The sequence below is a fragment of the Pleurodeles waltl genome, chromosome 5 (assembly GCF_031143425.1).
Source record: "Pleurodeles waltl isolate 20211129_DDA chromosome 5, aPleWal1.hap1.20221129, whole genome shotgun sequence".
Classification (NCBI taxonomy): Eukaryota; Metazoa; Chordata; class Amphibia; order Caudata; family Salamandridae; genus Pleurodeles; species Pleurodeles waltl.
In genome coordinates this window covers 7127643-7199731 of record NC_090444.1, presented here as the reverse complement: position 1 = coordinate 7199731, position 72089 = coordinate 7127643, and the positions used below count along the sequence as shown (strand labels likewise).

The 72089-nt window shown below is 47.8% G+C and overlaps 1 protein-coding gene across 1 annotated transcript; it reads left to right on the top strand.

Moving 5' to 3' along the window:
• The first annotated feature begins 43364 nt into the window (after positions 1 to 43364).
• LOC138295228 (zinc finger protein 420-like) lies at positions 43365 to 71359 on the top strand. Its single transcript, XM_069233408.1, has 2 exons — positions 43365 to 43687; positions 65275 to 71359. The coding sequence occupies exon 2, from the start codon at positions 65695 to 65697 to the stop codon at positions 67120 to 67122; it is 1428 nt and encodes a 475-aa protein (XP_069089509.1). The 5' UTR covers positions 43365 to 43687; positions 65275 to 65694; the 3' UTR covers positions 67123 to 71359.
• Positions 71360 to 72089: the final 730 nt, after the last annotated feature.

Below are 72089 nucleotides of genomic sequence, written 5' to 3'. Positions count from 1 at the left end.
GTGTCTCATAGGCACACAAGGGAGACGTTGGTGAGGCTCACTTCCTGGCAGTGGTTTTGGTCTTGGCTACAGTCACTGTAGGATGTCTGGCTCGCAGGGAACGTTTGCGGGGTGGTCCCGCTGCTACAGAGGGAGGGGCGCTGGTGGGCTGTGAGTCCTGTGGCAGGTCCTCTAGTCCACTAGCTGCAGCAGATGTAGAGGGCTGGTCAGTACTCTGGCTAGTGGAAGGGGCCCGCTGGTGTGTTGTGGACTCATACATGATGGTGACAATTTCACTGAGCACCCCTGCAATGGAGGCCATGTTGGCATTGTGGGCCTGCAACTGCTGCATGACCTCCTGGTGGTGTTCCCTCTGCAGCCTCTGGTTCTCCTGCAAGGTGGTAAGTACCTGGCCCATCCTGTCCTGGGATTTCTGGTATGCTCCCAGGATTTGTGACAGTGCCTCCTAGGCAGTCGGTTCCCTGGGTTGGGCCACCCCTTGGTGCACAGATATCCTCCCACTGGCGCTTGCCCCCTGTGCCTGTGTCCCCTGAACTGTGTGCCCACTCCCACTGACACCAGGCCCTTCTTCGTCTTGCCTGAAAGGTGTTGACTCTGGTCCCTGTACAGGTGGGCACACTGTTGATTGACGTGTCCTGGGGACAGAGGTTTGGGGACATTGGGTGGCTGCTGTTGTTGTGGAGTTCGATGTGATGTAGTCTGGGGTGGACTGGGTGTTGCTTGTGGTATCTGACTGTAGGAGGAAGCCTAGCTTATAGTGGGTACCTGATGGTACTTACACCATGTGCCAGGTCCAGTTATCCCTTATTAGTAGATTAGTAGTGTTATAGCAGCTTAGGCTGATAGAGGAGGTTATAGCAGAGCAGCTTAGGCTGAACTAGGAGACATGCAAAGCTCCTACCATACCACTTATATCGTATAGCACTATATCATAAGAAACACAATACTCAGAGTTACTAAAAATAAAGGTACTTTATTTTAGTGACAATGTGTCAGAAATATCTCAGAGGATATACTCCCTTAGGAGATAAGTAAAATACACAAAATACACACACAAACCAAAATCAGGTAAGTAAACAGTTAGAAAAGTAGTACAAACACTGTGGAATACAATAGGATGCAATAGGCCTAGGGGCAATACAATCCATATACTCTAAAAGTGGAATGCGAATCACGAATGGACGCCAGGCCTAGTGTAGTGTGTAGAGGGTCACTGGGAGTGTAAGAAAACACTAAGGGTTTCCAAGATACCCCACCCCAAGACCCTGAAAAGTAGGAGTAAAGTTACCCTACTTCCCAGAAACACACTAAAGTCGTGATAGGAGATTCTGCAAAGACAACAACTGACTGCAAAGCACTGAAGACAGATTTCTGGTCCTGAGGACCTGTAAAGGAAGGGGACCAAGTCCAAGAGTCATGCAAGTGTCCAGGGGGGGCAGGAGCCCACTAAACCCCAGATGAAGATGCAAAAGGGGTGCCTCCGGGTGGAAGAAGCTGAAGATTCTGCAACAATGGAAGGTGCCAGGAACTTCTCCTTTGCACAGATGATGTCCCACGGCGTGCTTGAGGACGCAGAGTTGTTTCCACGCAGAAAGACCACAAACAAGTCTTGCTAGCTGCAAGAGTCGAGGCTGAAGAAAATGGGTGCTGCCCGGGCCCAGGAAGGACCAGGAGGTGGCCCCTTGGAGGAGGAGACAGAGGGGGTGGTCAGCAGTACAGAGAGCCCACGCAGAAGCAGGCAGCACCCGCAGAAGCACTTGAACAGGCGTTCAAGAAATCTGAGCATGGCGGTCATCTCAACACTACAAAAGAGGGTCCCACGAAGCCGGTGGTCAACTCAGCGAGTTGAGCAATGCAGGACGGAGTGCTGGGGACCTGGGCTGTGCTGTGCACAAAAGATTCCTTGCAAAAGTGCACAGAAGCCCTAGCAGCTGCAGTTCACGCAGTACTTAGGATTAGGTTGCTCCTGTGAAAAACACTTTGCAAGAAAATGTTTTGTTCTCCAATATGGACTATCTGATCTGCCTGTGGTCACATGTTTTGCTTCAGTTACTTCCCAGTGTGGATTTTTAGATGCTACATTAATAGTTCCTTTGTAATGATAGTTTTGTCACAGGCCTCAAAGAATCATAAAATGTTACTAGACCTGCAGGTCTGTTGTCTTAAATAATCAACTCAAACTAATTGTAATGCTCTTCACCCATAAACTGCTTTTAAATTATGTGATCCTAGACAAATATTTGATTCACTGAGCTGCAATTTTCTTCACTGTTAAATATGAGAGCACCTTCAAATATGTGGGTTCAGCATATCTGTTGTACAAACAACTATTTTGTTTGATTTAATAGACTAAACATTTGCTCCATCTACAATCCAAATCTAGTCACATACAGTATACCCCTGACTTGCCTCTTTGTTCATTAACAGCACTGTCATCAGGGTGGGGATAGTAATGTTTCTCAAATTATATTTAAAAACTATCACTTTTAATAAATACATAACTAAAGCATGAAGTGGTAGCACACAGTCATTTGCAATTAGCGGATTTTCCATTGACATGGTCACACAATTTCCCACAGACATGCAGTTTTACTGATAAAACTATATAATGTACAGATGATAGTGTTTGGAAATAGATTTTCTGCACATAGTTGTCATTTTCACATCACCAAGTAAAATGTTCTGATTTATTTTGCTTCTATATGAATCTTTGCATCACACTTTTTAATTTAAATAAAATGTGATTTCATAATTCCTGACATATTTTGAATATTTGTACTATTCATTTACAAGCTGTTTAAATGTTGTTAGAAAAAAACTGACATCGTACAGCCTTTTGTTTCACAACGATTGTTCGACAGCTCACTTGACAAAAAACTGTAACTGTAGTAAGAGAAAGAAAAGTAAACACAATTTACCAAGACGGGCAGCAGTTAGTAAAAAGACAAACTGACATTTGACCCCTGACCTTGAACGGACAACAAATGTGTCAAAATAAATACAAGATTTAAAGGCATCTTTATAGCTCCTTCAATTTCTGAATGAACAGAACACCTGCTCCTTTCCAGCTTTGGTTCACTCCTCAGAACGGACCCGTAGGTCCTAAAAATAGCCAGACCTGGTAAAATCTGGCTCACCATAGTGAGTGGGCGAGTAGATTTATGTAGTGGCTCCTGTGTGGAGGACAGGTGTCCCACTCGTAATGACGTCCTGATGTTGCATTATCTTTGTCTTTGTAAAGGATGCCTTGCCACACTGAGTGCAGTGATATGCATTCTGCACTATGACTTTCTCTTCTGTGTTGACTTACTGTTATTGTATCAGCTGGGCCCTGCCAGTAAATGAACTGCCACATTCATTACATTTATTCGGCTTCTCCCCAGGGTGGATTTGTTGATGCTACTTTAGGTTGGTCTTCCTTCAGAACACTTTACTACACTCTGTACATTAATATGGTTTCTCTCCAGTGTGAACTTTCTGATGTTGCATTAAACTGTGTTTTACAATAAATGCCTTGTCACATTAAGGACATTCATATGGTCTCTTTCCCATGTGAACGTTTAGGTGTGTATTAATTTTTGCAAATCTGTTAGATTAAGAAAAATAAAAAATGAATAAACTGGAATGCACTGCCCATCACAAAACCTATTAGCATTTAATGAAACATTTAATTGTCCATATAGACAAGTGTACTAAAGAAATTATAGATTACACTTTCAATGTAAAGATGCAGTAAGGGCATACGATCCCGTGATCCCCTTCTATTGAGAAGTGTGGACTCAAGGAGTAACCAAGACACCAGAGAAGGCTTCTTGTTTAGTGAGTGAGACCCTCTTCCCACGACACACTTCAATGTTAAATCCATAGCGACAAGATGCCTCCCTTCTTATCCAGGGAATGCTTCCTATTATCACAGGGCCTAACAAATAATACAAGATGGAGCCCTTTTCAGTGAATGGACCATGCAGCACAGAGCATCACAATAGTGGCAGGAAACATAAACAACAGCTGCAAGGGAGTACTTTATACTAGTAGAGATCCTATCAGAGAGCCTGGGATAGGACTCGGACAGGTAATTTGAGCATCTTCTATATAGTGCAACTACAGAGATCCGAGGCTCTGAGCAGAGCTATACAGGGAACAGGAGGTTTACAACTATTTTAAACACACTTTGGCAAAGTCAAGAAGTCTCACATTTTAGTTGTATAGGCGTTCCCAATGATGTACAACATCAGAAAAAAGGAAGAAAAACAAAAAGGTCGCAACTGTTGCATCATTCTGCAGGCATGCAGATGTCGCTCCACAAATGTGCACACCTGCAGAATGACGCATGCGCCATTTTCTGTTTTTGGTCTGGTGTTAACCAAGATCTTTTATTTTACTAAATGAAATATACAATATACCCACTTAAAAGGGCTTTCACCTCTTCATCCATTGGTCGGTTGTTGTGCCATTCACATTTTGCTTCCGCCCACTACAGAATACAGCATGGGGCAGTGTTGTCTGCCTACTTCAGCCACTGGCTATCTTCACTTTGAGTGACTGCATGTTACTCGTTCACAAGGAGGTAGTTTCCTTCAGTGCCAGTTTGTTTTTTGCACTTAATAATTATGTTAGCATTGCCTATGTGTTTAGAGCCTTATGTGATAGCAGGATGCTTTCTACCAGCTCCTCACAGCACAGGGCACATTCCAGCTTTATCAGTTCCTGCCTCTTGCTAATAATGTTGTAAATTCCTTCTTGAGCTGCCTTTGTTCAGATGCTATATCAGAGTATACCGGGAGGTATACATTTGAATCTATGCTTTGTAAAGTAATTGACTTTTTAGAATCCACCCAGTGTAATCTCAATCTGCAGGGTTATCTCTATCAATCTATCTATTCAACCTGTCCGTCTGTCTTTCTGAGCAGCTCTATCTATTTCGGAAGCCTCTCCATTTATCGATCTTTTCAACCTTCTCTATTTTTAATAAACATTTACAAAAAAAAATACAAAAAAAAATTAGCAAAAGCACAAGACTGGCAGCCAAAACCAGATCAATTGGCTTTTTAGGTTGGATGTTATTTTGACCTTTTGATTTTACCACATTTATGTGTAAAACAAAGCTATTTATAGTGGCTTTCAGTCAGACTTCATACATAAGTCTGTTGTGTCACTCACATTTTAGTATTTTTTCCTTTACTCAATGTCTTTTAGATTGATGAGGGCCCAGCAGCTTTCCCAACAATAACATTTTGCAAAAACAATGGATGAACAAATCAAGAAGTCAAAAGGCTTGCAGCCAACGCCAGATCTGTTGGCTTGGGCTGCTGCATTTATGGTGCACTCCAGTAGAGAGACACAAAACGTAGCCTCAGGCCTGGACTGCAGCATTTATAGTGCCATCCACTAGAGTGACAACGAAACATGGCCTCAGACCTGGACTGCAGCATTGATAGTGCCATCCACTAGATTGACAACGAAACGTGGCTTCAGGACTAGACTGCAGCATTTATAGTGCCATCCACCAGAGTCAAAACGAAATGTAGCTTTAAGCCTGGACTGCAGCATTTAGAGTGCCATCCACTAGAGTGACAACGAAACGTGGCCTCAGGCCTCGACTGCAGCATTTATAGTGCCATCACCTAGAGTGGCAACAGAACACGGCTTCAGGCCTGGGCTGCAGCATTTATATTGCCATCCACTAGAGCAACAACAAAACATGGCTTCAGGCCTGGATTTCAGCATTTATAGTGCCATCCAGTACAGTGGCAATGAAACGTGGCTTTAGGCCTCAACTGCAGCATTTATAGTGCCATCCATTAGAGTGACAACGAAACGTGGCTTCAGGCCTGGACTGCAGCATTTATAGTGTAATCCAATAGAGTGGCAATGAAGCATGGCTTCAAGCCTGCCTGTGTAGTCTGGTTGGAAGGGACAATGGAAAAGTTTAAAAAAACACATATGGAGCCCCTCAGCCAGGAACAGAAATCCCAGACTGTGAGGGATGGTGTCATTAGTTTTCTTTTCTCAATTACATACATCTGGAGTTCGTTTTTGAAAAACAAAAAATATTATGGGGGTCATTACAACATTGGCGGTAAAAGCCGCTTACCGCTGTGCAGAAGACCGCCAATACACCGCGGCGGCGGCGGTAGTCCGCCACAGCTATTATGGCCCACATCTCGGAATCCGCCGAAATTCAGACACCCACACAAGACCGCCACACCAAAGGTCATTGATAAAATGGCAAAAACAAAACCTCCACCTCCACGCCAACAGAAACACGCCCATGCTATTACGACCCACGAATCCACGCGGCGGTCTTTCAACCGCGGTATTCCATTGGCGGTATACACCGCAGCGCTCAAAATACACACACATCTCCAAAACACCGCCACATTGGACAATTCCAAATACACACACCTGATACACATACACACACCACTCCCACACAATCAATACTATATAAAACACACACCCACATCACCCACAAACCCCTACGACCACAATTTCGAGAGAAGGCCAGAGAGACAGCACAGCCAAGACAACACCACCATACAGAGGCACGCAACACCATCACCCACACAACTTCCACGCACCTCACACAACACGCTACTACATATCACCACACTTATCACCACACAATCCACCCCACACATCACACACACCACCCCATGTCACACCAAAGACACCCCCGCTTCTCCGAGGAGGAGCTCAGGGTCATGGTGGAGGAAATCATCCGGACAGAGCCACAGCTATTTGGCTCACAGGTACAGCACACCTCCATAGCCAGGAAGATGGAGCTATGGCAAAGAATCGTGGACAGGGTCAACGCCGTGGGACAGCACCCAAGAAATAGGGAGGACATCAGGAAGAGGTGGAACGACCTACGGGGGAAGGTGCGTTCAACGGTCTCCAGGCACAACATCGCAGTTCAGCGGACTGGCGGCGGACCCCCACCTCCTCCACCACAACTAACAACATGGGAGGAGCAAGTCTTGACCATCATGCATCCTGAGGGCCTCGGAGGAGTCAGTGGAGGATGGGACACTGGTAAGTCAAATCTTAACTATCATAATCCCTACCCTACCTGCATGCTATCACACACCCCCACCCTCACCCCCTCCCCTATCACTACAACTTCTCACTAATGTACTCATAACACAAACCACACATCCCAACACCAAGCCCTGCATGACACAACTAAGCATGGACACCCAGCACTAAAGCATGCCCACTGCACATACCCATAACACCCCCCTCAACCATCATCACACAAGCCCCCACACAGGAATGCTTGCACTGGGGTACACGCACACCCACCCACTGCACACCATTACACACACACATGCAATAATCATGCTCTTATGCCCCTGCAGGAACCCGAAGGACCGTCAAAACACCAGAGGATCCAGACAACACCACTCCACCCCCAGAAGAGGCCCACAGTGACAATAGCAGCTCTGCCCTACTGGATCCTGATGACCAGCCCGGACCATCGTGGGCCTCGGGACAGTCGGTTCCCCTTGCACAGGCACAGCCCAACACCGACCTTCCACCCTCTGGTAACACCAGCAGAGCACCCACCCAGCGGGCCCAAACCTCCGTACCCAGGACACGTCAATCAGCAGTGTGTCCACCACTACAGGGAACCCAGGATAACCCACCACCCCAACAACAACAGGGACCTGGGGGCAGTGGTAGTGGGCACACGGTCCAGGGGACGGAGGCACAGGAACACAGGGGAACTGGGAGGGCTGCTGTGCGACAGGGGGCGGACAGGCCAAGGGAACACACTCTCCACGAGGCCCTATCCTCCATCATGGGAGCATACCACCACTCCCAGGAGACGATGGCGACGGTCCTGGACAAGTTGCAGGAGACCCTGCGCCTGCAGGAGGAACAGTATGTGGGGTTCAGGGAGGAGCTCAGGACCATCAGCTCCGCCCTGGGCACCATCGTAAGGGTGCTGAAGGACATACAGCACACCTTGAGGGACACCGTGGCACTCCAAGGGGCCCCTGACTCTAGCCAGGACGATGAAATGCCCACCACCTCCGCCGGCGCTAGTGGACAGGACGCCCCGCCACAGGACCACCACACCAGCACCCCACCCCCTGCAGACGGACAACCACCACGCAAGCGGTCCCTGAGATCCAGGAACAGGACAGAGCAAGATGGCAAGACCCCCGCCAGGAAATGAGACCACCCTCTTTGTCCTCCCAATGTCCCACTTTGTTGCCCTGTCCATACTTAAACTGCCCCAGCTCCACTTCCTATGCCCAGATGGGCAGTGCACCTGTGAGACTAATAGACTGGACTCTGCCATGGACATTCCTCTGCCATCACCCATCCTCAATTTACAACCCCCTCTCATTTCTGAGCACTTCAATAAACACCCTTGAAACACAAAACAATCTGGAGTCAGTCTGTGATTTAGTAAATATGTATTATCAATGACAGTGTCATAATGCGTTTCCTATTGTAAAGCTAACATACCTATGTCACACATCACAAGTCCTTGAAGGATGCAAGCAGATGACACGTTGGTAACCACACCTGTGAAACCGTAATGGAAAGGTACAACTCAGTTACCAAATACTGGTTGAAATCGACAGACAGGATTGAGGTAGACGTGTGAAAGTTAATGTAATGGTAAAATGAAAATTTTCTCACCTGTGTGTCACTGGAAATATTGCTGTATGACTGACTCCCTGTTGTCGTTGTCTTTTTCCTCAGCCTCCTCCTCATCACTCTCCACAGGCTCCACAGCTGCTACAACACCGTCATCTGGATCATCCTCCTGCAGAAAAGGCACCTGGCGTCGCAAAGCCAAATTATGAAGCATCGAGCAGGCGATGATGATCTGGCACACCTTCTTCGGTGAGTAGAATAGGGATCCACCTGTCATATGGAGGCACCTGAACCTGGCCTTCAGGAGGCCAAAGGTGCGTTCGATCTCCCTCCTAGTACGCCCATGGGCCTCATTGTAGCGTTCCTCTGCCCTGGTCCTGGGATTCCTCACTGGGGTCATTAGCCAGGAAAGGTTGGGGTAACCAGAGTCCCCCAATAGCCATACACGGTGCCTCTGGAGTTCACCCATCATATCAGGGATGCTGCTATTCCGCAGGATGTAGGCGTCATGCACTGAGCCAGGGAACATAGCATTTACATGCGAGATGTACTGGTCTGCCAAACAGACCATCTGAACATTCATAGAATGATAACTCTTCCTGTTCCTGTACACCTGTTCACTCCTGTGGGGGGGGGGGACCAGAGCTACATGGGTCCCATCAATGGCACCTATGACGTTGGGGATATGTCCAAGGGCATAGAAGTCACCTTTCACTGTAGGCAAATCTGCCAACTCAGGGAAAATGATGTATCTCCTTACGTGTTTCAGCAGGGCAGACAACAGTCTGGACAGCACGTTGGAAAACATAGACTGGGACATCCCTGATGCCATGGCCACTGTTGTCTGAAAAGACCCACTAGCAAGGAAATGGAGCACTGACAGCACCTGCACGTCAGGGGGGATCCCAGTCGGATGGCGGATTGGTGACATCAGGTCTGGCTCCAACTGGGTACATAGTTCCTGAATTGTGGCACGGTCAAACCGGTAGGTGACAATGACATGTCGCTCTTCCATTGTCAACAGGTCCACCATCGGTCGGTACACCGGAGGATTCCGCCATCTTCTCACATGTCCCAGCTGACGGTGCCTACGAAGGACAACAGCAACGAATCAGTCATTATTCCTCCAGGTATGTACCCACAGTTACACACAAGACTACACCACTCACAAAACCCTTCCTGTATGTGTGTTGCGTGTAGGCCTAGCTATGTGTGACGCAGAGGTAAGTTAAGCCATGTGGGCCCCTGAAATGGCGGCTGCCTGACCTCTAAACTGGGACAATGGGATTGTGGGGTAACTGCGCTGGTGTTGCACACCGTCGCGGTAGGCCGTCGTAGACCGCGGCGCAATGCAGCATTGGTTGACATAGGACCCTATGGGTCCCAGGAGCCAATGAACAGGTGCGCCGGCAGTGATGATGCGCACCGCCGCGGACGTCACCGCCGCGGACGTGACCGCCATTTTCTATCTGTTCAATCACTAGATACCTGACCTTCGACAGGAGAGGACCTACACTGCAAGTGCTGCTGTGACCTCGGTCTGGAAGCGACGATGGCTGCTGCATCTGGGGAAAGGGCCCCTGCCTTCATTGCACAGGAGTTGGAAAGACTGGTAGACGGGATCCTCCCCCAGTACACGCTACTCTACGGTCCTCCAGACCAACAGGTTAGTACACAGGGAGCACGTTGTATGGGCTAGGCCTGGGTGGAGAGGGCTGTTGGGAAGAGGGAAGGGGGCAGAGTTCAGGGAACATGAATGCATGTGAATGAATGTGCCACATGGCTAGGGTAGGCAGAGGGGCCACGCACATTGACGGTGCAGTTGGTAATGACTATTCCTCTTTCCTTGTGCATGTCATGTAGGTCAGTGCCCACCAGAAGAGGGACATATGGCGTGCCATCGCCAAGGAGGTCCGGACCCTGGGGGCCCACCAGAGACGGGGCACCCACTGCCGGAAAAGATGGGAGGACATTCGCCGCTGCAGCAAGAAGACGGCGGAGGCTCAGCTGCGGATGGCCTTCCAACGTGGGAGGGGTGCCCGTCGCACCATGACCCCCCTGATGTTCCGGATCCTGGCGGTGGCCTACCCGGAGTTGGATGGGTGCTTGAGGGCATCACAGCAGACACATGGGGGTGAGTACAACCTCATTCTGCTGACTTTGCGTGCAGTGGAGGTGTCTGGGTGGGGGAGGTGGGCTGTGGGTGTACCTAGGCCAGGGCGAGTTACGTAGGCTAGGCCCCTCCGTAATGCAGGCCATGTGGCACTCTACCCCATCTCAGCAGAGTGCCAAGTACAGGTATAGTTGCCCCGTGTGGCATCCATGTGCGCAGATGTCCACCATTGCCATGTAGGCCATATCCCAGAAATTGCATATGCAGAGGGCAGGAGCGCGGCGTAATGCAGGGGGCTGCTGTGTCAGTATTGTCCGGCAACGGTAGCGGCATGCCATGCACTCAACCTGCCTTTCTTCTGTCTCCCCCCCCCCCTTTTCTGCTCTCCCTGTCCTTTTGTACATCAGCATCATCAGGCGGAGGTACAGAGGCACCGGAGCACGAGGGAGCTGCATCCCACATGGCCATGGAGGGCCACACCACGGACTCAGAATGCACCAGTGGGACGGAGGGCGAGGGGAGCTTCACGTCAGCCACCGGATCACCAAGCAGCGACACGGACTCGTTCGCCGATGGGGGCTCCCTTGTGGTGGCGGCACCATCTGTGCGCCCCACTTCTACAGGTACAGCCGCCAACTCCCCTATCAGCACTGCCCTCCCAGCAGCCCCTCAGCGTTCGCCCCGTGCCCGCTCACCCAGGAGGGTGGGCATCACCTTTGCCCCAAGCACCTCAGGCCCTGCCCCAGTCACCCCTGCTGCCCTCAGTGAGGAGGCCATTGACCTCCTCAGGTCACTCACTGTTGGGCAGTCTACCATTGTGAATGCCATCCAGGGTGTAGAACGTGAGTTGCAACACTGTAATGCATTCCTGGAGGGCATTCATTCTGGTCAAGCTGTCCTTCAGCGAACCCTGCAATCTCTGGCCTCAGCACTGATGGCAGCCATTGTCCCTGTGTCCAGCCTCCCCCCTCCACCCAGACCCAATCTCCTGTACCCCAGCCCATCCCAAGCACACCTACAGACCAGCATGCACACAAGTCAGCACACACAAGTAGCTCAAGCAAACATAGGCACCACACAAACCGCAGGCACTCACGCAAGCCTCACCCACATACAGACACAGCAACATCCACTGCCTCCACTGTGTCCCCCTCCTCCTCTTCTCCCTCCCAGTCTTGTCTACACACACACCTGCATGCACCACATCTACAGGCACCATGAATCGCACAAGGAGACCCAGCACCCCAAGCCGCTCACCTGCACTCACCACCTCCACTGCCATTTACACGTCCCCTGTGTCCTCTCCCAGTGTGTCTGTGACGCCCCCTCCCAAAGTACACAAACGCCGGCAACCACACACCCAACATCCATCCACCTCACGACAGCCTCCAGTACCTGCACCTGCACCCAAAACACCTAGGGCCAGATGTAGCAAAACTGCAAATTGCGACTTGCAATTTGCGAGTCCTTCCGACTCGCAAATTGCAAGTCGCAATTTGCAATGCAGAACGGTGTCTCAGATACCGTCTGCGAGTCGGTATGGGGTCGCAAAGACCCACCTCATTAATATTAATGAGGTGGTTCGCAAATTGCAGCCCCATACCGACTATGGGCACTCGCAAACATGGAGGCCTGCTGTAGTCAGCAGACCTCCATGTTCGTGACTGCTTTTAAATAAAGCAGTTTTTTTTTTTTTAAGTGTAGCCCGTTTTCCTTAAAGGAAAACGAGCTGCACTTTAAAAAAAAATCCGAAACCTTTAGTTCCATGGAGTCCTCGTTCCTCGTGTGATGTGTTCAGGTGAGCGTTTTCCCATTGCAAAAACTGTTTCTGCCGTGTTTTTATCCACGGTGAATCCGCTCCGGAAAAGGTGGCGGATTGGCGGGTTGTAATACTATGGGCGGTACATTGTCTTCCGCCTGTATGTGGGCGGTGACCGCCGCGCTGCTTGTCTGTACCGCCGTGGCGGGCGGTGTGTTAAAGTGGCTGTCTTTGTTGGCGGATCCCGCCACAGTCAGAATTCCCTTTTTTTATCCGCCGCCCTGTTTGCGGTATTACCGCAGCTTTAACGCCGTCCGCCAGGGTTGTAATGACCCCCTATATGTTTGGGGGATGGCCTTCAAAACCAACGACAGCTGGGTATGAAACTTTTTGTGTAGGGAATGGAACTGCTGTGATGTAGCTCCTTTCAACAAACAGAGCTGACTGCTGGTCAGGTGCCATCTCTATATAGGATGAACTACTGTCTGTCAGGGTGGTGGACGTTAAGTCCCCCACCACCGTGACAGAAGATAGTCTGTCCTCCATTGTCTATCAGTAAACTTCTAATTTTTTAACATATATTAAGATCTTATACCCAAATGCAAATCATAACTTAATTTTAAACTTTTTTCTTTTTCAGTGAATTTCTGGGTTTCTTTAAAAATGTTTCTAATGTTCGTGGACTCTAGTCAAGCATTTGCAAGGTCTTGCAGGGTCCTGGTCCCTTGTCCAACCTTCCATGGGGTTCACAAATCTGCAGGAGGTCCAAAAAAGGACCATGATCTCTTGTTGCTCATTTGCATACCTTGGGAGTCGTGCTGAAGCGTGCTATTTCTGCAGTGGGGTCTGCAAATTCCACAACAAAATATACCTTTTAAAACGTTTGTTCTTTGAAGGGGAATCCTTTGAGGCCCCCCACATGGCCTAGGGGTTAGAGTTTACTTATTCTCTGTTAGTATGCCATTTCTTTCTTTTTAGGATGCAGTAGTGAGTGGCTGATTCCTAAAATGACAGCTGCAACATTTTTCTCATGTTAAAGCCGGTCAAACAGATTCAGAGACGATTTATGGAACCAGATATGGACGACACAAAAAATAGCTCCCTCATCCAATAGGATTGAGTTATTTTTTTAAACTTTGGGTCCACGGAAGTCCGCTAACAGATTTGCGAATCTCAGTGTATTAACAGTTTAAAAAATCCAATATGTTAACCATTTCAAACCCAACAAAAATGTTTTTAAACACAAATTTCTCACAAACTACTGAATCGATTTAAACCAATTAAATTAAAAACAGTTCCTTGGGTAAAATTCTACATTCATATTGCGTGTTGTGTAAATCCTTTAGAGTTTTGTTTTTGTATAGAGATCAAAGGTTACCCTGAGAATAGTAATGGGAAAGACCACTTGTGACCACCGCTTGGAGGGTCTGCACAATGCAGAACCCAGACTGGATTAAACTCTACAGGAACATTTTGTGCAGATTCATTGAAGGAATTACCCCTGCACTTGGGGCTCTACACTGGCATTCAATAGGAAGATGTATGTGATTCAAAGCATATCAAACTAAGGCCCTCATTACAACCCTGGCTGCAGAAGACTGCCAACACACCGCTGCGGTGGCGGAATTCCGCTACAGCTATTGCGACCCACAGCTCGGAATCCGCCATAATTCAGACACCCATACAAGTCCGCCACACCAAAGGTCAGTGATAAACTGGCGATAACAAAACCGACACCGTCATGGTAACAGGAATACGCCCACACTATCACGACCCACAAATCCACGCGGCGGTCTTTCAACCTCGGTATTCCATTGGCGGTACACACCGCTGCGCTCAAAATACACACACATTTACAAAACACAACCACATTGGACAATTCGAAATACACACACATCACCCACAAACCCTTACTACCAGAAATTGAAAGCAGGCCAGAGAAATACACTACCTTAAACAACAGCAGCATCCACAGACACACATCATCACTCACACAACATCCACGCACCTCAAACAACACACACCAACACATCCCCTCACACATCACAACACACACCACCTCACACATCACCCACACCACATCATGGCACCTCAACGACACCCCAGGTTCTCTGAGGAGGAGCTCAGGGTCATGGTGGAGGAAATCGTGAGCCACAGCTATTCAGTGCAGCACACCTCCATTGTTAGGAAGATGGAGCTATGGCGCAGAATCATCGACAGGGTCAACGCAGTGGGACAGCATCCAAGAACTAGGGATGACATCCGGAAGAGGTGGAACGACCTATGGGGGAAGGTGCGTTCCGAGGTCTCCAGACACCAGATTGCTTTACAGACGACTGGCGGTGGATCCCCACCTCCTCCCCCACAACTAACAACATGGGAGGAGCAAGTCTTGGCAATACTGCATCCCGAGGGCCTCGCAGGAGTAGCAGGACGACTGGACTCTGGTAAGGCAAATCTTTACTACCCTATCCCCCCCACCCCACCTGCATGCCATCACATAATCCCACCCTTACCCTCACACCCATCACCCCAACAACCCACAGATTCCCCACCAACATAACCACATAACCCACACATCCCAAAACCAAGCCCTGCATGTAACACCAATGCATGGATACCCATCACCCAAGCATGTCCAGTACAGAGACTCACTCATGCCCCAAAATCACCAATCACACAAGGACCAAGCCAATAATGCAAGCACTGGAGTACAGGGTCACTCACCCATTGCACACAATGGCACACACAGATGCAATAATCATGCCTTTACACCCCTGCAGGACCCCTACCCAACGTCACCGGACAGGAGGTACCAGACATATCCAGTCCGCCCACAGAAGAGACCCACAGTGATGATAGCAGCTCTGCACGACTGGATTAAGATGACCAGCCCGGCCCATTAGGGACCTCGGGACAGTCGGTTCCCCTGACACTGTCACAAGCCACCAGAGCCTCCCCCCTCAGGAAACACCAGCACAGCACTCACCCAGCGGGCCCATCCCTCTGTCCCCAGGACACGTCAGTCAGCAGTGTGTCCAACACTACAGGGAACCCAGGCAAACCCACCAACCCAAGACAATCAGGGACCTGGGGGCAGTGTCAGTGGGCACATGGTTCAGGGGACAGAGGAACTGGAAAACAGCGGAACTGGGATTACTGCTGTGCGACAGGGGGAGGACAGGCCCAGGCAACCCACTCTCCACGAGGCCGTCTCCAACATCATGGGAGCGTACCATCATTCCCAGGAGACGATGGCAACGGTACTGGCCAAGTTTCAGGAGACCCAGCGGCTGCAGGGGGAACACTATCTGGGGATCGGGGAGGAACTGAAGTCCATTAACACCACCCTGGTCACCATTGCAGGGGTGCTGCAAGACCTTGTCAACACCAGGAGGGACACTGTGGCATAACAAGGGGCCCCTGACACCAGCCTGGATGATGAACAGCCCTCCACCTCCGCCGGCGCTAGTGGACAAGAGGCACCACCACTGGAACACAACACCAGCACCCCACCCCCTGCAGATGGAGAGCCACCCTGCAAACAGTCCCTGAGATCCAGGAACAAGACAGAGAACATTGCCAAGACCCCGCCAGGAAATGAGACCCGCCTGAATGTCACCCTTCTGTCCCACTTTGTCACCCTGTCCATCCATCAACTGCCCTTGCTCCACTTCCTATGCCCTTTGGACAATGCACCTGTGAAACAAATAGACTGGACTCTGCCATGGACATTCCTCCACCATCACCCCTGCCCATTTTACAACCCCCTCCACTTATTTGCACAGAAATAAACACACTTCAATCACAAAACAATCTGGAGTCAGTCTGTGCTTTCACAAATGTGTAATTGCAATAACTATTGAATATAGCAATGTCAATTTAATTGTTCACATACCGATGAAACACAGCTGTAGGGCTGGAGGAAATAAAGCAGAGGGCACAAAGTGGGATCCACATCTGTTAAATGGAAAGGCAAAGTGACAAGTCAGTGAAAATGACAGACTTATGCTAGCTCCAACAATAGTATGAGATGCGTGAGGCACTGACATCTTCTTACCTGTGTCTCACTGGAAGTATTGCTGGATAATGTTGTTTCTGTTGTCGATATCCTCTTCTTCTGCCTCCTCTTCTTCACTGTCCATAGGCTCCACAGCAGCCACAAGAACACCAGCTGGACCATCCTCCTGCAGAAAAGGAACCTGCCATCGCAAAGCCAGGTTGTGCAGCATACAGCAGGCCACGATGATCTGGCACACCTTTTTTGGTGAGTAGTAGAGAGAACCACCTGTCATTTGGAGGCACCGGAACCTGGCCTTCAGGAGGCCGAAGGTCCGTTCAATCACCCTCCTAGTTTGCCCATGTGCCTCATTGTAGCGTTACTCTGCCCTTGTCCTGGGATTTCTCAGTGGGGTCAGTAGCCATGACAGGTTGGGGTAACCAGAGTCACCTGCAAATGTCGAGGGATAACTTTTAGACACACACTAACCTGTAGGGACAACCCCAGACCCAGACAACTATTCACACTGTATAGGGTCCTTGTCCTCACCTATTAGCCACACACGGTGCCTCTGGAGTTGCCCCATCACATAAGGGATGCTGCTATTTCTCAGAATGTAATCGTCATGCACTGAGCCAGGACATTTGGCATTCACATGGGAGATGTACTGGTCGGCCAAACACACAATCTGCACATTCATCGAATGGTAGCTCTTCCGGTTTCTGTACACCTGTTCACTCAAACGTGCGGGTAACAAGGCCACATGTGTACCATCAATGGCACCTATGATGTTAGGGATATGTCCCAGGGCATAGAAGTCACCTTTCACTGTGGGCAAATCCTCCACCTGAGGGAAAACGATGTAGCTGCGCATGTGTTTCAGCAGGGTAGACAACACTCTGGACAACATGTTAGAGAACATTGGCTGGGACATCCCTGATGCAATGGCCACTGTTGTTTGAAAGGAACCACTTGCCAGGAAATGGAGTACTGACAGGACCTGCACCAGAGGGGGTATCCCTGTGGGATGGCGGATAGCTGACATCAGGACTGGCTCCAACTGGGCACACAGTTCATGGATTTTTGCACAATCAAGTCTGTAGGTGACTATTACGTGTCTCTCTTCCATTGTTGACAGGTCCACCAGCGGTCTGTACACCGGAGGATGCCGCCATCTCATCACCTGCCTCAGCGGATGTGCCCTATGGACGAGAACAGCGAGCAGAGAGTCAGCCAACACTGAAGTATCACAAAATGTAATTTGCACACATTTATTAATCCGCCATGTGGCTGTTACTGTGTGTATGCAAGGCCTACATTGGTGTGACGCAGTAAAAATTAATGCCATGTGGCCCCCTGAAATGGCGGCTGCCTGACCTGTAATGTGGGACAAGGGGATATGAGGTAACTGTGCTGGCATTGTACACCGTCGCAGTAGGCGGTCGAAGACTGCGGCGCAATCCTGCATTGGTTAGCATTGGACCCTATGGGTCCCAGGAGCCAATGACGATGTACGCCGGCGGTGACGGTACGCACCGCTGCGGCCTGACCGCTATTTTCACTCTGTTCACTCACTTGATACCTGACCTTCAACAAGAGAGGACCTACAGTGCAAGTGCTGCTGTGACCTCAGTCTGGAAGCGACTATGGCTCATGTGTCTGGGGAAAGGGCCCCTGCCTTCACTTCAGAGGAGTTGGAGAAACTAGTGGATGAGGTCCTCCCCCAGTACACACAACTGTACAGTCCTCCAGACAAACAGGTGAGTACACAGTGAGAATGCTGCATGGGCAATACCTGTTTGGAGTGGTGTGGATGGAAGAAAAAGGGGGGGGGGCTGAGGTCTGCATGTGCGGATGGTGAGTGTATGTGCGTCAGGGCAAGGGTGGGAACGTGGGCCAAAAAGGATGACGGTCCGGACGGGTAAAGATTTTCCTTTTCCCCTGTACTATTCCTCTAGGTCAGCATCCACCAGAAGAAGGATATTTGGCATGCCAAGGACGTTTGGACCCTGGGGGTTCACCACAGACGGAGCACCCACTGCCAGAAAAGATGGGAGGACCTTCGCCGCTGGAGAAAGACGGTGGAGGCCCAGCTGGGGATGGCCTCCCAACGTGGGAGGGGTGCCCGTCGCACCATGACCCCCCTGATGTTCCGGATCCTGGCGTTGGCGTATCAGGAGTTGGATGGGTGCTTGAGGGCATCACAGCAGCCACAAGGGGGTGAGTACACTATCATTCTGCTGACTTTAGGCGCATTACAAGGTGTCTGGGCGGGGGAGGTGGGCAGTGGGTTCCCCTAGGCCAGGGCGAGCTTTGTAGGCAAGGTCCCTTGTGAGACAGGCTCTGTGGCACCCCAACCCCACTAGTGGTTAGTGCCATCTACACATAGTCCGGCTCCTGTGACTTCTAGGTGTGCAGCAATCGGGCTTAGGCCTTGTACCCCATGGGCATGTGAGCATGTGATAAATCTAGGAACTATAAGTGCATGGCGTAGTGCAGAGGGCTGCTGTGTCTACCAACGGTAGTGGTGTTGCATGCACTGAACATGTCTTTCTTCTGTCTTTCCCCCCACTTTTTGTGGTCTCCGTGTTCTTGTGTGCAATAGCATCATCAGGCGGAGGAGCAGTGTCACCGGAGCAGGAGGGAGCTGCATCCCACTTGGCCCTGGAGGGTGAAACAACAGAGTCTGAAGCCACCAGTGGGACAGAGGGCGAGGGGAGCTCCACGGCTGGGACAGGAGCAGACTGCAGTGACAGCGACTCCTCCTCTGATGGGAGCTCCCTTGCGGTGGCGGGCCCCTCTGTGCCCCCCACATCAACAGGTACAGCCGCCACCACCCCTACCAGCACCGCCCTCCCAGCAGCCCCTCAGCGTGTTGCGTGACCGCTCACCCAGGAGGGTGGGTATCTCCTTCGCCCCAGGCACCTCAGGCCCTGCCCCAGTCAGCCCTGCTGCCCTCAGTGAGGAGGCTATTGACCTCCTGAGATCCCTCACTGTGGGGCAGTCTACCATTCTGAATGCCATCCAGGGTGTTGAGAGGCAACAAACAAATGCATACCTGGAGGTCATTCATTCTGGCCCGGCAGCCCAACAGAGAGCATTTCAGGCTCTGGTCTCAGCACTGATGGCAGCCATTGTCCCTGTGTCCAGCCTCCCCTTCCAATTTCCTCACCCACACCCAATCCCCTGTACCTCAGCCTATCCCAAACACACCATCAGACCAGCATGCACACACCTCAACACACAAGGGTGGCTCAGGCAAACATAAGCACCACACATCCCACAGGCACTCACACAAGCATCATACCCATGCACACATACCAACATCCACTGCCTCCACTGTGTCCCCCTCCTCCACGTCTCCCTCCTCCCTCCCTGTCTCATCTCCACTCACACCTGTATACACTCCATCCTGAGCCACTACCTCCATCACCAGCACTCCCATCACCACACACCGCTCACGTGCACTCACCACCCCCACTACCATTCACACATCCCCAGTGTCCTCTCCCAGTGTGTCTGTGAGCCCTCCTCCCAAAGTACACAAACGCAGGCACACACCCACCCAACAGCCATCCACCTCACAACAGCCTCCAGCCCATGCACCTTCACCCAAATTCAGCAGACGTACACCTCCTACAACCACTACCTCTACCTCCACTCCCAAACCCCCTCCATCTACCTGTCCCAGTGTGTCTAAAAAACTTTTCCTGGCTAATATTGACCTCTTCCCTACACCTCCCCCCGTCCTTCCCCTAGGGCCAGGCTTTCTAGGTGCCAGCCCAGCACCTCAGCCACCACATCTCCAGGCACAGTGGTGCTAGCATCTGCGGGGTCATGGAGTGCGCCAACCATCAGGGCTGCCAGTGTGCCACGGAGCGAGGGCAAGGACATTCCGCCTCCTGCCAAGGTGAAAAAGGTGCCCACATCCCAGAGGGAGAAGCCGAAAACACCTGCCACCAAGGGGTCAGGGAAAACGAAAGGGGATAGTGGCAAGACAGCTGCGCCACCATCAAAGGTGGGGAAGGGCCAGAAACTGAAGGGCAGGTCAGGAGAGGGCATGGTGGCACCGACTGAGGGACCAGTGTCACACCTTCTGTCCACGTCGACGCCAACATGTACGGCAGAGAAGACCGCCACCTGCACCGCCACAGAGCCCGCCGCCAGCACCGCTGCCACAGACCCCGCAGCCAGCACCGCCGCCACAGACCCCGATGAAAGCACTGCACGCACTGCCGCCACAGAGCCCACTGCCAGCACCGCTGCCACAGACCCCGCAGCCAGCACTGCCGCCACAGACCCCGCCGCCAGCACCGCTGCCACAGACCCCGCAGCCAGAACCGTCGCCACAGAGCCCGCCGCAAGCACCGCTGCCACAGAGCCCGCTGCAAGCACCGCTGCCACAGAGCCCACCGCAAGCACCGCCGCGACTGACACCGCTGCAAGCACCGCCAGCGGCCCCGCGACATCCTAAGCCAGTGGCACCACCGCAGACATGGCTGCCATCCCCAGTGGTTAGTCGTCCGAGGCTGGTGGTGAGTTCCAGGACCCTGGGCAGCTTCCATGAAGCATCACTGTCATCACAGTTGTCACCTGCATATGGAATGCAAAGCCGCAGCACTGTGGGGTATGTCTCTTGCCTCCATGGTGTATCAACCTACCTGTACCTCGACAATCTCATGGCACACACACCCAGGCGAGTGTATTGTTGCGGCCACAATGCACGTGGAGCACTCTGGGCACAAAGCTCCCTCCAGAACCAGTGGAGTATCACATCCACTACCTCAGTCCTTGGCAGGATGAAGCACTCTGGGCACAAAGCCCCCTCCAGAACCAGTAGAGTATCACATCCACTACCTCATTCTCTTGCAGGATGAAGCACTCTGGGCACAAAGCCCCCTCCAGAACCAGTGGAGTATCACGTCCACTACCTCAGTCCTTGGCAGGATGAAGCATTCTGGACAGAAAGCCCCCTCCAGAACCAGTGGAGATTCACATCCACTTCCTCAGTCCTTGGCAGGATGAAGCACTCAGGAACCACCCAAGAGAAACCAACATCAGGAAATCTGCGTGGTTCACTGAAGCCCTCAAGGAATCCAAGAAATCCTGACGCTCCCTCGAAAAAACCTGGCGCAAAGAACACACCGCAGAAAACATGTCAGCCCTCAAGGCCGCCACCCGCACACACCACCAGCTGATCCGCTCCACCAAAAGGTCATCTTTCAAAGAGAGACTTGACAACAACACCCACAACAGCAAGGAACTCTTCAACATTGTCAGAGAGCTGTCCAACCCCAACGCCAGCTCAAACACCATCAAGCCCTCACAGGAACTCTGCAACTCCCTCGCCACTTTCTTCCATCAAAAGATCTCCGACCTACACGACAGCTTCGGACCCCAATCCCCGCCACCCACCACTGAACCAACAGCTCCAGCCACTACCCTCAACGCCTGGACCCCCGTCAGCACCGAAGAGACTAAAATCACCATGAACACTATCCACTCCGGCTCCCCATCGGACCCTTGCCCCCATCACATCTTCAACAAAGTCGACGCCATCATCGCCCCCTATCTCCAAAGCATCATCAACAGCTCGTTTGCTTCTGCAACCTTCCCCGAGAACTGGAAACACACGGAAGTCAACGCTCTCCTGAAAAAACCCACGGCTGACCCAAACGACCTGAAGAACTTCCGCCCCATCTCTCTTCTCCCCTTCCCAGCCAAGGTCATCGAGAAGGCCGTCAACAAGCAACTGACCAACTTCCTTGAAGACAACAACCTGCTCGACCCCTCCTAATCGGGCTTTCGCACCAACCACAGCACGGAAAACGCCCTCATAGCGGCCACCGACGACATCAGAACCCTGATGGACAATGGAGAAACTACCGCCCTCATCCTACTGGACCTCTCGGCTGCATTTGACACCGTATGCCATTGCACCCTAATAACCCGCCTCTGCTCCACTGGAATCCAAGGTCAGGCCCTGAACTGGATCATCTCGTTCCTTTCTGACCGTACCCAAAGAGTCTACCTCCCGCCCTTCCGCTCAGAATCCACCAAGATCATCTGCGGCGTTCCACAAGGCTCTTTGCTCAGCCCTACTCTCTTCAATATATACATGAGCCCCCTTGCGAACATCGCTCGCAAATACAACATCAACATCATCTCCTACGCCGACGACACACAGCTGATACTCTCCCTCACCAAAGACCCAGCTACCGCTAATGCCAACCTCCATGATGGAATGAAAGACGTCGCAGAATGGATGAAGCTCAGCCCCCTGAAGCTGAACTCTGACAAAACGGAGATCCTCATCCTCGGACACTCCCCGTCTGCCTGGAACGACTCTTGGTGGCCCACGGCTCTGGGCACCGCACCAACCCCCTCTGACCACGCTCGCAACCTCGGATTCATCCTGGAGCCCCTCCTCACCATGTCAAAGCAAGTCAACGCCGTCTCGTCTGCCTGCTTCTACACCCTCTGCATGCTCCGAAAGATCTTCCGCTAGATACCCACCGACACTAGGAAAACCGTTACCCACGCCCTCGTCACAAGCCGACTGGATTACGGAAACACCCTATATGCAGGAACCACCACCAAGCTACAGAATCATCTCCAGCGAATACAAAACGCCTCCACACGCCTCATCCTTGACATACCGCGCCACAGCCACATATCCACCCACCTGAAGCACCTGCACTGGCTACCCGTCAACAAGAGGATCACCTTCAGGCTCCTCACCCTCGCACACAAAGCCCTCCACAATAAGGGCCCCGAATACCTCAACAGACGCCTCTCGTTATACACGCCCACCCGCCAGCTCCGCTCCGCCAGCCTCGCTCTCGCCACCGTCCCTCGCATCCGCAGAACCACCGCTGGAGGCAAATACTTCTCCTATCTGGCAGCCAAGACTTGGAACTCCCTCCCCGTTCACCTGAGAACCACCCAGGACCACCTCGCATTCAGGAAACGCCTAAAGACGTGGCTCTTTGAGCTGCAGTAAAAATTCCCCCCCAGCACCTTGAGACCCCCACGGGTGAGTAGCGCGCTCTATAAATGGATTGATTGATTGATATAAAAAAGTGACTGTTTGACATTCCTTTACATCATTTTCACGAACAAGAGACGGTGAACAATTCCTATATATATATATATATATATATATATATATATATATATATATATATATATATACAAATAAAGGAGGAAAAAGCAATTAAAAGCTGAATAAAAAAATATAAGGAGAGTAAAGAGATAAAAATCTCATATTGTTCATCACTCAATGACCAAAGAAAAATCTCCTAAGCAAATATTTTTACCAACTACTATTTTGTGACATTCTACTCTTTAGAGAGAAGCAGATCTCAGGTAAGGGTTTCTTGATAAAAATAAAAGTAAGCATAGTAGCTATTAGTTGAATGTTAGCAGGAATTAAGAAAACTGTGCGTAACACCTTTTAGGTACACTCGAGAGGTAACGTGGGAAGGGCCAGACGGGCAGAACCGAAGAATAATCAGACATCTGAGGCAGTCTCTCTTTTCCCTTTCGATGGTGCTCGAAACGGAAGGCTTCATCTGTTGCGAGTAGCTTTGGTGGGGACTGAGGACTATCATCTGCTCCTGAGGAAATCGGATCAAGGTAACCCTGACAACACCTGGCCACCTGGACCACCTGAGAATGGGACTTCCAGTTGGTATTTATTGCCCCTTCTATCAAAGTGGGATCAAGCATCTAAACACTCAATTTATGACCCGCTGTGCCAGTATTTCTTGCCCAAAGGCAGACCAGTACTCAACTGTAAAAGATGTGGCTGCGATTCCCAGCTGTTATTGTTTAATTGAAATTGATTGCCAAGCCTCGCTGTTCTCCTTTTTGATAATCAGAACCTGCTACAACATTGGTGAGACAGCGTAGGAGCTTATTGCGGCGGATATCCAGACTGCTGCCTGGGGACAGGAGGATCTATCCACCGAGCCCAATCCATCTGCATTTCGGAAAAAAGAGGTGAGGGAGGCACCTCCGCAGGCCCCTCACTTTACTGCCAGCCTGCTGACCCGCGGCGGGCTTGATCAGTCCACTGGTGGCTGGCAAAAGGGTAAGACACCGCAATTAACGTTTCTTTTTTAAACAATACGAACAGCATAGTGTGGCACACAGAAGCTGTAAGTGTACAAACAGATCCACCTAACACTCATAGATACAAGTGCCATGTTTTTTTGTAAAAACTTGTCCTGCAAATATTACACTGATATTATCAATGATGTGATCAAAGATGTCATAAGTGCAATAATTTGTAGGTAATTGCCAGTGCATTGCGAGGATGGAAGTTATACTTACCTTAGGGCACAAGTTATAGTTAGTTGAGATAACTCTAACTGGTGAATTTCCAAGGTTTTGTATGTTTACAATGTGAGACTGAAACATCCCTATAACATTTGTTTTTTTCGTGAAATTCTATGTTTTTTTAGTTCTATTTCCTGACTATAACGATTCTCATTACTATATGTTAATCAAACTACCGCCGCGCACAGCCGGTAGCCAGGACTTGAGGCCAACCCCCTACAGGCACCCAACCTTGCACCATGCACAGCCTCGCCAGTCACTGTAGCCAACCCTCCTAACCACCCAATCCACATGCTGGGGATGGGAGTGTCTTGACAGTGTCTGTCTCGGTATGAGAGAGCGTACATCAGTGTTTAAGTGGGTGTGTCAGTGTGTGTGCGAGTCTGTGAGTGGGTGTATGAGGGTGTCAGTGGGTCTGTGAGTGGGTGTGCGAGTCTGAGTGGGTCTGTGAGTAGGTGGATGAATGTCTGAGTCGGTCTGTGAGTGTGTGCATGAGGGTCTGACTGGGGCTGTGAGTGGGGACATGGGTGTCTGAGTGGGTCTGTCAGTGGGTGAGTGTCTGAGTGGGTTTGTGAGTGGGTGCGTAATTGTCTCAGAGGGTGTGTGTGGGAGAAAGAGATTGAAAGAGAGAGAGACAGAGAAAGAGAGAGAGAGAGAGGGAGAGTGATAGAGGCTTTTTTAGGCTTTGATGTATGATATACTTAGAATTACATATTTCTATTTGATTTAAAAATGAAAATGTATTTCTTATTTAAAAAAATAAAAATCACCTTTTACTTTATATTTAAACATTTATAGTGTAAAAAAAGTTTAAAAAAAGAGGGAAACGAGTCCAGTTGTACTCGACTTGTCAGTGCTCAGTGACCTATTGTTTTCTTTTTGTTTTGGCCCCTTTTTAGACCTTTATGGGCTACCTGAGACTTTGGGGGGCCCTCAAAGGCTCCCCCGCAGTTCCTACATGTATTTGTATTATTCATTAATTTTTTATTTAAAAAAAAAAAAACCTTTATGGGCTATCTGGGACTGCAGGGGAAGCCTCAAGGCCTCACCCCATGGTCCCATTGCTTCAGTAAACAAAGAGCTGCTTTAAGCAGCAGCTCCGCGGTTGCTGAAGCAAATCTTTCATCTCTGTCCCCTGTATGCATTTCTGCAGCTATGTCCCGGGGGTGGGCATCCCGGGACATAGCAGGAGCTGACCCTGGGGTTCGTATTCCCCAGGGCCATTAGTGGCTCCATGAGCGAGGCCGTGCAGCCCCCTTCAATGTATGCATAGCCCATGGAAGTTTCATGAAGATTTGTCAAGCGGCGCCAAAGATATAGGCAAGTAAGAACCGTTTTTGATATAGAAACCAGGTCCTAACTATATCTACCTAGTGGAGACTGCCACTAAGTTTTATATATCTATATATATATATATATATATATATATATATATATATATATATATATATATATATCTATCTATCTATCTATCTATAGATATATAAATAACCTAGTGGCAGTCCCCCACAGCCCCGGGGACCGCCATCTCCCCGGGGCTTTAATCAACATTAATGCGAGTTGGGGGGCTATATTTAAATTGTGTGCGGGGGCCGAACCCCCCCACCACCACAGCCCTAGAGACCACCAGCTCCCCGGGGATTCAAACAATTAAAATGAAGGGGTGCAACTGGCCCCCCCACCCCAGACCCGGGGACCACCACCTTCCCGGGGCTATAATAGAACTAATGATAGGGGGTCCATTTGGGACCCCGGGGACGACCACCTCCCAGGGGCATTGTTTGTTTGTAGAAGGGGGGCCATGCGCCCCCCCTCGATAAGCCATTGATGGCCCTGGGGACCGCCACCCCCCAGGGCCAGCACCTCCTATGTCCTGGGGTGCGCACCCCTGGGACATAGCTGTTTGCTTTTGCTTGATGAGAGCTGACCGTTTTCAGTAAGCAAAAGCAATCATAATTCTGCTTTTTGACAGTGGAACCTGCAAACAGGTCCTACTGTCAGAAAGTGGAGTTTTTATCTGTCATCCCTGCATGCAGATATGCGTTCATGGAAGGCAGATGAAAACACTGCTCCAGCAAGCAGGGAGTTACTATTAAAGGCAGCTCTTTGCTTGCTGGAGCAATCCTGGCTCACGCAGGAGATGGGAGCTGGCTGGGAACGTGGGGGCCTTGAGGCTCACCCTGTGGTCCCAGATAGCCCATAAAGGGAAACAACATTTTTAAAAAAAATAAAACAATTGGTGAGACCGCAAGGAAGGCCTTGAGGCTCCCACCCCGGTCCCAGATAGCCCGTAAAAGGCAAGAAAAGCACAAAAGAAAAAAAAAAAGAACTAACGCAATGGTGAAGGTCACAGACCTTAACACTGACAGTTGAGGGTTTGAGTCCAGGTGTAGCTGGAGACATTTCCCTCTTTTAATTTCTTTTCAACTGGAAATGTTTAAGGTTCATACTGAAAGGTGATCTTACTCTTTCTGATTGACAAATACATTTTTCTTTTCAATTTGTGCAAAAATATCTCAATTTAAGTATATCACACATCAAAGCCAAAAAAACTCTCTCTCACTCTCTTTCTTTCACTCACTCTCTCTTTCAACTTGTTTCTCCCACTCACACACCCACTCAGACCCCTACGCAGTCACTCACAGACCTACTCACTCTCACACACCCACTCACAGACCCACTCAGACCCTCGTCCACCTACTAGCAGCCCCAATAAGACCCTCATGGACCACTCACAGACCCACTCAGACACTCACACACCCACTGACACCCTCAAGCACCCAATAACTGTGGCCAACTGCCGCAACCCATACTGCGCACATGTGATTCCTGTGCAGGGTGAAAGGTTGGGTGCTTATAGGGGGTCGGCCTCAGGGCCTGGTTACAGGCCAGGTCCTGTGGCCAACCGCCACCACCATGTGTGGCGGTAGATGGATTAACGTATAATAATGAAAATTACTACACCTTAAAAAAACAAAGAAATTCACTGAAAAAAACAAAGGTTACAGGGATGTTATAGTTAGGAAATAGAATTAAAAAACCATAGAAATTTACTTAAAAAAACAAACGTTAAAGGGACGTTACAGTTAGGTTCACATTTTAAACGTATAAAACCATAGAAATTCACCAGTTACAGTTAGTTATCTCAAGTAACTATAACTCATGCCCTAAGGTAACTATAACTCACGTCCCCGCAATGCACTGCACTGCTAATTACCCCACAAATTACGGCACTCATGACATCTTTGATAACATCATTGATAATATCAATGTAATATTTGCAGTAAAATGTTTGACGAAAAAACTGCATGGCTGGGGCACAAGTTATATTTACTTGAGATAAGTCTACCTATAACTGGTGAATTTCTATGGTTTTGTATGTTTAAAATGTGAGCCTAACTATAACGTCCCTGCGACCGTTGTTTTTTTTAAGTGAATATATATTACCTGCTGGCGGTCGCCAGTAGGTAGTTATAGTTAGGACCATGTTTCCATAGGAAAAGCGTTTTTTGACTTGCCTATATCTTTGGCACCGTTTGACAGATCTTCACACAATTTTCCAAACAAGTGTGCTGTTAATTCTTGTTGCGCATGGAAAGTTTGGAGGTGATCTGTCAAGTGGGGGCTAAGAAAAGGGAGGAGGGCAAAAAAGAATGTTTCCCATGTTAATTACCTTAGGAGTTTTGAACATGACTACAACCCGAACCTCTGGCCAAATTATACCAAATTTGGCAGAAAGGTAGATTTTGTTCCGCAGATTGTGCTTTTTGTTATTTGGTCTAAATACGTTCAGTAGTTGTTGAGAAATTTAAGGAAATCTTAATTGGTATATCCAGGGCTGCGGTTCCACTGCAACAACTTTGAGCTTGTGCAGGGAAATGCAGAGCTCTAACTGCCAACACTTTAACCAGGAAGTGTTGGCAGCAATCTTGGGACTCAGTTTCAGCCGTCCCCACCCAAAAAAAAGTGCAGAAAAAAAGAATACAGGGCTAGGTACGAATACTCTAACCCTCTATCCTCAGTCTAGGGGTACCAGAGGGACCCCGCCAGGGCAAAAAAGCATTTTTTTTAAAAAGTCTTGCCTCAAATTTGCTGCAAAAATTGGGGAAAAAAACAAGCACTGTCTACTGCGCTTGTTTTTAATCAATCCCTGGGTGGAACAGATCCCACGGGCATGCAGTGCTTTAAAATAAAATGGGGGGAGGGGTGCATGGGGCCCACCCCTGAGGGCTTATTTGTGCCCCTGGGGCCGCCACCTCATGGGGGTTTAAAGTAAATAGAAAGCAGGGAGCTGTGCGGCCCCTGAATCCTGGGGACCACCACCTCCTCAGGGCAAAATACGATAATTATAATAAGGGGTGGGGGTCCTGTGGACTCCCCATGCCCCTGGGTCCGCCATCTCACCAGAGTTTACAGATAATAGTATGTGGGGGGGAAAGCACCCCCCCCACAGCAAAATATTATAATTATAAAGGTGGGTCCTGTGGAGCCTCCGGACCTCAGTGACTGCCACCTCCCAGGGAGTTATAAAATAAAAATAAGGAGGAGCTCCGGTGACATCTCATCTTCCAAAGAAGCACTCACACAACCCCTCACACCCCCATACAACCTCTCATACACCCACTCATGTATCCACATAATCACTCACATTCACAGACCAAGAGAAGTACTCACACAACCACTTATTCATCCATAGGACCAATTACACACCCACTCACTCACACAGGCACTCGCACAACCACTCACTCACCCATACAGCTACTCATACAACCAGTCACTTACTCATACAGCCACTCACACATTCACCCATACAGGTACTTACACATCCACTTGCTGACCTATGCAGCCACTCACGCACCCACTCACTCACCCATACAGCCCCTCAACACAGCCCTTCTCTCACTCATACAAGCACTCACACATCCACTCACTTACCCATATATCCATTCACACAGATACAATACAGCCACTCAACACCAACTCCCTTAATCAAACAGCCACTCAAACAGGCAGTCACTCACCCATACAACCATTTACACAGCCAGTCATTCACTCATACAGCCATTCAGACAACCATTCACTCACCCATACAGTCATTCACACACCACTCACTCTCCCATACAAAACCCGACACACCCACTCTAACCAATATAGATACCCACACAGCTACTCACATACCTATTTATACACCCATATGGCACTTACAAACCCATGCAGGCACTCAGACACCCACTCACACACGGACACACACAGTCACATAGCTACTCACATAATATATGGTAGAAATAGTATCACTCATTAGTAGTACAGAAAGTATACTATTTTAACTTTTGTAGTACCTTGGTATATATGCCTAACACTCATAAACTTTTAAAAAACACTCACTGGATGGTGTCATCAGTGAGGTCAACAGTGATGTCATCAGTGATGTCACTGACCATGTCATGAGTGATGTAATATGTTAGGTCATAAGCAGTGCATTGCAGGGGTGTAAGTTATAATTAGGTCAGGTAACTATAATTTCTGAATTTCACTGGTTTTGTTTGAGTGAAATCTGAGCCTAACTATAACATCCCTGCAACGTTTGTTTTTTTCTGTGTACTTAGCTTTGTCATTAGTAAGTGTGTTGAAAATGCTGCAGTGATATCAATGATGTCACAGAAGGTGTCACAAGTAATGTAATACGTGGGGTAAATAGCAGTGCACGGTGGGGGGCACGAGCCACAGTTGCTTCAGATAAATACAACTGGTGACGTTCAGTAGTTTTGTACGTTTAAAAGCATTCTAGGGTTTTTATTTAAACTAAAGTCATAATTTATCACCACACGTAAAGCCGGCCTACCCCCTGCTGTGCACAGACGGTGTCCAACACACCCGCAGTCACTCCTCACCCCGACCTCATTGTTTACTGAACACAGAGTGCGACAACTTATAGTAATAACAATGACAGAAGATGTGCCTCTCGAATCTTTAATGCAGAGATGAGCAGAACAACTTGTGCACCTTCAATTGTGATAGGTGTCAAGGAGGAAACCAAGACCAGTATAGCGTTTTCCACAAATGTTCTGCATTACTGGATATTCGAAGATGGCATCTTATAATATTTAAGTACAAAACACTTAAAATCAAAGCATTAATTTAATGCTGAACTCTCCGAATGGGCACGAATGCTACAGCTCATTCAATTTTTTAATTGTTTTTAAAATTACTTAGCAAACACATTTTTCTATAAGGACTTTATATAAGGTTTTATTGATTTATCATGCATTACTGTATTGCTGACTATAGTTGAGGTCAAAAATCAATTAATAAATCGGAAACTTTTCCACCCATACTCAATCTCTTTCACCACAGTGTGCCCGAGAAAACCTTTGGTGAGTTCCAGTTTATTGAAATTGAAACTTGTGGCAACAATAATAAAACATTTCCAGCCTGTGCTGCACTTGTCTGATGCAGGATGCACACAGCGTGTTGTGAGCGAACGTGCCACATAAATCGCACTAATAACCCGGGATGGGCTGGAGAAGAGAGGGTGAAAGGCCATTATTTTTCTTATTTATTTTTCTTAGTTTTTTAGTTTTATTTTATTTCTGGTAAGTAGGCCCTTTTATCATGTTGGAATTCTAAGGAGAGTTAATGTTGCTCCATTACCACTGACATGCCATATTTGCACCTGAAAGGCTATCTCTGACTTTGCACCCTTTGGGCTGTTCAACCTTTTATTGGTGACAAGAAAAAAGGTACAAAGCTAGTAACTAAGCTTTATTTTGCATTTCACAACTCTGTGCTTTGGCTCTCTAAGATAGCATACTATCATTCATTTTTTGGCAGCCAACATGTTGCAGTGTGCGACTTGGAGTTTTGCTTTTAACAGTTACAGGATAGGACTACAACCCCAGAATTAGCTTGAGATCTTATGCATGACATCAAGCCACTTGTTAGAATCTTAAAATCTTGCAAAGTCACCCAAAACCAAATGCAACCCTTATCACATATTTTCACTCACAAAATGCCCCTTTCTCTCACATAATGCATTAAAACAGGCATTGAAATGTGGAAAACAAATTCTTAGGTACAAAGGAAAATGTTATACCAAGCTTCACCACACTATAAAGGTATAACTTGGACAACCTTCCCCACCACAAATAACAAGTGAAGGACAGGTGGCAGCGGCAGAAAAAACATCTGAGGATTCTCTCACACATGCTGGGCAGGTACGAGAGGTAACCAACACACTAGAGCAGTGGTTCCCAACCTTTTGACTTCTGTGGACCCCCACTTTATCATTCATGGAAGCATGAGACCTAATTTGTCAATATTTGTTAATATTTTTTAATTTTCTAAGCAGTCGCGGACCCCCAGGGGTCCCCGGACGACAGGTTGGGAACCACTGCACTAGAGTGTGTGAGAGGTTTTGAAGGACTGTTGTAATATTTTCATAAACCAATTTAAGCATGCAGAAAGTACCAAACTCTTGTAGGAAATAGCCAAACCTGTAAATGACCATATTTTTATGTACTCCTAAAGAATGATGAATGTTCACCCATCTAATGTGGTATGCTTTATCGGTGAGTGACTTATCTTGCACTGGGAAGCATTCTACTAAACCATTTTCTCATTATATGTTCCCCAGTTTTTGTTGTATGTACCCTCTTTATCAAACTGTCAGACCTATATTAAAATTTCATGTGGGTGAGCTAATAAAGTTCTTACTAAGGTCTCGCTAAGGGCTGTGCAAATGGCCCTACTTCTCTTTTCAAGCATCATACTGTTGTGCTTGAATATTGGCTCTTTGGGCTCAGGTGTCTTCCCCAGAAACATTGGCACTTCAAATCAAATATTGTCAAACAAACCCTGTGTCATGTGCAGTGCTTTAAAAAGGCAGGTACTGTCCAGTACAGAGTACTGGCATTTAATTATTTTGAAAAGAACAGTACCTGCTGTTTTGCTTTCACTAATGACCGAGCTGAAAACAATCTCTGGAATGCACTTCTTAGTTTAAAGAAGACATTTATTATTATTTCACCACGAGGTTCCTGAGAGAGGAGATTAGTAGGTTAGAGGCACACGTTTAAAAGTAGTCACAGCAATTAAAGGAAAATATACCACAGTGATTCGCAATTGGAATGTACACAGCAAATATAGGTGATTATGTTATAGCATAACTTCAAAGCAAAGAATAAAAGTCAAAATTCATCACTGTAGTAGGGCCCACCAAATGCTTCATCTTTCTCATGCCAGCAAGAAGAACGACTCCTGGTCAACTGCGAGAAAGAGATTTTCCACCCCCACAGGACAACGTCAGGCAGCTGGGCCCGCTCCTGACTGAAGTCTTGGAATTCCATGCTACTGAACAGTCATCTGTTTTATATCTTTGAATAGAGAACTTTCTAGAAAGCCCTCCCCCTTAGCAGAGAATTATTTTAAAAATGCTGGCTACTGTAGGTCAGAGTTGGAAAAAAACAAGCCGTTGACGGTCTGCCAGGTCTCCAAGGCCCGTTCTTTTCCCTAGATGGGAAAACAAAACACAAAATATGCGCTTTCTTATCATGCTAGGGTTCGGTGAGAACAAAATACGAAAAACACAGACCATATGGAAAAACACAGCTCATCTGCAATGTCTCAACTTCAATGTCTAACGCCACAATAAAGCCAATAGACAGCTAAACTGAATGTCTAATGCCATGTTAAAGCCAATAGGCAGCTAAACTGAATACAAAATGTAATGTGCTACTGGTGAACATTGAACAACTAATATGCGCAGTGGTGAAACACAAAGTCAGTGGTCAAACGTACTTAATGTTCATACCGTATGTTCGGGAACGCGACCCCCGGGTAGGTGCTGCAGCAAAAACCGGTAACCTCGCAAATTTACGATGTACCGGGTGATGGGTCAGCGATATCCCATGAAGCCTATTCTCTAAATTGAGATGGGCGACTGATATGAAAGGAAACCCAGTCTGCTTTAGTCCTGTTAAGCGACTGATGACGTCTTGACTGTGAACGTTAGTCAAACAGAAGTATAAGTATTTTGTTTTGTTTTTTTCTTGTGGAGAAAATCTATGATTAATTAGGTCCTGAAGAAGCGTCACGGGATCCTGTTGGACCAGTAACGACGCGAAACATGTCGACCGCATATTAAGGAGTGTCGGACCTTTTCCGTCATCCTTAATTACTTTGATTGATCTTGTGTGAGTGTTCAAGCATTGTCTCTAGTTTCACTCCCTTGATTTCTTTTTAATCTTGACCACTTCCCAACAGCAAATAATAAACTATTAGGTGAGGGATCTGAGCCAATTTTATTATTCTTTTTCTGTACATTTTCTCCTCTCTCTGACCCATATTTTGCTCCGCTGCATCATCGAGTATATTCAAAAAGATCTCCGGCAAAGAGCCCCCCTCGGGGGGTGCCCGTCAGACATTGCAGCGCCGGTCTGACGAGGAGCTGTCCGATGATGAAGCATGACACCAAATATGGTGTGTGAGGACCATTGCTCCTGATTAACAGGACTCTTTCTCTTTTTCCTCTCCTTTCAATTTCGGAACAGTGTACCATATCATATTACAAACGTACTTAATGGCATAACACCTGCACTTCTCAGTATTGCTACAGTACATTTTATGGGGCGTACAAGTACTTTTAAGGAGCAAATAAGTGCTCCGGATAGTGAGTACCAGTACTTCTTTCCATTCAAAGCTGTGTTCAGAGAGAACGCTCACCAGCCTCAGAAGGGGGAGAGGAGGTGCGCGGGCACCGCAACAGGCTATTTACGAGGTTGTCAGAATGCAGCACACAGGGCAAGTCACTTTAATCACAGCGTGCACTACGAAACAGATCATGCCCATGCTGCTAAGTTCAACTTGCAAATGAATGGGTGTGGGCATCAGGAGAGAATAGTCCTTTAGAACACAAACTATAGGCCCAATACCAAAGTATCTGCATTGCTACAAGCACCAATAGGGGAGTGGTATTGAGGTGGTAACCACAGACTCCCATAATTCTCCACAGCCCAATCCGTGTTGCATCCTGTAGGAAAAAGCAGTGCCATGGTGGCTTAAGGCAACAGCTCTTGGCTCAGCCTGGACCTCCAGCTCTTCTGCAGATGTTGGTGACTTTCACTTTATTTGTAGCTGAGATATGAACTTTAACAACAAAAAAATTATATTTTGTATTGTTTTACTTTAGCATCATAGATTGTATCACTGCTCCCGACGGCCTTTGTTAAAATTAGTGAATCACACCCTTTCTACTGTGACAATTGTATTACTGACTCAAGAGGCAAATCAGATGTCTTGTTTAGCTCAATGAGGGGAATGGATAGGTGGCTGAGTGAGTGAAAATGTGATGCATAAGTGGATGAGTGAGTGTGAAGGAAGGTCAGTACACTGTGCAGAGAGACTAGTGGATCACCAATTGGTTTGCAGAGGCAAAAGTAGATAGGTCTAGTGCTCTTTTTGTGGTCGTGTGGATGAGCAATTAGGCTTATCAAGGAGTCGTGTTAAGCACTTGTTGTACTCATAGAGCCAATAAATGAGACACTCAAAAAATAAATCCAAGACCAATTTAGAAAAGCAATACTTGCTTTTATATATACTTTGAACCTAAGAACTTCATTTTAAGGCAAGTACATGTTTCAGTAAAAAATGCTTTATAGTTTCAAAAATTGACAATTTTCAGAGTTCTCAATGTTAACCAGAGTTCAGCAAAAACACAGTTATCAACGACTTATGAGGCCAATCTGAGGGAGTAACGGTAAGTACTGAGCACTGACCTGAACCACACCAAGAGGTCACCCCGGGCAGCATTGGTGGCGGCCCGGTGCAGTAGGGCATCGAGTGCCCAATGGTTGTCTATAGGAGTTGGACCTTGTGACAAAGAGGCTGCAGGCTGTAGCTAGGAAGCAAGTTGGGGACAACAAGCGGGTAGGTAGTAGACTTATGGTGTTCAGGGACATAGGTGCATGTTTAGCCCTCTTCTCCCATGCACAGGGGTGACGAATGCATGGGTGTCTTTAGGCGTCGGGTTTTCTCTAACGGTAGCACTCGTGGTCAGAGGGTGCTCTCTGGTGAGGCTGCAGTTGTCGTCACGGAGTCCAGCAGTGGTGCACTCAGGGTGGACCCGAGCTCTTAGGTGCTGGGGTCGTTGCTGGCATGGATGACACACCTCAGAGGGGGCCAGGGGTCACGCGTGCAGTAGTTGCTGGAGTGGTCGGATTCTCCCCCTTCACAAGCAAGCCTGGGAGAGACAGAGCCTGCATGCAGAGGCTGCAGGTGTATCGTGAGAGTCTAAGATTGGTGACATCATGCTGTTCTCGGACTCTGGGAAGCTGGGGACCCGTTGGCACCATTGGTTGGCTTCATCGCGGGTCGTGAATGCCGGGTGCAGTTGTCACTTCTGGTGTCAGGTTTCTGGGGTTCCAACAGCTGAAAGTCCTTTCTTTGGAGTTTCTTCTCGTAGGGCAAATCTGCTGCCCACAGGAGATGTGAGTCTTTAATGAAGGCTGGACAAGATGGCTTCTTGTGCAGGATCTTCGAGGTCAGCAGACAGGCCGGAGGTGCTTGTTCAAGGTCAGCTGGTTCTTCTTTTCCTCTTTAGCGGGTGCAACTCTTCTTTGTCCGGGTCTTCTTAGATTGTAGAAATCTGAGTTCTCGCGTTCAGCAGTACCGTCTAAATACTCGATTTAGAGGCATTACGGGTGTGCCAGACAGGGAGTGCCTTTAGAGTGACAACACCCTTTGTATGACCACTTCCTCAGGGTAATGGGCACAACCCCAACCCTTGTGGCCAAATTCCTTTCCAAACAAGATGGACGAATTAGAAAAGTAGTGTCCTCTTCAGCTCATCCTCCTTAAGGGGGACTGGCATGAAAAGGGCACACCTCCTAATTTTCCTGCCTGTGCTGCCACCAAAAGTGGGGTCAAGATGGGGGGGGTTGGTCATTTCCACCATCTGAAGCGGGCCTTTGAAGTTCCCTGCCCTCGAATTTCGGGAGCACCTTGTCACGCAGCCTGCAATGGCAGTCTGCATAAGGTGGTGCTGGGTCCCTCAGAGTGGCATAAGTTGTTCTGCAGCTCTGAGGGGCTCTCTTCAGTACCCATGCCTTAAGCACTAGGGGTACCATTTACTAGGGACTTACAGAGATGCTAAAGGGCCTGGTCACTTTTTGGGAAGTAACACTGGCACTGGAGAACTGGTTAGCAGGAACCCAGTGCACTTCAGCCAAAGTTGCTTCTAAAAACACAGCCAAAAATGTGTGTGGGCAGGGGGGGCTACAACCAGAACCCAGCTTGCTAAAGAGTGAATATGTAATGTACAGATGAGTGAGTGTTAGAAATGGGGTCTTTGGTTGGCAGTCAGGTTACCCCCTGTCCAAGCAAGGGCCCACACTCTAGTCAGGGTAAAGAAAAATCACCCTCAGTTAACCCCCGCACACCCCCTTGGTGGCTTGGCATGAGCAGGCGGGCTTAACTTCAGAAGCAATGTGTAAAATATTTGTACCAACACACAGTAACTCAGTGAAAATACTACAAAATGACACAACACAGGTTTAGAAAAATAAGTAATATTTATCTAAACAAAACAAGACCAAAATGACAAACATCCAACATGCACAAGTCAAGATATGAATTGTAAAAAGAATAAGTCTTAATCCTTTAGAAAACAGTGATAACATTGTTAGTGCACAAAAGTACCTGGGTAGCATCAAAATAAAGGCGCACAGCCGTGAGTGTGCGTTGAAAAAGGCCAGCAATGCGCCGATTTCTCATCCGCACGTGAGAACATGCGTCGTTCCTCTTCCGGTCGAGTCAGCGTGCAGCGTTTCTTCTCTCCCGCAGGAGAGCGATGCGATGATCCGGATGGGCACCTCGGGTCCGGTCAGGCTTTGCTTGATTTTCCGTGCCTAGCGATGTTGCGTTGAAAATCCGCTCACACTGTATCACAAAACCGCACTGCATGGGGTTTGCGTCATTATCAGCCTCCGTTAGCGTGTGTTGTGCATTGTTTCTCCAGCCGCGTTGCGTTGATCTCCCAGCCGCGATGCAGTTGGAGCGTTGATTTCAGCCGTGAATTTGGCGGCGCGCCATTTATCAGCCGCGTCACAGAAGGTGTGTTGAAAATTTCCCCGCACAGCAGTCTGTGAGTGGATTTTTAGTTCTTGTCTGCCAACTTCACCTTTTAAGGGCCCACGAACTGGATAGGGCACCACTTGGCAGGGCAGGAGTCTCAGCAGAGAGTCCAGGTGCTGGCAGGGGAAGTCTTTGATGGTCTTGAGACTTCAAAAACAGGAGGCAAGCTCAGTTCAAGCCCTTGGAGATTCTCAAGCAGGAATGCACAACAAAGTCCAGTCTTTGTCCCCTTTCACAGGCAGAAACAGCAACTGCAGGATAGCCCAACAAAGCACAGTCACAGTCAGGGGCAGCACTTCTCCTCAGCTCTTCTCCTTGGCAGAAGTTCCTCTTGATTCCAGAAGTGATCTGATTTTCAGGGGTTTTGGGTCCTCTTCTTATACTTCTTTCTGCCTTTGAAGTAGGCCTACTTCAAAGAGAAATCTCTGTTGTTTTCAAGATCCTGCCTGGCCCCAGACATACACCAGGGGGTTGAAGACTGCATTGTGTGAGGGAAGGCACAGCCCTTTCAGGAATAAGTGACCACTCCTCCCCTCCCTCCTAGCACAGATGGCTCACCAGGATATGCAGGCTACACCCCAGCTCCCTTTGTGTCAATGTCTAGAGAGAAATGCAAACAGCCCCACTGTCAAACTGACCCAGACAGGGAATCCACAAACAGGCAGAGTCATAGAATTGTTTAAGCAAGAAAATGCCTACTTTCTAAAAGTTGCATTTTCAAACACACAATCTAAATACCAACTTCACTAAAAGATGTATTTTTAAATTGCGAGTTCAGAGACCCCAAACTCCAGATGTCTATCTGCTCCCAAAGGGAATCTACACTTTAATCATATTTAAAGCCAGCTCCCATGTTAACCTATGAGAGGGATAAGCCTTGCAAAAGTGAAAACCAAATTTGGCAGTATTTCACTGTTAAGACATGAAAAACACATCAGTCAATGTCCCACCTTTAACATACACTGCACCCTGCCCATGGGGCTACCGAGGGCCAACCTTAGGGGTGCCTTACAATTATAAAAAGGGAAGTGGGTACACTTGCCAAAACTGCACACACAGCCACTGCAGTGGCAGGTCTGAGCCATATTTATAGGGCTACTTATGTGGGTGGCACTAATAGTGCTGCAGGTCCACTAGTAGCATTTGATTTACAAGCCCTGGGCACCTCTACTGCACTGTACTATGGACTTACTAGTAAATCCAATATGCCAATCATGGAAAGCCAATTACACATACATTTTACATAGCAAAAACAGAGCCCAGCATACATCAACAACCTGGGAAACAGAGGCAAAAAGTTAGGGGAGACCACATCAAGGATGCCAAGTCTCTAACACGTGTCCCCCGCAGCTGAAAGTGGGGAGCAACTACCCAGCCTCCTGGGAGTTCTCATCACTAAGGCTAAAAAATAATCTGGACAGACCATCAGCATTGGCATGTTCTGTGCCAGGGCAGTATTTCACTGTAAAGTCTATCCACTGTAGGGAAATGGACCACCTCAACAGTTTTGGATTCTCACCCCTCATCTGCATTAACCATCTGGTCGGTTTGAACCCAGAAGTGAGTCCCAAATAAGTAGGGTCTTAGCTTCTTCAGCGCCTAGACCACAGCAAAAGCTTCACGCTCTATTGGACTCCACTTACGTTTCCTGGGAAGTAACCTCCTGCTAATGAAGGGTACAGGTTGATCTAGACCCTCTTCATTAAGCTGTGAGAGTACTGCTCCTATACCATGCTCTGAGGCGTCTGCACAACAAACTCCTTGGAATAGTCAGGTGCCTTCAGCACAGGTGCTGTGCACACGGCAACCCTCAGGGCATGAAAAGCGGTCTGGCAAGCCCCTGTCCAGATCACCTTTTTGAGTTGCTTCTCAGAAGTCAACTCATTCAAGGGGGCAACAATGGTGCCATATCTCTTGACAAACCTCCTGTAACCCGGTGAGGCCTAAAAAGGCCCTCATCTCAGTCTAGGTCTTGGGGGACTCCCAAGCCAGAATGGTGTCAATTTTTGGTTGTAGGAGTGACACCTGGCCACTCCCAACCTGGTATCCCAAATACACCACTGAACCCTGCCCTATTTGGCACTTGCTTGCCTTAATAGTGAGGCCTGCCTTTTGCAGGGCCTCCAACACTCTGCAGAGGAGCTGCAAGTGTTCCTCCCAGGTGGAACTGAACACTGCAGTGTCATCCAGGTATGCGGTGCTGAAGTCATCCAGTCTTGTCAACACCTGATTGACGAACCTTTGGAATGTGGCCAAATCGAATTGGCAGTTTAAAACTGCACACACAGACAGGGCTAGTTATGTGGGTGGCACAATCAGTGCTGCAGGCCCACCAGTAGCATTTGATTTACAGGCCCTGGGCACCGCTAGTGCACTGTACTATGGACTTACTAGTAAATACAATATGCCAATCATGGAAAGCCAATTACACATACATTTTACATAGGAGCACTTGCACTTTAGCACTGGATAGCGGTGGTAAAGTGCCCAGAGTAACAAAAACAGCAAAAACAGAGTCCAGCACACATCAACAACCTGGGAAACAGAGGCAAAAAGTTAGGGGATACCACGCCAAGGATGCCAAGTCTAACAGTGAGTGTGAGTGAATATGCAATGCATGGGTGGATGAGTGAGTGAATATGTAAGCGTAGACATCATTCTCACCTGGGTGACACGCCACATCATACAATGGTATCCTGCTGCTGTCACTGAGGTTTTTATTGATTCTTTGTTTTTCTACCTATTGAGAAGTGAGTAACCCAGCAGGTTAGTGATATTTGGGAGAGCTTCACCATAGCATAAGTAACCCTCCCCCCCCCCAGAACATATGAGATGCCCCCGCCCCCTTCGCACCCCAACTACCCTTCTCTGCCCCCACCTTCCACTTATACAAACGTCATCAGCCGCTTCCAGGCAGAGCCGTCTCGCTCTTGGCACCCGGAAACCAGCTACTTATCGTTGCTTTCTTTTGATGAAACACCCAATATCCATCTGTGCGTTTGTTATCAACAACTCAGCAGCGCCTCTCCGCGTTTTACAGCCTTCTAAACATTAAGCCGTCTAAGAGCGCACTATCCCCTCTACGCATGCGCTGACGGGCCGAAACTCACTGAGTATGCGCAGATCTGAGCCCACCCCTCCCCCCCATGACGCTAGGCAAGCACAACTAGTTCCCGGTCAAAAACTCACTGAGCATGTGCATGTTGGAGCCCGGGTATCTAGTCACTGAGCGTGCGCACTTGAGGGTTCACGGTGACCTACTCGCTGAGCGTGCGCACCTGGGGCGGAGCGACTGCTGTCTCTGACCATGCGCAGTTGTGAGTGGATAGTAAGAAAGTCGCGGAACACGTGCAGCTCTGAGTGTAGAGTGAACTGTTCACTGAGCATGCGCTACTGGGTAGTAAACACCGAGTCTGTGAGCATGCGCAGTTTAGAGCCCTCGGTATCTACTCACTGAGCGTGCGCACTTGAGGTTTTACCGTGACATACTAGCTGGGCGTGCGCAGCTGGGGCGAAGCGACGGCTCTCTCTGACCATGCGCAGTTTTGAGTGGACAGTAAGAACCTCACTGAACATGTGCAGCTCTGAGTGTAGATGTTCACTGAGCATGCGCTACTGGGCAGTAGGCACCGAGTCTGTGAGCATGCGCAGTTTATCTGGAAAAGGGAATGGCTTCAGGGATGAAGGGAAGAGTTGTTCTGTAGTCTAAGGGGTGCAGCCAGGAGAGGGGTGCAAGCACCAGGTGTGTAGGGGTACAGCCAGGAGAGGGGTGCAAGCACCAGGTGTGTAGGGGTACAGCCAGGAGAGGGGTGCAAGCACCAGGTGTGTAGGGGTACAGCCAGGAGAGGGGTGAAAGCACCAGGTGTGTAGGGGTACAGCCAGGAGAGGGGTGAAGGCACCCGGTGTGTAGGGGTACAGCCAGGAGAGGGGTGAAGGCACCAGGTGTGTAGGGGTACAGCCAGGAGAGGGGTGCAAGCACCAGGTGTGTAGGGGTACAGCCAGGAGAGGGGTGCAAGCACCAGGTGTGTAGGGGTACAGCCAGGAGAGGGGTGCAAGCACCAGGTGTGTAGGGGTACAGCCAGGAGAGGGGTGAAAGCACCAGGTGTGTAGGGGTACAGCCAGGAGAGGGGTGAAGGCACCAGGTGTGTAGGGGTACAGCCAGGAGAGGGGTGAAGGCACCGGGTGTGTAGGGGTACAGCCAGGAGAGGGGTGCAAGCACCAGGTGTGTAGGGGTACAGCCAGGAGAGGGGTGCAAGCACCAGGTGTGTAGGGGTACAGCCAGGAGAGGGGTGCAAGCACCAGGTGTGTAGGGGTACAGCCAGGAGAGGGGTGCAAGCACCAGGTGTGTAGGGGTACAGCCAGGAGAGGGGTGAAGGCACCAGGTGTGTAGGGGTACAGCCAGGAGAGGGGTGAAGGCACCAGGTGTGTAGGGGTACAGCCAGGAGAGGGGTGAAGGCACCAGGTGTGTAGGGGTACAGCCAGGAGAGGGGTGCAAGCACCAGGTGTGTAGGGGTACAGCCAGGAGAGGGGTGCAAGCACCAGGTGTGTAGGGGTACAGCCAGGAGAGGGGTGCAAGCACCAGGTGTGTAGGGGTACAGCCAGGAGAGGGGTGCAAGCACCAGGTGTGTAGGGGTACAGCCAGGAGAGGGGTGAAAGCACCAGGTGTGTAGGGGTACAGCCAGGAGAGGGGTGCAAGCACCAGGTGTGTAGGGGTACAGCCAGGAGAGGGGTGCAAGCACCAGGTGTGTAGGGGTACAGCCAGGAGAGGGGTGAAAGCACCAGGTGTGTAGGGGTACAGCCAGGAGAGGGGTGAAGGCACCAGGTGTGTAGGGGTACAGCCAGGAGAGGGGTGAAGGCACCAGGTGTGTAGGGGTACAGCCAGGAGAGGGGTGCAAGCACCAGGTGTGTAGGGGTACAGCCAGGAGAGGGGTGCAAGCACCAGGTGTGTAGGGGTACAGCCAGGAGAGGGGTGAAAGCACCAGGTGTGTAGGGGTACAGCCAGGAGAGGGGTGCAAGCACCAGGTGTGTAGGGGTACAGCCAGGAGAGGGGTGCAAGCACCAGGTGTGTAGGGGTACAGCCAGGAGAGGGGTGAAAGCACCAGGTGTGTAGGGGTACAGCCAGGAGAGGGGTGAAGGCACCAGGTGTGTAGGGGTACAGCCAGGAGAGGGGTGCAAGCACCAGGTGTGTAGGGGTACAGCCAGGAGAGGGGTGCAAGCACCAGGTGTGTAGGGGTACAGCCAGGAGAGGGGTGCAAGCACCAGGTGTGTAGGGGTACAGCCAGGAGAGGGGTGCAAGCACCAGGTGTGTAGGGGTACAGCCAGGAGAGGGGTGAAAGCACCAGGTGTGTGGGGGTGCAGCCAAGCACCAGGTTTGGGGGGGGGGTGGAGTTGGGCAGGGGTGCAAGCACCTGGTGTGGGGAGGTACTTCACACATCCCTACAGGAGGCTACACTACAGATCACAGAGGGGTGGAGGCACATTTATTGTGTAAAGAGAGAGAGAGAGAGAATGAATAAATATGAATATCGACCCAGAGTAGGAGAGATTGGGGGGTGCTGACCACCCCCACTGGACCAAGCACTTCCGAGGTCACTGGTAATTGCAGGGGTGGGAGCCGCACACAAAGCGCTGGATGGACACAGACAGTGAATTATTATCTCCTAGAAGTGCTGTGTGAAGGGAGCACGGCGTGTGATCTGCTGCGGGTGAGTTGTCGCCGTGTGATCAGGTGAGTTCTGGCCGTGTGATCTGCTGCGGGTGAGTGAGTTGTGGCCGTGTGATCTGCTGTGGGTGAGTGAGTTGTCGCCGTGTGATCTACTGCAGGTGGGTTGTCGCCATGTGATCAGGTGAGTTGTGGCCGTGTGATCTGCTGTGGGTGAGTGAGTTTTTGCTGTGTGATCCGCTGCGGGTGAGTGAGTTGTCGCCGTGTGATCTACTGCAGGTGGGTTGTCGCCGTGTGATCTGCTGCAGGTGAGTGAGTTGTCGCCGTGTGATCTACTGCAGGTGAGTGAGTTGTCGCCGTGTGATCTGCTGCGGGTGAGTGAATTGTGGCCGTGTGATCTGCTGCAGGTGAGTGAGTTGTCGCCGTGTGATCTGCTGCAGGTGAGTGAGTTGTGGCCGTGTGATCTGCTGCAGGTGAGTGAGTTGTCGCCGTGTGATCTGCTGCGGGTGAGTGAGTTGTCGCCGTGTGATCTACTGCAGGTGAGTGAGTTGTCGCCGTGTGATCTGCTGCAGGTGAGTGAGTTGTGGCCGTGTGATCTGCTGCTGGTGAGTGAGTTGTCGCCGTGTGATCTGCTGCGGGTGAGTTATCGGGGTGGGAGGGTCGGAGCCGGGAAGTCACTGAGTGAGGGGGTTTGCTCCCTCCTCCTGTTTACAGTGTAATTAGTGGAATAAAAACGGTGAATTGTATCCTTCTCCACGACCCCTCCCGCTCGGGGGGGTCTCAGGCCTGTGACCCCTGACACTGGTCTATATTGGTATAAAAGTGACCTCTGTCCTGGTCAGTGTGGCCAGGTTAGTCCAGATCACGCACAATTGGGCTACAGTTTCCCAGGTTGTGCGGATTACACCAAATGTGGCAGAAAGCTAGATCTTGGTTCTGAATGCATGTTTTTTGTGATTTGGCATAAATCCGTTCAGTAGTTTCTGAGATATATGAGTTAAAAAATATAGATAAATAGTTAGTCGTGCCCTAAGGAAACTATAACTCACGCCCCCACCATGCAGTTATATGATCAATAATTTTACTGCAGATGTTACTGTGATATTATTAATGATGTTATCAAAGATGTCATGAGTGCTGTAATTTGTCGAGTAATTAGCAGTGCATGGCGGGGGTGCAAGTTATAGTTACTTGAGGTAACTCTACCTCTAACAGGTCAGTGCCTATGGTTTTTTACATTTAAAATGTGAGCCTAACTATAACGTTTCTGTAACCTTTGGTTTAGTTTAAATGTGTGTGTGTTTGTATGTATATATATATTTATATATATATATGTGTCATTTGGCAGAGTTGCTGGTCTGAAGTGTACCGGGCTCTCTGCAGCACTGCAGATGAATTAACAAATGTTTCTTTTCCACGTCTGCATTCTGTCCCATTTGTGAGCAGTGACATTAGTTTTACTCTATCAAGCAGCACACTTGCAATCATGCACACATACACTCACACACAAACACACTCACACACAAACACATACACACATTCTTTCACACACTCTCAGACTCATCCCACTATATCTCTTATACTCTTTCGTACATTTGTGCTGTGTGTCACACACACACTGCCACTCTCTCCCTTAGTCACTCTGCTTTTATTGTGTTAGAAAAGCTTGCCCTGCTGCTTCTGCTAGACCTGTCTTGCCTTTTAGTGAAGCCTAATAAAAACATTCTATATACACTATTAAAAAATAATACCATATTGCCTTGTCACTGTTTGTTACAAGTGTGATGTGAATGAAAAGTGCTCTTCCTTAAAATAGCGATAGAGGGCTAACATTTGGTTTCATGTGTGGGTCGAGCAGTTACAGTATTGGAAATTAACTAATCCACTTTCTAACATGTAATATCATAGCATCCAATTGATCTTATGAAATGCTTGACCTCTTTGATAACCTTGGATTGTATCCAGTAACATTTTGCATTTTACAATTTTTAGACCCAACCTAAAATGAAAAAAAAAATATATGTCCTAGAATGAAGCATTGTGGTGAATGGAATGCCAGGATTGGCTGAAGGTGTCACATGATCCTCAATCCAACACAATACCCCAAAGCCTCAGCCCTAATCTCCCTCCTCGCGGCATCCCACATCCTCAGTCCACTCCCCCCTCTTGCACAAGCCCCGTTGCTGCAGATGGAATTAAGTAGGCATCTTGTACAACGGAAAGTGCAGGTATTCTGTGGGTGCCATTGTAGAAATATGTGTATATTCATGAGAGTTGTGCAGTTTTTATGTGTGCAACATGAGATGCTCATGTAAGTGCTGGTTGATGGTGAATAGTGTGAGTGAGTGCAGCATGAGTGGTGCGAGTGTGAGATGAAAAATGTGCAGATAAAAGTGTAGGGGCAGCTGCATGAGTGCCATGTGAGTGTCGGGTGAGAAGAATGCATGCAGATTGAGAGGAGTGAGTGCAGGGTAGTATGAACAGTGTAAAGCGTTTCAATACCTTCGGGTTGGGTTCTCCTTAGATAAAATTATTTTTAAAAAACAAGCATTGGCAAAGCCATTAGGTCTCGCCTATACAAGAGCTATTGGCTTTGGCAGTGTGATTTGTCATGCTTACACCTGTGTGATTGCTGCTCAGCATGATTAAACGTTGGTGGTGCGGAGTGTCGTGGAGTGGAAAAGACTTCAATGGTTAAGTGGCAGAGAGTATCGTGGCAGGTGGTGGAATAAGGTGGGTTGGAGTAGAGTGGGGTGGATTTCATCTTTATCTATGACCCCTCCCCCGCTCCTGGAAGGTCTCAGGGTTGTGGCAGGTGAAACTGGGCTATATTGGTATAAATGCGACAGCTGTTCTTCTGGTGCCACTGCCCTGTCCCTGTGTCCCCCTCTCTCCTCTGCCTCCCTCTCTCCCTTCTGCCTCCCTCTCTCCTTTCTGCCCCCCTCTCCTCTCTGCCCTCTGCTCCCCTCTCCTCTCTGCCTCCCCCTCTCTCCCTTCTGCCTCCCTCTCTCCCTTCTGCCCCCCTCTCTGCTCCCTCTCCCCCTGCTCCCCTCTCCCCCTGCTCCCCTCTCCCCCTGCTCCCCTCTCCCCGCCTCCCTCTCTCCCCCGCCTCCCTCTCTCCCACACACTTCCTCTTTCTCTCCCTTTCCTCCACCTCCCCCCCTTGTATGTTCCGTCTTTATCTTTCATCTCTACGTATCCCTCGCTTCCTGATATTATCAGGGGCCTCATCCTTGTGAAGTGGACATCAGTAGTTGCCATGATGAGGTATTGAGTGTGATGTCATCTTTCAGAGGATTTGGTGTAACGTGATGTTAGTTTAACCCACATTTACCACTTACGTGTTGTCTTCGTGCTCTGTTAGCTTGTCTGCGGTTGTGTGTTCACCCACATGACATGCGTGTTCTGGGTGAGAGCCCATGCATGTGCTCTTGTCCATTGAGCAAATGTGGTGTAAGTGTAATGTTTCCCTCCGGATGGGGCCCAGGCATTGAGGAGGGGTGTGGGGGTACACAGGTTCCAGTTGTCCATGATTATTTTTTGATGGCTTTGGTGTATTTCTGTTTTCATAATTATTTTAATCAGTTTTCCCCTCATTGTTTAAATTGCTGCATCTGTAAGAAGACCAACATTGTTTACTCTGCATGTTTTATTGCATGTCCAGCACCAAAGACACAAGAGTGGGAGAAGCAAAAGCAGATGAAGCTGAGGCTCAGTTGTGGTCTGTAGATAACAAGCAGGTCACTTGTTCCAGCGCTAGTAAGATAGCTTGGTTGGTGTATGCACCAGCTGAACATGTACATGGGGGAGTCTGGTTGAAATCCCATTATGAAATGTATTTTACCTTACAATTTCAGGTACATGGAAATGAAGCAATTGACCACAATCAATGAGGCTACCGCCACTATTTTCAGCACAGGGAGTGAGAGAAGCAAACCTTTGAAATGTGAAGGGTTCTGGACATCAGTGAGTTACAGAGCCATCAGGTCTTAATCACTGCTGGGGCTTCAGTTCTTATAGTGGGGTGGAGCCCAATGGTGCCAACGCACTGCACCCCTAGGTGTTCTGAGCACCCCATAATCATTGCAACAGAATTGCTGTTGTGAATAATCCAACATTCACAGCCCCTTCTATTTCTTTATTCAAAGCGTTGAGGTGCAATGAATCAGTTTAAAAACTCATTTTTAGGTTGAACATAGGAGAGCATGTGCTAGCGCATGCGTCTCACTTAACATAGGAGAGCATGTGCTAGCGCATGCGTCTCACCTGTGAGACACTTATGTTAACAAAAAAGGGCTTTGAGCCCGCCCATTGCTTACCATTTGTTTGCTTTCATGGCACTCTTCTTCATAACCTTGTAATTGGTCCACTGCAGGCCCGGCACCATTTTACGTTTCTGTCTATGGAGCAGGGACCAAGCACTGATTTATTCAACTTAATCAGTGCCCGTTCGTTGCTCCAGACATGACTGAGATACTATTTTCTTCTTTTAACTTCTAGCGCCCTGCAAATAAAAGGCCCATGACTGGAAAAAACATGCCCACCTAGACAAATAAAATTGCAAAGTGTTATTTATAGTGAGCTTTCTTTTATTTTGTTTTGTTTTTGCTTGTGGGTACTTGTTCTAAAAATTGCAAAGCAACATTATTTGTTATGTGTAATTTCTGAAACTGCTTTAACACATAATCATACAGTACACCCTAATCCACCCCACACCACTCTAATCCAATCCACCCCACTCCAAACAACGCCAATCCACCCTACCTCATTGTACACCAATTCAGCCTGCCCAAACCCAGAACAATCCAATCTAAACCACTCACCACAACAATTCCCTCCAATCCACCTAACTCCAATCCTCCCATCCCACTCTAGTCTATCCCACTCTGATCCAAAACAATCTGCCCTACTCCAATCCAAAATAACCTGCCCCACTCCAATCCAGAACAGTCTGCCCCACTCCAATCCAGAACAGTCTGCCCACTCCAAACCAGAAGAGTCTGCCCCACTCCAGTCCAATACAGTCTGCCTGCTCCAATCCAAAACAGTGTGCTCTGCTCCAATCCAAAACAGTGTGCTCTGCTCCAATCCAAAACAGGTTGCCCTGCTTCAGTCCATAACAGTTTGTCCCACTCCATTGCAAAACAGTCTCCAATCTGAAACTGTCTGTCCCGCTCCAAACCGAAACAGTCTGCCCTGCTCCAATCCAAAACAGTCTGTTCCGCTGCAATCCAAAACAGTTTGCTCCGCTCCAATCCAAAACAGTCTGCCCCACCCTGCTTCAATCCATAACAATTTGTCCCACTCCAATGCAAAACAGTCTGCCCGTTGCAATCTACTCCAATCTGTCCCACTCCGGTTTTCCCCACTCCAATCTAAAATAATCTGTCTCACTCCAATTTGCCCCACTCCAATCCAAAATATTGTGCCCCACTCCTTCCCCACTCCAGTCCAAAACAATCTTACCAGCTCCAATCCAAAACAATCCACTTCACTCCAATCCAAAACAATCCACCCTACTTCAGTCCAATCCAACACAATCCATCCACTCAAATCTATTCTACCACACTCCAGTCTAATCCACTGCAGCCCAATCTACCCCATTCCAGTCCAATCCACCCACTCCAATCCAGTCTATCTCAATCCATCCCTCTCCAATCCAGTCCACCTTAATCCATCTCACCCCACTCCAAGCCATCTTAATCCACCCACCCAAATCTAATCCACCCAGTACAGTCCAATCCACCCCAACCCAACTCATTCCACCCCAATCCAGTCTACCCCACTCAAAAAAAATCCACTCCAATCAACCCACTCCAATCCACCTCAGTCCGATCCACCCAATCTAATCCATCTGTGGCCACTGGATCACTCCCCACGCGTACAGCGACACCCAGCTCTCCCCGTGTCCTCCCCCCTCGCCCTCGCTGCTCCCTACTGGCCATCCCTGGTGTCTAGTGGTAAGTGCCTTCCTGCAATCACTGTGTGTGTTTACCTTTTCTCTCTTCTCCGTGTGTTTGCCTTTTCTTAGCCTGTTTGTTCTCCGTGTTTTTGCCTCGTCTTAGCTCCGTGTGTTTTGCCTTGTCTTAGCCTGTTTGTTCTAAGTGTTTTTGCCTCGTCTTAGCTCCGTGTGTTTTTTCCGTGTCTTAGCCTGTTTGTTCTCCGTGTTTTTGCCTCGTCTTAGCTCCGTGTGTTTTGCCTTATCTTAGCGCTTTGTGTTTTGCCTTGTCTTAGCGCTTTGTGCTTTGCCTTGGCTTAACCTGTCTGTTTTTACTTTTTTACCGCCCCGTGTGAGCCCCTGCCCGCCCCCAGCGCCTCGGCTCCCCCGAGCCGTCTCCTTTTCCCGCCGCTGCGTCCCTGCGGCCCGCCCCCCTCGAGCCCCCATTCGTCCACGCCTCCCAGCTGCTCCTCCCTCCCTCCTCCCCTTCTTAATGGCGGTTGCTGCTTCCCGCGGAGAGTGACCTTTGACCTCTGGCCACTGGATCACTCCCCACGCGTACAGCGACACCCAGCTGTCCCCGTGTCCTCCCCCCCGCCCTCGCTGCTCCCTACTGGCCATCCCTGGTGTCTAGTGGTAAGTGCCTTCCTGCAATCACTGTGTGTGTTTACCTTGTCTCTCTTCTCCGTGTGTTTGCCTTATCTTAGCCTGTTTGTTCTCCGTGTTTTTGCCTCGTGTGTTTTCCTTGTCTTAGCCTGTTTGTTCTCCGTGTTTTTGCCTCGTCTTAGCTCCATGTGTTTTGCCTTGTCTTAGCCTGTTTGTTCTCCGTGTTTTTGCCGCGTCTTAGCTCCGTGTGTTTTTTCCTTGTCTTAGCCTGTTTGTTCTCCGTGTTTTTGCCTCGTCTTCGCTCCGTGTGTTTTGCCTTATCTTATCGCTTTGTGTTTTGCCTTGTCTTAGCGCTTTGTGCTTTGCCTTGGATAGCCTGTCTGTTTTTACTTTTTTACCGCCCCGTGTGACCCCCTGCCCTCCCAAAGCGCCTCGGCTCCCCCGAGCCGTCTCCTTTTCCCGCCACTGCGTCCCTGCGGCCCCGCCCACCATGAGCCCCCATTCGTCCACGCCTCCCGCCTCCCAGCTGCTCCTCCCTCCCTCCTCCCCTTCTTAACGGCGGTCGCTGCGCAACTGCGCAGCGGGTGCGCCAGAGGCAAGCCCGTCTGTGCCCGTCCGCGCCTGGACCGCACCCAGCGCCACCCCCCCTGGTCCACGGAATCCCCACACCCCCAGACGCCACTACACTGCCAGTGACCTCAACGCCCTTGTAGTGTGGTTAGTTTTACGTATTCATTACGCTTTAGCTTCAGGCTTTAGGCCTTTGTGCACTTTGCCCTGAATATATTTTATTCATTTGCTGACAGCTTAGAGCCTCTGTGCACTTTGCTCTACATACTTTTTATTAGGCTTCGTACTGTTATTTTTCGAATAGCCAGTTCTACGGTGTTGTTTTTTATTTCATATCACACTGTTTTGCCTACTTCAGCACTGGAGTTCTCCATAACATATTTACTCTGTGCTTCAGTCAAGGATACAGTCTGGTACATTGCCGATAGACGTGGTAGGAGTTTAGACTTGGCATTCCTGTGTAGGGACATTTTGTGATCACGATGACATGCTAGTTATAAAATCACTTCCTTGTCCCAATACATGCAAGAGGGAGATTCCGACCAGGGAACCACAACTTGACGCTGACTGCCTCGTTGCAGATGCTGAACCAAGATCACAGGTCTTTGCTCAGGTATGAGGGCTGATGTCTCCACAGTGATTCTAATAGGCAAGCTAGAAGCTTAACATGCTGTGCTCTAGATAGAACAAGCAGAGGGAGAGTAGAAACTGTTTGACAATATGATAGCTTTGTTTTTATGTTTTACTCTCCTGGTAACTATTACAATCCTACTGTGTTGTATCGTTCTGGTTATTGCGGCTCACGCCTTAATATCTAAAATACAGTCGTTTTATTAAAACATTATATAAAACTTATACTGTCTTTGTCATTTTTATATGAGATCATATTGGAAATAAGAGAGTTGGTTTGGATCTGAGTAACCACGACTTCCCTGAGAAGTTCCAAAGATGTCATGCGCTCGGCTGCCAAATCATTCCTTCCACATGGGAGAAATGAGGCACTGCTAGTTAGCCGGAGCAAAAACCGGATTTAGGGTGACAGAGTTCTTTACACGTGGGTCAGACTCAGTCCCCCACACCATTATAGATCCTGCTACCTAGAAATCCAGTAGTCTCATTTAGAATAATGAGAGCCCACGCGACACCCTCAACCCTGGCCGCTCCACAACATGCTTCCTGTCCTCTCCAAGAAACACCCACGGACACTTCTCCTACCACAACTGCAGATTTACCTGCGACAGAACCACCAAACCACCAAAAACCAGAACCAACCACCTCCACTGCATACTCCTTAACACCCGCTCGGCACGCAAGCACGCCATCGAGCTTTGGGACCTACTCGACACCTCAGCCCCGGACGTGGCCTTCCTTACCGAAACCTAGTGGAACGACTCCTCAGCGCCCGACATCGCCATAGCCATCCCGGAGGGCTACAAGATCACCCGCAGGGATCGCACAAACGGAATCGGAGGAGGAATAGCCATCGCCCACAAGGCCACCCTCAAGGTCCACACCCACTCGGACGACACCCTCAAGACCGCCGAACATCTGCACTTCTAAATACACACTGACCCCAACACCACCCTCAGAGGAACGCTCGTCTACAGACCCACCGGACCACGGGCACCCTTCAGCGACTCCATCTCTGACCTCGCCAGCGCCCACGCACTCGCCTCTACAGACTACATCCTCCTAGGGGACCTTAACTTCCACCTCGAGAACCACAACGACGTCAACACCACCACCCTGATCGACAACCTCGCCAACCTCGGCCTCAGACAACTCGTCACCGCACCCACCCACGCAGCCGGCCACATGCATGACCCCATCTTCTCCACAAGCGCCCACATCACCTTCAACCACACCACCGAACTCCACTGGACCGACCACCACTGCATCCACTTCACCTTCCAGAAACAGGTCAAGCACCCCCGTACCCTACAGCCACCCCGCCGCCACTGGAGCAAAATCACCCAAGACCAGCGCCCTCGCCCAGAACCCGCCTAACGACCCCACCGACCCAGACACCGCCGCCCACAACTTCAGACAGTGGATCAACGACTGCACCAACTCCCTCGCTCCACTCAAGAAGACCTCCAATAACCAAGCCACCAAGAAAGCCACCTGGTTCACCGAAGAGCTCCAGACCTCCAAGCGCATTTGCCGGAAACTTAAGAATAAATGGCTCACCGAACACACACCCGACAGCCTCACGGCCCACAAAGACGCCACCTGCAGACACCACCAACTAATCAGACTAGCCAAAAGATCCTCCTTCAAAGACCGCCTAGATAACAACGCACACAACAGCAAAGAGCTCTTCAGCATTGTGAAAGAACTCTCCAACCCCAGCGCCAACATCAACGACATTCCACCCTCACAAGAGCTCTGCGACCCTTTGGCCACATGCTTCCACCAAAAGATCACCGACATCCACCCCCACCACGCCAGACACCACCACCGCTAACACCACCCGCTCCGATTGCCTAACCTCTTGGACCAACGTCAGCGACACCGAGACACGAAAAATCATGAACTCCATCCACTCCGGATCACCGTCAGACCCATGCCCCCACCACGTGTACAACAAAGCAAATGCAACCATCGCTCCCCAACTACGGAAGGTCATCAACATCTCCTTCGAAACTGCAACATTCCCGGAAAGCTGGAAACACGCCAAAATCAACGCCCTCCTTAAGAAGCCTGAAGCAGACCCCCAAAGACCTTAAGAACTTCTGACCCATCTCCCTACTCCCTTTCCCTGCGAAGGTCATCGAGAAAATCGTCAACGCACAACTGACTCGCCACCTCGAAAACAACGACATCATGGACCCCTCCCAGTCCGGCTTCCGACAAAACCACAGCACCGAGACGAGCCGCCACAGACGACATCAGACGCCAAATGGACAACGGCGAAACATCAGCCCTCATCCTCCTGGACCTATCAGCTGCCTTCGATACGGTATGCCATCACACTCTGAGAACCCGCCTCTTCGAAGCCGGAATACAAGAGAAAGCCCTCGAGTGGACTACTTCCTCCCTCTCCAACAGAACCCAGAGAGTCCGCCTCCCTCCCTTCCGCTCCAAAGCTCCCTTAATCATCTGCGGCGTACCCCAGGGCTCATCCCTCAGCCCAACATTATTCCACATCTACATGGCACCCCTCGCTCAAGTAGGCCGACAATACAACCTCAACATCATCTCCTACGCCGACGACACCCAGCTGATCCTCTCCCTCACCAAGGACCCGCACACCGCCAAGTCCAACCTCCACAAGGGAAAGCAGGCCGTTGCCGAATGGATGAGAAACAGCTGCCTGAACTCGGACAAGACGGAGGTCCTCATCCTCGGACCCAACCCCTCCGCCTGGGACGAATCCTGGTGGCCAACATCTCTAGGAACCCCACCAACACCGACCGACCACGCACGCAATCTGGGCTTCATCCTCGACTCCTCCCTCTCCATGTCAAAACAGGTAAAAACAGTCTCCTCCTCCTGCTACAACACTCTCCGCTTGCTCCGCAGGATCTACAAGTGGATCCCAACAGACACAAGAAAAACAGTGACACAGGCCCTCGTCAGCAGCAGGCTAGACTACAGCAACGCACTCTACACAGGCATCCCGACAAAACACCTGCAGCGCCTCCAACGCATCCAAAACGCCTCCGCCCGACTGATCCTCAACGTACCCCGCCGCAACCACATCACACCCCTCCTGAGAGATCTCCACTGGCTCCCCGTTGACAAGAGGATCACATTCAATCTCCTCACCCACGCACACAAAGCACTCCACAACACCAGACCTGCTTACCTCAACAACAGACTCAGCTTCTACACCCCCACCCGACAACTCCGCTCCGCAGACCTCGCACTCACCACCGTCCCCCGCATCCACCGAAAGACATCCGGCGGCAGATCCTTCTCCTATCTCGCCGCCAAGACATGGAACACTCTACCAAACCAACCTGCAACGGACCCAGGACCTACTCGCCTTCAGAAGACTCCTCAAGACCTGTCTCTTCGACCAGTAGCAGCGTATCCCCCCACCGCCCCTCAGTGCCTTGAAACCCTTACGGGTATGTAGTGCGCTTGTAGACGGGTCTCTGAGACCGCGTCTCCTCCTTCGGGGCACAGGAACCTTTCGGCCAATCGCGATACGTCATTTCCGCGTTCCCATGGTAACATGGGAACGCTACTGGATTCGTCAGACACAGACTTCCGGCAGCAGGACGGTGAAAAGACGACGGACTCACAGGAGAGGGAGAACGCCACGGAGCGGAGACAGGAGAACAGAGACCAGAACCCGGGCGAGGAAGACGAGGGAAGACTCTTCGAAGGAAGCGAGAAGGCCGGCACCAGTTCCAGTGCGATACCGGAACCCAACAGCCGAGGATCCCGCCACGACCCAGGAGGGTCGTGGCTTTCTAAGGTACGGTCCCTCTTGGGGACGAGGGAGAGTACAATTAAAGGGGCACCGGGGAAAGGACCAGGGGAGGTGGGAGTGGGGAAAAGGGGCGCGACACACACCAACTAGAGAAAGCAGTTTTCTTTTACTTTCCCCTCTAACCGGGAGCACGAAGATCTAATATTGGCACAATAGACATTATCTTGTTCGTATATTCACCGTGGGATACCCTCACTCTCTCCCCCTCTTGGATACCCTTTCCCCTCCAGTTCCCTTAAAATAACCCCAGAACCAGCACACCGACTCATCTTTGTATTTTCCTGTTTTTCCTTTCCGGTAAAACGTGCTGAAGCCCCAGAATCCATCAATCATCGACCTAGAAGAGAGAAAGGAGCAAGAAAGCACAACAAGTCATGGAGAACTGAACATTATCCCAAGAAATATAGAACGTATACTGGACTGTATTTCCCATTTGTTTAAAAGAAAAGTAAAAATAGTATCTTACTTACCTTATTACTCTGTCTCAGCCTTTTCTGTACTGCCAAAGCCTGCCACAGTGGTGTCAGAAGTGGGATCATCCTATCCCAAAGGCTAGTTGGCGGTACACAATGAGTGACAAACCCAGCCTAGAAGACATGATCAAACAGCTGGCAGAAGGCCAGCGTCATTTACAACTAGTATGGGAAGCACACCAACGGGAGGCTAAGGAAGATAGAGAGGCCCTACAATCAGCCCTAAAAAGTCAAGCCACTATCTTGGCAAACAACCAGCTTGTACATGAGACTGCGCTGCAGAAATTAACAGACACTATAGCCGCCAGTAAAGTACAACCCAATGTCCCAAGTTCCGTTTTGCAAAAATTCCAGGAAGGGGAAGACCCGGACTCCTTCTTTACCAACTTTGAACAGGTGGCTTCCTCCGCTCAATGGCCTGAGGAACGATGGGGACAGTACGTTGCGCCATTACTCACGGGAAATCTACAGACAGCCTACCAAGCTGCTAATCCTGGAGGTACCACCCCATACAAGGACATAAAAAGGAGTATCCTGGAAAGGGTTGGCCATGATGTAGAGTATTATAGACTAAAATTCCGGAATGTAAAATGGGGCCAAAACGAAGACCCTCGTACCTTCTACTTCCGGGTTAAAGATTTAGCACTAAAGTGGTTGGGCCCTATAGGAACCACCAGGGAGGATGTCATAAAAACAATTATCCTTGAACAGTATTTGGATTCCTTACCCTCCAGTACTAAAAATTGGATAAGACAACATCCCAAGGTGGATACAGAGCTTGCTATAGATCTAGCTTGTGCTTACCACAGGTCCACAGATGTGAAACTCCTACAGGCCAGGCCAGCTCTAAAACCTATACCACCACCACCAAAACCAACCCCGCGGTACCCACTGGAAGATGCTGGGACACATAAACAGGGAGAGGGTCATCCAATGCATCTACCACAAAGTTTTAGTTGTGGAGAATAGGGCCATATAGCAAGGGTATGCCCCAGGAAAGCTGAAGCGGCTGAACCCATGGAGATAGGGGTTACCCGACGCAGGGTACTATGTACGGGAGAGGAGAATCCGAAATTCAGACAAATCATAAAAATAAACGGGCGCCTCCTCTCTGCTCTCATTGATTCAGGGTGTAGTCAATCCGTAATCCGAAAAACTTTAATAGACCCCATAAACGTGACCTCAAGTCAATGGGTCACTATTTGTATGTTGTATACATGGCGATAAAGAGCGGTATCCCATGGCAATAGTAGAGCTGGAATGGGGGGAATATCACAACTTCCTCCCCGTAGGGGTTATGGACCAGCTAATTGAAGACTGTATTATTGGGACTGATTATATCCGGTTCCAGCAACTGCTAGACCGAACCCAAACCCAGAAAGAGAACCCGGAGTGGTGGATGGAAGCTCCGCTTTCCAATAGCTTTATTGAATGTCCCCCAAGTCGCAGGAAAGTCACCCAAAGTCAGAAAAGACACGAGAAATTGAAATTTCAGGAAACCCAAGAGGATACAAAACCCAACAGGGTGATAGCAGACACTAGTATCGCTCCAGTAAGCTTCCGCATGCGAGAGAGGTGTGGGTGGAAGAGATGAGGACGCAAGAGAGGTGTGGGTGTGAGAGATGGGGACACGCAAAAGGTGTGGGTGTGAGATGGGGACACAGTCTGGGTGTGAGATGGGGACACGAGAATTGTGGGTCTGTCAAATGGGGACACAAGAGGTGTGTGAGATGCAGACACTGGAGGTGTGGGTGTGTGAGATGCAGACACTAGAGAGGTGTAGGTTTAACAGATAGGGACACGAGAGGCACTAGACAGACTTCACGGACAGCTCTGAGGACCCCTTGCACTGTGCTGTGACTCACCACTAATGGATCTGGGGTTACTCCATCTTCAGAAGCATATAGGGCACAGGTATTATTGCTGCATTTATGAAGAAGCTCTTTGCTGTGAAGCTACGGCTCTGTAGAGTCCAGTTCTCACACTTAATTGTAGCAAATTCTTATTAGAAAAATACCACAAATGGATGGCATCATAGCAAATTATATTGCAGGAACCTTTGCTCTCCTATACAGAAACAAAACTCTGAAGGATTTACACAACACACGGCGTGACAATGTAATTTTACTCTAGGAACTGATTTTTCTTGGATTGGTTTATATTGATTCAGGAGCTTTGGTAAATTAGTGTTTAAAAACAATTTTGTTGGGTTTGAAACGGTTTACAAATTGAATTATTTGAACTGTTAATACACTGAGATTCACAAATCTGTGTTAGTGGATTTTCATGGACCCACAGTTTAAAGAATAACTCAATCCTATTGGATGAGGGAGCTATTTTTTGTGTTGTCCATATCTAGTTCCGGAAATCATCTGTGAATCTGATTGACTGACTGCAAATTGAGAAAAATGTTGCAGCTGTCATTATAGAAATCATCCACTCTCGCTCCCCACGTCCTGGAAAAAAAAGATATGGCATACTAGCAGACATTAAGTAAACCCTGACCCCCAGGCCATGTTAGGAGCCCAAAGGGTTCCCATACAAAGAAAAAACTGTTTAAAAGGTTTATTTTGTTGTGGAATTTGCAGACTCCACTGCAGGAATAGCGCGCTTCAGCACACTCCGAGGTACGCAAATGTGCAGCAAGAAGTCATGGTCCTTTGTTGTACCTCCTGCAATTTTGTGAACTCCATGTAAGCTTGGACAAGGGACCAAGACCCTGCAAAATTTAGCAAATGCTTGACAAGAGTCCATGAACCTCAGAAACATTTTTAAAGAACCCCAGAAATTCACTGAAAAAGAAAAAAAGTTTAAAGTGAAATTATGATTTGTGTTTGGTGATAAGATCTTAATAAATGTTAAAAAAATAGATAGAAGTTTACTCTTAGACCATGGACTTCGGGCTACCTTCTGTCATGGTGGTGGAGGACTTAACGCCCGCCGCCCTGGCAGACACTGGTTCATCTTATATAGAGATGACAGCTGACCAGCGGTCAGATCTTTATGTTAAAAGGAACCACCATTACAGTGGGTCCCTTCACTATACAAAAAGTGTCATAGCCAGCTGTTGTTAGTTTTGATGTAGTTATTGAAAAAACTAATGACCCTCTGTTCCCTGCCCACAAACACCCTGGAATTTCTTTTTTTTTTTCTTTTTCTTTTCCATTGTCCCTCCCAACCATGCTATACAGGCAGGCCTGAAGCCACGTTTCATTGCCACTCTAGTGGATGGCATTATTAATGCTGTGGTCAAGGTTTGAAGCCACGTTCCACTGTCACTCTAGTGGATGGCACTAGAAATGCTGCAGTCCAAGCCACAGATGTGGTGTGACTGTCAGACTTTTGACTTTAGCAATTTTTGATTTCTTCTGTCATGTTTTTTTTCAAAATCTTATTGTTGGGGAAGCTGCTGGGCCTTCATCAGCCTAACAAAAATAGTAAATTAAAAATACTAAAATGTGAATGACACGACAGACATATGGATTAAGTCTGACTGAAAGACACTATAAGTAACTATGTTTTATGCATAGATTTGGTAAAGTTGAAAGGTCAAACTAACACCCAAGCTAAAAAAGGCATTTGATCTGGTGTTGGCTCCAAGCCCCTTGCCTTTGCTAATGCTTCTTTTGTAATATTTTTTGTAAATCTTTATTACAAATAGATGGAGATGGTTGAAAAGATAGATAATTAGAGAGGCTTGCAGAATAGATAGAGTGACTCACAAAGACAGTTGGGTAGGGTTGGATAGATTGATAAGAGATAACCCTTCAGTTAGAGATAGATAGATGCACTTCAAAATATAGATACATTGATCGATAGAATGATAGATTTGCAAAGATAGATAGATTTGCAAAGATTGATTTGCCAAGATAGCAGTCAAAAAGATTGATAGAGTTGAAAAGACAGAAGTTGCATAAATAGAGGGACACAGGGGTAGATAGAGGGGAAGGCGATAAATAGGTTGACATATAGGTAGATATTTACATATACGAACAGGTAGACAGGTAGATCAATACACAGAGGTAAATAGGATTGCAAAGATAGATGGCACAGCGCAGATTCAATTAATAATATAGTTAAACATCTATATAAGCACGACAAACAAGAGATCTAAAAGCAAACTAAAAATTCCTACAAGCAGGACATACAGATTTAGTTGGTTTACAACCATAGCTGCAGTTCTAAATTAAAATACATACAGGAGTTCAAGCATAATTGTGTTTCATTGGGTGCATTCTAAAAAGTAGATGACTTTATAAAGAGTAGATTCAAATGGACACCATTTGGTATATTCTGATATAGCAGCAGTCAGATAAACAAAGGCAACCTCAAAAGGAATTTACAACATCATTAGCAGGAAGCAGGAACTGTCAAAGCTGGAATGCGTCCTGTGCTGTAAGGAGCTGGTAGAAATCGTCCTGCTATCACATGAGGCTTTAAACACACAGGCAAAGCTAACATATTTATTAAGTACAAACAAAAACAATAGCACTAAAGGGAACTGCCTCCTTATGAAAGAGTAAAATGCAGTCACCCAGAGTGAAGTTAGCCAGTGGCTGAAATAGGCAGACCCATTGCCCCATGATGTATTCTGTAGTGGACAGAAACAAAATGAGAATGGCATAATAAAAGACTAATGGATGGAGACCTGAAAGCCCTTAAGTATATTATATATGTATTTTTTTTTTTAAATAAAAGTTCTTGGCTAACACCAGACTAAAATCGTGCATGTGTCATTCTGCAGGCATGTACATTTGTGGAGAAACATCTGCATGCCTTCAGAATGATGCAACAGTAGCCACATCATTGCACCCTTTTTTTCTGATGTTGTGCAGCGTTGGGAAAGCCTATACATATAAAAGGCGAGACATATTGACTTTGCCAGTGTGTGTATAAACTGGTTCTAAGCCTCCAGTTCTTTGTGTGGATATGGTTAGAGCCTCACATCTCAGGAGTTAAACTATGTGGAAGAAGCTCAGATTACCTGTTCGGGTCCTATCCCAGGCTCCCTGATAGTATAAAGGACTCTATTGCAACAATTGTTTCCCACCATTATTGTGATGCTATGTGTTCAATGGTGCAATCACTGGAAAAGGCTCTGTTAGACCTGACAGCCTTAGGGTGGTCATCCCCCAACTTTTTGCCTCCTCTCTCCATTTTTGTCTGACCCTGTTTTTGCTGGTTATAGGACTCTGCACACTTTACAACTGCTGACTAGTGCTAAAGTGTGTGTGCTCTCTCACCTAAACATGGTAACATTGGTTCCTACCCAATTGGGATATTTAATTTACCTGTAAGTTCCTAGTTAAGTGCACTGCATGCGCCCAGGGCCTGTAAGTTAAATACTACTAGTGGGCCTGCAGCACTAGTCTTGACTATGTCTCAGGCTTGCCATTGCAAGGCCGATGTGTGAAGTTTCACTGCCACTTCGACTTGACATTTAAAATTACTTGCCAAGCCGTAAACTCCCCTTTTCTGCATATAAGTCACCCCTAAGGTAGGCCCTAGGTAACCCATAAGACAGGGTGCTATATAAGTAAAAGGCAGGACATGTAGAGATGTGTTTTATATGTCCTGGTAGTGAAAGCTCACAAATTCGATTTCCACTACTGTGAGGCCTGCTTTTCTCATAGACTGTCTTTAAAACTGCCCTCATATACATTTAAGTGGTAGAATCTGATCTGGAAGGAGTGGCCGTGTCGTGTTTAGTATGGCCATTATGGTAATTCCTGCTTCCTGGTGAAGTTGGATTTAATGTTACTATTTTAGAACTGCCACTTTTAGAAAGTGCCATTTCTCTGAACTTACTGCCATCTATGCCTTACAATCCACGTCTGGTCTGTGCTGCTTGACAGCTCCCCTTGTGCATTCCACCCAGACAGCCTCAAACACAGGACACTTAGTCACATCTGCATACTGAATGGGTCTCCCTGGGCAGGAAGGGTGGAGGGGCTCTCTCATATACGTCAAAGGCCAGTGGCCTGCCCTCACACAAAGGACTGATAACCCTCAATAAAGATCCTGACAGACAGGACAGGGCTGAAAGGGGAACTTGTCCACTTTAAAATCACTCTTTGAAGTTTCCTCCACTTCAAAGGCACTTTTGGGTGTATATATACTGGGTCTCTGACCCCACCAAATCAGATACTTCTGGATCTACACCTGGACTCTGTCAGAGGGACTGCCTGGCTGCCCAAAGGACTCATATGGACTGCTTTACTGAGAAGGACTGCTGTCCTTCTTGCTGCCCTGCTGGCCTCTGACTCTGCTGGAAGGTCTCTGCCTTCCCCACAAGGGCTCTCCAAGGGGTTGAATTGAGCTTGCCTCCTGTACTGAAGTCTCACAGCCACAAAGACTTCGCCCCAGAGAAGAAAATCCCAGTGCGTCGGCAGATCAATGGAACGCCTGCAGAAATCGATGCAGCACCAGCCTCGCGGTTGGAAAACCACCACATTTTCTACCGGATCAATGTGCCTGCTCCTTCTACCAGTGCGTCAAGGATTTTCAACACATTGTCCCTGGGCATCAAAATATCCCCACATCGCCGTGAGGAACCAAGGGTGCGCTCCTGGAAATCGATGCATCACCTTGCAGCTTGTAAAGAAATGATACATCGTCTGTGCCGCGCCAGACAATCCAACGCTTTGCCTTATTTTTCAATGCATCTCCTCCTCTGTTGCCCCAGTGCATTCATTTTTACGCATCCCAGGTACTGTGTTACAAGGATATAACCACTTAGGATTGAGACTCGTTTAAACAGTTAAAAAGTGATATCTCGACTTGTGCATATTAAATTGTTGTCGTTTTGATCTTATTTTATTCAGATAAATATTATCTATTTTTCTAAACTGGTGTGGAGTATGTTTTGTGTTGCACAAATACTTTACACATTGCTTTCTAAGTTAAGCCTGCCTGCTCTGTGCCAAGCTATCAGAGGGTGAGCACAGGATAATATGGATTGTGTTGTGACTTACCCTGACCAAGATTGTTGTCCCTCCTTGGACAGGGTACATAACTCTGCCAGTTAGAGACTTCAATTTCTGAAAGGCTCCATCTATTATTATTTGTTGGGCCGTGTGATAATAGGAAGCATTCTCTGGATAAGAAGGGAGGCATCTTGTTGCTACGTATTTAACAATGTGGCGTGTCATGGGGAGTGGGTCTCACTCACTGAACAAGGAACCTTCTCTGGTGTCTTGGTTACTCCTTGAGTCCACACTCCTCGATAGAAGGGATCACAGAAGGATTGTATGCTCTTACTCCGCCTATTGCATTTTCACATTGAAATAGCAATTGTTAGAAATGGGGTCTTAGGTTGGCTGTCAGGTTACCCCTGTCCAAGCAAGGTCCCTCACTCTACTCAGGCTAAAAGAGAATCACACTCAGTCAACCCCGCTCACCCCCTTGGTAGCTTGGCACAAGCAGACAGCCTTAACTTCAGAAGCAATGTGTAAAGTACTTGTACCAATACACACAGTAATACAGTGAAAACACTACAAAATGGCCATCACACTAGTTTGAAAAATAGGTAATATTTACCTAAATCAAACAAGACCAAAATGACAAAAATCTAACATACACAAGTCAAGATATGAATTTTCAAAAGAACAAGACTCTTAATTCTTAGAAAACAGTGAGAATGCTGTTGTTACACAAAGTACCTGGTTAGCGTAAAGAATAAAGCTGCACGTGCGAGCGTGCATCGGAAAAGGGTAGCAATGCGTCAATTCCTTACTCGCAAGTGAGGCTGTGTGTTGTTTCCTTCTCTGGATGGGTCAGCGATGCGTCATTTTTCTCCCTCGCAAGAGAGCGAGGCGTCGATTTCCAGACAGGGCACCTCAGATCCGCACAGAGTCGGGTTGACTTGGACACCCAGGAACGATGCGTGGAAAATCCGGCCGCACAGTGTTAGAATAACGCCCTGCGTGGGGTTTGCATCGTTATCAGCCTCCGTTAGCGGGTGTTGCGCATCGTTTCTCCAGCCGCGATGCAGTTGGAGCGTCAACTTCAGCCGCGAAGCCGGTGGCGCACTGTTTATCAGCCACGTTCTGGAAGGTGCATCGTAAATTTACCTGCACTGCGTTCTGTGTGTGGATTTTCAGTTCTTGTCTGCCAGCTTCACCTTTCAAGGGCCCAGGGACTGGATAGGGCACCACTTGGCAGGGCAGGAGTCTCAGCAGAGAGACCAGGTGTTGGCAGGGGGAAGTCTTCGATGACCCTGAGACTTCAACAAGAAGAGGCAAGCTCAATTCAAGCCCTTGGAGATTCTTTTCAAGCAGGAATGCACAACAAAGTCCAGTCTTTGTCCTCTTTCACAGGCAGAAGCAGCAACTGCAGGATAGCCCAACAAAGTACAGTTACAGGCAGGGGCAGCACTTGTCCTCAGCTCTTGAGCTCTTCTCCTTGGCAGAGGTTCCTCTTGATTCCAGAAGTGATCTAATTTTCAGGGGTTTTGGTCCACTACTTATACCCCTTTCTGCCTTTGAAGTAGGCAAACTTCAAAGGAAAGTCTCTCCTGTTTGTAAGATCCTGCCTTTCCCAGGCCAGGCCCCAGACACACACCAGTAGGTTGGAGACTGCATTGTGTGAGGGGAGGCACAACCCTTTCATGTGTGAGTGACCACCCCACCCCTCCTTCCCAGCAAAGATGTCTCATCAGGATATGCAGGCTACACCCCAGCTCCCTTCGTGGTACTGTCTAGAGGAAAGGTGAAAACAGCCCAACTGTCAAACCGATCCAGACAGGGAATCCACAAACAGGCAGAGTCACAGAATGGTTTAAGCAAGAAAATGCCTACTTTCTAAAAGTGACATTTTCAAACTCACAATCCAAAAACAAACTTTACTAAAATATATATTTTTAAATTGTGAGTTCAGAGACCTTAAACTCACCAAAGGGAATCAGCACTTTAATAATATTTAAAGGCAGCCCCCACATTAACCTGTGAGAGAGATAGGCCTTGCATTTTGAAAACCGAATTTGCAGTATTTCACTGTCAGGACATATAAAACACATTTGTATATGTCCTGCCTTAAACATACACTGCACCCTGCCCATGGGGCTACCTAGGGCCTACCTTAGGGGTGCCTTACATGTAAGAAAAGGGAAGGTTTAGGCTTGGCAAGTGGGTATACTTGCCAAGTCGAATTGACAGTGCAAGACTGCACACACAGACAGTGGCAGGTCTGAGACATGTTTACAGGGCTACGTATGTGGGTGGCACAATCAGTGCTGCAGGCCCACTAGTAGCATTTGATTTACGGGCCCTGGGCAACTCTAGTGCACTGTACTAGGGACTTACTAGTAAATCAAGTATGCCAATCATGGAAAGCCACTTACACGTACAATTTACATAGGAGCACTTGCACTTTAGCATTGGATAGTAGTGGTAAAATGCCCAGAGTATCAAAAACAGAGTCCATCACATATCAAAAACCTGGGGAACAGAGGCAAAAAGTGAAGGGGGACAACGTCAAGGATGCCAAGTCTAACAGTAATCTAGAATTTCTTTAGCACACTTGTCTTTATTGACAATTAAATGTCTTGTTAAATGCCAATATATTTTTGTGATGGATTCTGCATTTAAGCTTATTCAGTGTTTCTTTTTTCTTATTCTAACAGGTGAAATAAATGCTATAGTAAACGAAAAGGTTAAAGGCATTAAACATCACTTGTGTAGTAAGTGATGTAAAAACAGTATGCCTCAAACTCTCTTCTCTTGAAGGCTAATGCCTCCCCAAAGTCTTCTTCTGCAGCAGAAAACCCAAACTGCCCAATGAGGTCTGTACTTGGCTCTTGGGCAACATGTGATATACATAGAAGACATGATACACTGACATACTGAAGCAAGGCCGATGAGGTGCTCATTACGAAGGAAGAGCTAACCTGGTATCAGAAAGAACACACAGGAGTGAAACCGTATGAATATCTAGAATGTGACAACACATTTATTAGGCAGAGAAACAGCAAGTGTGACATCATAATCTTGATGCTGGAGAAAAATCACATTGATGGACTAACACTGGAAAAGTGTTCTTTGCAATGAAAGACGTAATGCAGTATCAGAGTGTCCACGTAGAAGAGAAACCACATAAATGTACAGACTGTCATAAAGTGTTCGGAAGGAAGAAGAATCTGAAGCAGCATCAGCAAATCCACACTGGGGAGAAACCATATGAATGCATAGTATGTAATAAAGTGTTCAGATGGAAGATTAATCTGAAGCAGCATCAGAAAATCCACACCGGGGAGAAACCATATAAATGTACTGAATGTGACAAGGCATTTTTTAGAAACACAAATTTAATACGACATCAGAAAGTTCACACAGGAGAGAAACCATATCAATGTACAGAATGTGACAAAGCATTTATTACAAATCAACAACTATCGCAACATCAGAAACTTCATACCGGGGAGAAACCCTATGAATGTACAGAATGTGACAAAGCATTTATTACCAATCAACAACTATCGCGGCATCAGAAAATCCACACTGGGGGGAAATCATATAAATGTACAGAATGCAACAAAGTGTTCAGAAGGAAGCAGAACCTAAAGGAGCATCAACACATCCACACTGGGGAGAAACCCTTTGAATGCACGGAATGCAACAAGGCATTTATTACCAATGGACAACTAATGCATCATCAGAAAGTCCACACTGGGGAGAAACCGTATGACTGTACAGAATGCGACAAGGCATTTATTACCAATGGACAACTGATGCAACATCAGAAACTCCACACTGGGGAGAAACCATATGAATGCACTGGATGTGATAAAGCATTTATAACAAATAGACAGCTAAAACAACATCAGAAAATCCACACTGGGGAGAAACCACATCAATGTACAGAATGTGACAAGGCATTTATAACAATTGGAGAGCTGAAGCAACATCATAAAGTCCACACTGGAGAGAAACCATTCAACTGCACTGAATGTGACAAGTCATTTATTACAAAGTCATATCTAATGCAACATCAGAAAGTCCACACCGGGGAGAAACCGTATGAATGTACAGAATGCAACAAGACATTTATAACAAATGGAGAGCTAAAACGACATCATAAAATTCACACTGGGGAGAAACCATATCAATGTACAGAGTGTGACAAATCATTTATAACAAATGGAGAGCTAAAACGACATCAGAAAATCCACACTGGGGAGAAACAATATCAATGTACAGAGTGTGACAAAGCATTTATAACAAATGAAGAGCTAAAACGACATCTGAAAATCCACACTGGGGAGAAACCATATAAATGTACAGAGTGTTGTAAAGCATATATGACAAATGGAGAGTTAAAACGACATCAGAAAATCCACACTGGGGAAAAACCATATCAATGTACAGAGTGTGATAAAGCATTTAGAACAAATGGAGAGCTAAAGCAACATCAGAAAGTCCACGCTGGGGAGAAAGTGTATGAATATAGAGAATGTGACAAGGGATTGTTTTAGAAAGCAACATTTAATTTGACATTGGAAAGTTCACACATAAGAGAAATCATATCAATGTATTTAATGCCACAAAGCATTCATAACAAATGGAGATCTAAAACAACATCAGAAAATCCACATGGAGAGAAATCCTATGTATGTATAGAATATAATAAAGTCTTCTGCAGAAAAAATAAGCTAATGCAGCATCAACAAATCCACACTAGGGAGAAACTATATTAATGACAGAATGTGACAAGGGATTTATTACAAAACAAAATTTAATATCAGAATGCTCTCACAGGAGAGATACTATATAAATGTACTGAATGTGAGAATGCTTTCATAAGAAATGGAGAGCTAAAGCAACATTAAAATTCTACACTGAAGAGTGCCCTGAATATGGAAAGGCATTTATAAGTGAGGGAGAGGTAAAACAACATCAGAAAGTCCCTACTGGGTAAACTCTGTTTGAATGTACAGAATGTGACAAAGTGTTCTGTTGGACCTGTCAGTCTAAGGTGGTGTTCCCCCAAGCTTTTTGCCTGCTTACCTCCTCTTTTTGCTGATTCTTTTTGTTGCTTTAGGACTCTGAGCACTTTACCTCTGTTGACCAATGCTAAAGTGCAAATGCTTTTCCCCTAAACATGACAACATTAGGTATATCCACAATTGGGTGCCTAATGTATCTGTAAGACCCTAGTATAGTGCACTACCTGTGCCCAGGGCCTGTAAATTCAATGCAACTAGTGGGCCTGCAGCACTGATTGTGCTACCTACACAAGTAGCTCTTTAAACATGTCTCAGATCTGCCACTGCAGGTCCTGTATGCAGTTTTACTGCCAATTTGACTTCACATTTAAAACCCTTGCCAAACCTTAAACTCCCCCTTTATTACATACAAGTCACCCCTAAGGTAGGCCCTAGGTAGCCCATAGGGCAGGGCAATGAATAAGTAAAAGGTAGGGCATACACTTTTAAGTTTTGCATGTCCTGGTAGTGAAAAATACCTACATTTGTTTTTCACTAGTGTGAGGCGTGCTACTCTCCTAGTTGAACATTGGGAATTCCTTATTATACTGTTAAACCATAATTCCTGATTAGAAAGGGGTATCCCTATCATGTTTTATATCTTATGAATGGTAATGAAAAATCCTCTTTACTGTTAAAGTTGGATTTAACATTACTATTTTAGAAATGCCACTTATAGACAGTGGACATTTCTCTGCTCTTGCAGGTCTGTGTGCCTGTAGCATGTCTCTAATACATGTCTGGGGTGGGCGACAGCTTGACTTTGTGCATTCCCTCTAGACAGCCACACAAAGGGAGGGTAGGTGTGTCTGAGTGCCCATCTGCATCCTGATGGCTCATCCTAGGCAGGATGGGAGGGAGGAGCTGACACAACTGGATAGGCAATGTCCTGTCCCCACACAAAGGGCTGATTACCCCACACAGATAGTATGGAGCCAGGGGTGGGAAGAAAGGACTTCTGTGCACTTCAAATACGCTTCTTTGAAGTCATCACCACTTCAGAGGCTCAACTGGGTATAAGTACTGGGTCTCTGACTCCACCAAGTCAGACACTTCTGGACCTGTAACCAATTTCTGTCAGAAGAACGGCTGTGCTGCTACAAGGACCAACATTATGCTAGACTGCTCCTCTGGAAGAACTGTGCTGCCCTGCTGCTCTCTGACCCAGCTGACGGAGAGCGTGACTTTGCCTTGCAACCAAAGTTATTTCCAAGGGCTTGTTGGTTTTCGTCCTGTTGTTTGAGACTCTGGACTATCAGAGTCTCTACCCCTGCTCCTGTCCAGGTCCACTGGAAGTGGACCCAGATACTTGCTTCAGTGAAATCAGCATATCTCCAGTCTGTGTGTAGCAGAACTGGTGCATCGAACCTCTTGTGGATGTAGAATCTGCGCATCGCATCTCAGCTTTGGTGCTTCGTCTTCGGAACCAACGCATTGCCACCACTGCAAGGAGGAAATCAACCCATCACCTCAACTGTGGGACCAACATTGCTGCATCACTCCTCTGCACCCTAGCATCTTGCTGTTGCTATCCGGATCAAGGTGCTTTGTTCACCAGGTCTGTGTGTTTCCTATACCCAGCCTGCATTCCGTTGCAGTCAGCCTGAGCATTTGACTTTGCTTGGTTCAGCTCGACCAGATAACCCTGGTCTTCCTGCTTATTGCTTCTAAGTGCTACAAACACTTTTATTCTTTAAAAACTCTTATCTCAATTTCTACTCATTGGGTTTTTGTCATTTTGATCTTGATTTATTTATAGAAGTGTCTATTTTTCTAATCTTGTGTGGACTTATGTGGTGTTTTCATTGTGTTGCTGTGTGTTGTGTTGCACAGATACTTTACAAATGTCCTCTTTAGATTATCCTAACTGCTCTGTGCCAGGCTACTAGAGGGTGAGCACAGGTTATCTTTGAATGTGCTTCTGGCTTACCCTAACTAGCCTTCTGGTTCCTGCTTGGGCAGGGTGCATACCTGTGGCCAATAAGAAACCCAATTTCTAACATGTTCTTGAAGAAGTAACTGATTGAATATATAGAAAGTGACAAGGCATTTAGTAGAAGGACATAGCACAGCCAATGTACTATCAGAAAGTCCACACAGGGGCGAAATCATATCTGTGCACTCTGGTGACAAGGCCTTTGTTAAAAAAGCAACCTAACATGACTTCAGAAAGCTCACAGGGGAGAAAAATGATATGAATGTACTGAATGCAACTAAACATTAGAAAGACACAGCAAATATTCCATCAAAGTCCACACAGGGAAGAAAATCATGACACAGGGAACACATATCACAGCAAATGTGTCCAGGCATTTGTCAAAAAAGAAAGACCTAACACATTATCAAAAAGTCCACCCTGAGAAGAAACCATATAAATGTGCTGAATGTGACAATTCATTTACTGTTAGCGCACAACTGATATAATACCACTAGGTCAACACAGAGGAGAAAGTCATGAGGGTGGAGAATTCATATCAGTGTACTCAATGTGGCAAGGCATCCTTTACAAAGGAAAAGCAAATGCAATATCAGAAAATCATTACTAGTGGGACACCTGTCCTCCACACAGGAACGGCACCATAGGAATATACTGAATGTGACAAGGTAATCATTACAAAAGGACTATTCATGCAACATCTGTAAATCCACGCTGGGAGGTAACTGAAGCAATAAATGTGAGCAGGTGCTGGTCAGATAGTCCATATTGGCAGATACAACTTTTTTTTGCAATGCGTTTTTTCGTAGGAGAAACCTAATGTGTGAACATGAATTCCGGGGAGAAACCGTGTCTATCGTCGGTGTGACAAGGCATTCATTATGAAGGAATACCTGAGGCTTGATCAGAAATAATACACTGGGGAGAAGCCATTTGAACATTAAGGAGCATTTCCTGAGCTCTCTGATGAAGTATGAAAAAGGCCTCTCGGGTGTAAAATGTATTGATTGTGAAGTCTCTCATTTGAAACAGTCATCAGTTGCTACGTCAGAAAACACCCACATCTGCTTACAGATTTAGGGGGACGAAGTACCTGAACAAAATGTGGAACAAAGAAATAGAAATAGTGTCAGTCATCGTAGGTGTCGAAGGATTAGTCAAGAAAAGGTCCCAGTACAATTAAGATCTTTCCCACAGAGGTGACAATGTACAGACTCCAGAGAGCATCAAACTTAAACAGCATGCAAATGTCACAGAAAGCAACAGCTAGATTTCTTTCCCTTTTCCCAGTCTACTGTGGTATAAGGACTAGTTTGGCTTCCTAGTGATTAGACCTTGCTCTGCCTATTTACTCAGTTATGTGAGATTGGGTCTGCAAGGCCATGGGTTCATAGTCACAGTTTTGGGAACATTTGTGATAGTAAAATTAAGGGTTTGTTATCTAGGATCTTATGTTCATGCTATTTATCGTTGACATTTTGTACTGCCCAGGAGAGGAAAAGTGGAGTTTTCAGGTCTGTTAGAAGTCAGATGCCACTGGCCTCAGAGTTTTTCAGCCTCTGAAGTTTGTGTGCATCAGGTTTATGGTTTCATGCGGGACAGGAGCTGCCACCATTTGTACAGACACTGCAGGACAGTTTGCTGGACAACCTGTAAATAAGAGGGCTCTCTACTTACAGCAGTGGTTACCATGTCCTACCTCACGTGTAGGCAACAGTTGTATTCCCTCTACTTCTGTACAGTGTATTTTTTTGACATACTGATCTGTAATAAAATGAACATCTGCTGAAAGTACAGACTGCTTTCCTAGATAACTAAACACTGTATCCTTTCTTATACCTTACAATGTATAGAGTTATATACTTTTCTAAAGTGTTCTAATGTCCATTCAGGCTATGGCCGTGCAATAGAAAAAAAAACAAAAATAAATCTGTTTGGCTGAATGGGCAAAAACAAAGCAAATGTCTTATCTCTTAGCTCTTAGTTAAATCTGTTTGTTTCTGATTCATGATCCATAAAACCTACAACAGCATGAAACATAATATCTTAAAAACAGTAAAATTCCAAATGTAAAAACCAATAAAAGTCAGATATAAGAGTGGTAGTTGACTTCGTAATACTGTGTAAAATGGGCAGCTATGATGATTCATTATGGTATAATAGAAAACAATTTCTTAAAAGGTTGAGTAAGGTACATGTTATGTGAAATCCCAATCGAAGGGGCATTAAGAAGTTCTAAAATAAAATATATCAAGCTATAACTTAATAACAAATACAGGTCAATATGAGACTCAGCGGAGCCTTTGGCAAATGGGGCTAAGCTTGTCTCTAGTGATGTGCCTATGATGATTGTGCATGTGAGGCGAGCTCCTAGTCAGGTGCAGTGAGTGCAAAGGTACCAACGTTCTAAAGGATGCAGCTGACGGATCTACCAAAAGTGCCCTCGAGACATCTCTTCTGTGTGAGCAATGCGGCGTGTAGGAATGACAACCACTTCTCTAGTATCAAAGCTCAGAATTCT

What these genes read in the sequence shown, in the direction of transcription:
- LOC138295228 (XM_069233408.1), top strand. Translation starts at nt 65,695, where the DNA reads ATGAAAGACGTAATGCAGTATCAGAGTGTCCACGTAGAAGAGAAACCA.